The following is a 72,089-nucleotide window of genomic DNA, read 5'->3' on the forward strand; positions in this document are numbered from 1 at the left end:
CTCTAGAGCACAGAGTTTGCCCCCCCCCCGCCCCCGGCATCTCTCTGCATAGGACGAAAATAACAAAAATATCTTAGAGAAGCTAATCACATGCAAGCATGCATTGTGAGTTATAGCGAACATTCACAGAGTGAGTTTAGCCACTCTGCATGAGTACTTTTGACTTATAAAACACTGATCTGTAGTTTGTAGGGTATCTACCACATCACACCAAAGCTCGGTGTTTTAGAGACAGGATCTTAGTAGTTAGAGAAGACCATTTGATAGAAATGGTTCTATCAAATGTATAGAAAAAGATCTAAGCACAGCACATCCTATTTGCTAGCAAGATGAACTCTCCTAACTCTAAGCGGGCACAACAATGGCTGGTAAGGCCTGTTTCAGTCATTCACTTTCCAGGAATTCCTTTATTTTTAAATGAAGCTTTTTTTTTTTTAAGTGGAGAGCTAATGGTGAAAATCAAATTCCCTGTATCTCTGTAGACTGTTATGGTAAGTCATAGGGGACAATTGAGAGGTTAAAAGGCATCTAGCTTAAGTACAGATACACTATATAAGTATTATACACACCATATTTCAAAGACTATGAAAAATAAAAAAGAATGAATACTTTGCCCATCTTAATAATACTATTTTTACTTTACTGGCTTAAATAAAATGAGATAAATTAATTCTGCTGTTTTGCATGCTTTGCTTCTAGTAGAGTATTTGTGATATGTGTGAACTACTTCTATGGAATTTTGCTACTCTCTGTAATCACTTACAAAATGAAAACTTTATCTAATTAAAAATCAGCTCGATACCACACCATATTATTTAAAAGGATCGAACCAAGGAGGAGCTATCTAAGAAATCTTAGAGTGATACACACCTGATGCCGAAATCTAATTGTACAGAATAAAAGTTCTCAAGTCTTCATGTCACCCATTTTCTCTCCTTTGATTCACTTCACTTGATCAACATTTCCCTTTCAAGAAGGCGAGCATATCCGTTTACTTTCTCAGGTCAAAGAAATAAATTATAGAAGTGGAGAAGGCCCACCTGTATTGAGTGCATGTATCTGAGAATGTCAACTCTTCTACAGCTAGTTGACAACTTGAGGCAAGGGAGGCAATATGAGAAGAAGCTTGAGTATCAAAGCCAAGGTGCTGGGAAGTCTGTGGAAAGTCTTGCTTAGTACCAAAGGTGTAATGGTCACCTCAGTTCTGAGGATGTTGTCCTCAGTCCAGTGTCCTCTATGATGCTATGGAAGGTTAAATGACCACTCATAGGACATACTCTATTTAGGAAAACAGGACAAATGGGAAGGGAGCCCTGAGCCCTCATCCCTGGATGAGGTGCTCCTGAAAATTCATGGCTGCTAGGGGAGGGAGGGTCAGTTTTGTTTAGAGATGAGATCCCTTGCTGATTGATCATCATAGATGGCTGTCAGCCATATGTATATGGGCAATTGGACTCTGGATTAAGGCGGTGAAACATGCATTTTTCTACTGTATAATCATTCAGAGAGGGCTACTGAAAATACAATATTGATTTGTAATATATTTTTCTGTTAAGAGCAACTTATTCTTCCAAGATAAATGGAAAAACAGTCATAGGGAGGAGAGAACTTTGGTATCAGAACTTAGAAATAATAGGATCAAATTGTACAATGAGTTTTATTCTTTTAGTAGTATTAGCGTTAGTTGTGCCAGGGCTCCGCCAAGCATCTGCAGCCACATCCACAGTGCATTACCATCATGGGAACTTACTTTTAAAAAGTCACCTGTTACTGTACAGCGCACAAACATTGGGGCTAACCTCGTTTCACTGTGAAAGAATGCCTTAATGACATTAGTTATTACTACCTTCCTTACATTAGGAAAGTGCTCCTTCTCAAATGCTGCCATCCCTGTGGTTTTATAACAAGATCTTCATGGGGACTTTGGATTATTATCCACTAAGGGACTAAATGACCATTAAGTCTGTTCACGGACTTCAAATCACATGTTATCAGTGAAACCTTCACTGCTGGGTTTCCTGTCATTGTATCTCCAGGATGACCATTTCCTGTCAATGTCCTTAGAACGGAGAATATACTGAAAACTGGGGTCAGCCACTCTGCTGCTAACTCTACACTTCTGGCTTTGGAAGATAAAGCAGTTTTTATTTTGTTTTGTTTCAAAATATTATGTTTTCTTTTCTTTTTTTTCTAAAGAACACACACTTGATTTTTCTGTGATTTGTTCCTTGTTCAAAATCAGCTATTACATTTCATGCAATGTGTGACACTATCCAGAGATTTTTCAATGAAAAAAATGAATTAATTTCGTGTTGTGTGTGTGTGTGTGTTCTGCGTCATGAGAATTTGCATGCTTTGTCCAGCACACACTGGACATGCTGCAGAGTGGGCATATCTCAAAGTTGAATCTTATCCTTGTGCTGACAGGAGTTACCAGGACCTGGAAAATAACACGTAGTAGTTAACTCAAGGGCAGTTACCAAGTTTTCATACTCTGTGAAATTTATCAGAACCTTAGCTCAGGAGCAAATACCTACTTACAACTTTGAGTTTACAAACCAGCTTTCATCTGTCATAAATGTTGTAGATCGCTTTCTCATTTCTTCATCATTTTTTCTTGGAAAGTATGGTCAAGTTAGAGAAAGTTGGAGAAATTGAACGTGCCGATAAGCAAGAGAAAGTAAATGAAACTAGGTAAATATGGGGATAGGAAAACTCTGAGCATCCCAGGTGGCCAGAGAACAGTTAGTTCAGCTGCTTGGGAGGGTGACAATTGTCCTCTCCCTGTGGAGTCTTCTGGTTATTATTAGCCTGGCTAATGACCAAGGTGTGAAGGATTAGGAGTTCAAGCTCTTAGTAATTAGCAGTCTACAACTTGCTTTGTTTGCAATGACAGAAGGTGGTAGACATGGGGAAATGGGTGGAAACAGTGGGTTAGAGTAGAAGAAAGCAACCATTTCTGAAAGATTTCTTATTGTGGTGTCATTCCTATCATCTAAGTGGGCTTTGTCTTTCCAGCCTACGCTTCTGGTGAGACGAGAGCTGTCTTTATGAGCAATGAAATCTACTGGCAGCTGAATAAAGTAAAAAGCAAGACAAAACAAACAACAAACAAAATCAAAGGTGTCCAAATCAGGAAGGGACAAGATCTGATACCCTTTTGCGGTTATATGACAAAGAACAGCCCCAAAGGAAAGGTCCAGAATGAGCTGTTGGCATGGGCAAAATCTCAGCTGGGGTTGAGTACAGGTCCATTCACATGAATTGTTGACAGGTACAAAGATGAGCTCTTTCTTGGAGAAGAAACCTGGACAAGCTCGCCCAATCTGGGGAAATGGTTGTAAAAAGAAGCCAGAAGCCAGTAAACGATGATGAATAGAAACCACAGGAAAGCACACCCTACTTTTTAATGAGGGTCAGAAGCCTCCAAGCAAGACCCAGACAGGAGAGAAGATTCATCAGTTAGTTGAGTGGCTTTCCTCAAATTAGGTTTTTTTATTCTTTTGTATTGCCGTTTATTCACTCCTGTTTGGTTGATTGATGTTTTAAGCTGAGCCAATCACTCAGCTTCTTTGGAGACTGAACCAACTGATCCAAAATATATAAAGAACTCAAGAAGTTACAATTTGGCTTCTCAATGGAAATGAAATCTCCCCCTTCCCCTCTTTTTCCAAGTTGCTGGGTTCCTGCTTCTCTGTGGCCTGTATTCCAGGGACAGATGGCAGAGGAAGGCAGTGCCTAGTTGCTCTGATGGTCAAGCTGAGAGGGAAGACCAGTTGTTACGTAACTGTGCACCAGGTGCTCCATTGCATTGCGTTTAGGTGTCCTAAAGTGCTGTGCTGGATAATTTGAGAGTTACCTCTCTGAAATTTAACTTCAGGAGGACAGAAACTATGTGCCTTTCATCACCTCCAGTTAAACACTGCCCAAGAGAAAGAAATATTTATATCCTCCAACAATAAATGGTAGTGCCTGAGGGCAGACCCTCTGTCTCTAATGCTTACCACAGTTCTGGACACATAGTTAGGTGTTTCTTGAATATTTGTTTAATGAACGATTAAACAGTTTTAAAATAGTTGCATTTGTAGCTGAGGGCAAGCATCATTGAAGTGGAAGAGGAATGGAGGGGGAGTAACTTCTAATCCTTGGCACATATCTAGTCCACCTTTTCACATCTGGATTTCTTTACTCTGTTTGGCTATGCTTAAAAATAATGGCAGAGGCTGGGAAGCTTGCATGAGATCTAGTTATAATTCCAAACCCTCAGAGCTCAGAGGTATGCCACTACACCTTGCCCACTTCCTCCTGTTGCCCATCAATATCCTTAAAGAACTGATTTGAGCCAACTGTCTCACTTGCTTTTGCTGAGGAAGATATATTATGTTTTATGGTCAGACAACATTAGTTTTTGTGGGGCCAGAGCACTCACTCAGATAATTCTGCTTTAGTTTTAATTGATTTATTTATTTTTGCTTTATTATCATTTCCCCCTTTTCCATTTTCCCCCCATACATTATATTTTGATTTTGTTTCTCACCTTCTCTATTTTAATTTTTGCAGTGTGTGATGATCTATATTGATTATCAACTTAGCAGGGTTGAGAATCACAATAGAAAAAAATTTCTGAGCATGCCTGTGAAGGGGTTGGGGAGTTGGTTCACTGGGGTGGGAAGACCCACCCTGAATTCCACAGGCTGGGATCCTGGACTGTATAAAAAGGGAGAAAGAAAATAGAATGCTGTAATTCACTCATTGTGCTTTGTGGCTGCAAATGCCACGTGATTAGTTGCCTCAAATGGCTGTGGCCATAACTTCCCTTCAGGGACCTCAAATGGTGATCCCAAGAAAGTCTTTCTCATGAAGTTGATTCTATTGGGTGTTTTGTCACCAATAAGAAAAATAATGTGTAAATCTAGGTATCAGATCCAGGGCCTTGGACATGCCAGGCCAACACTGTATCAGGGAGCTACACCCACATTCTGATTTTACTTTAGACTCATGGAGAAAAAAACTACTTCATTTCAGAACATTATCCTACGTAGCCTATTTTAGTCCCTGGCAATACGAATACAAGACATCACCCATAGTTTTTGAATTCTGCAATTTCAACAGTTTCCAATGTGTCCTGTTTTCAAACACACTAGCTTGGGATAAACATCAGATGGTATGCTGTAGACAGTTTTCTCCCCGTTGCCTGGCAGATAGTATATAAGCATTATCTGCTCAACACGTGTGCAGATAATGACTGGCATTGTGTTTTTCAGTCACCGCGTTTCCCATCTAAATCCTCAGAAGACTTGTTTTTCAGAACGCAGTGTCTTTGTCTTTCCTCTGATTCATGTTATGAGTTGTAAGACTTCTTGCTGAGAAAACCCCATTTCCTGTGTCATAGGTTGATTTGACTATTCAAAGTATTCTTAGCCTCCATTTTTATAGCAAGTTACTAGCATTCTGACTCATAATCACTTCAATAAGGTCAGTCCAAAGTGTACAATGAAGACTTCTTATGTGTACCACTTAGAGTGATCAGTGTGCATTAATGGGCCTGTTTTTAAGGTTTTCATTTTTAAGCACTGTGTTAACTTGCATTTCTTTATGGAATGAAATGTATTCATATTTTAAAGTATGTGTGATTGACATAATATGTAATGAATAAAATAATCAGCAATGGGAACAATAAATTTTTACTATATAACATTATCTCTGGAATTTTGGATCATAATGTAGATAAGTAATGCCACCTTGTTTCTTTACCTAAAATTTGACAAAAAGTTTTAACGATAATCTGGTGTATGGGCAATTTAATGTTTTTTTATCATCTTCATTTAGATTATGCAATTTATTTATTTACTAGCTCTTAAAACTTTCACTTCTTTTCTTATCCTTTCATTTCTCTTTTCATCTCTTATGTGATTTTTTTTGTTTCCAGAGAATTGTTTTTTATATAGATTCATTTTATAAGGCATATTAATAAAACAAAACAAAAAGCCCCCACATAACCAAACTAACCATATATACAATACTAACCATGAACCTAATATTAGCCAAACATACACCACTAACCATACACTAAACACTAATTATATACCCACCACTACCTATGTAATACAACTAACTATATACCTATCACTAACCACCTACCCAGCACTAACCATATATTCAACACTAACTATATACCCATCACTAACTACCTACTCAATACTAACCATATACTCAACAGCACTAACTATATACCTAGCACTAACCATCTATATACTTCCCTGAACATGCACCCATCACTAATATTATACCCAACCTCCAAACACTAACCATATGCCCAACACTAACAGTACACCATCCAAAATCATATACAATATGCTGCTGTGTTCTTTTCCTATTCAATTGGTTTCCATAAATCTTTAAAGAATTTCCTTTTTCCATAAAATGCATGTAGGTATTTTATTTCTGTAGTTTTAATGATTTGTACAAATCTCTTGTGTGTTATGCATAATGTGTATTGGTTACATATTGTAGCATGAATTTATGATGTCAGTGATAAATATGGATTTTTAATTTTTAATGTTTAAGTTACCAATTTTTACTTTCATGGCAATAATTTCTGTGCCTTATTTGAAAGCAAGTTATTACTGATCTTGGAATATATGATATTGTCATAATGATTTCTTCCCTAAAAGTTTTATTTTTGCAATGAAATCTTTAATCTCTGTTGAAATTATTTTCGCATGTAGTGTAAGACTGAGATACAGTTTTATTATTTCCTCTATTATTCATCATTCTCCTGTTCTTGCTTCAGGAATTTCCTTCCTTTCCATGGTTATCAACTATATTCTCTATATCATACAATAAATTCCCAAATAAGCATGAGTATGATTCTGGATCATCAACTATTGCCCCGGAGAACTGGTTCAATCTCACTCAACATCACGCTTTCTAAATGACTTCAGCTTTCATCTTTATTTGAGTAAACATGAGGCATGACCTCTCTTTCTGAATTGTGCATTTGCTTGAACATTTGATTTTTATATAAATTTATGAATTGGCCTATCAAATTCTATGAGAACATTAGGAATTTTGAGAATTGTGTTGTATGAAGTCTATAGGTTAAATTTGGTGTATGACAGTGCTATTGATTTCTGTCAGTTTTTTAGCCCATAATTTTGCTAAATATGTTTACAAACTGTAATACTTTACAGAGGGTTACTGGAGCTCTTTCTAAGATCCCTATCATCAGCATACAGGGACACAGTGACTTCCACTTTTCTAATTGGATGTCCTTCCTTCCTTCCTTCCTTCCTTCCTTCCTTCCTTCCTTCCTTTCTTCTGCTAGATTGTATTTTCTAGAAGTTTCATGTTAAATAAAAGTGTTGAACATAGGCATCCTTGTCCTAAATTATAGACAGTCACATAAATTTTACATAGATATATCACCTATTATACCCCACCTAATCACTTATTATGTGGGGTATTTATTATGTTGAAGGATATTCCTTCCATATATAATTTATTGGTTGGTTTAATCATGGTATATTTTATCAAATTCTTTTCTTTAACCATTGAAATCCTGGTTTTTCATCCCTTCTGCTGTTATTTTGTATTATGATTTTTGATTTCCATTAATGAACCCATTTTTCATTCTTGGTAGGAATCTAGCTTACATGATTGAGGTGAATAATCTCCTTAGTGTGCTCTTGACTTTTGTTTGCTAGCATATTGTTGAGGACTTTGCACCTATATTCTACAAGAATGCTAGCTTGTAAGTTTTCTTTTTCCTATGCCCTGATCTGGCTTCAGCATCAAAGCAACACCAGCATTATAAAGTGTGTTTGGAAAAACTACATTATTTTCAAGTTTTTGAATAATTTGAGAAAGTTAGTATCAGTTCTTTTGTTTGCTAGAACTTGGCAGTGAATTTGTCTGTTTCTTAGCCGTTCTCCAATAGTTCTTTGATACTTAAGGTCTTAATCATTCCATCAATCACTTTTTGTACAGTGTGTTTGTACAGAAATGTGTTCTTTTATTATAAGCTATCAAATTTGTTAGCACACAGCTGATAATAATTTCTAGGAATCATCAATCATGTGCATTTCTGTGGTGTTGGTTGTAATGCCTCCATTTTAGTCCTTTATTTTTAATTTCCATTTTCTCTTGGTGTTTTGTTTTGCTAGTTTTGTTTCTTTTCAAAGGACCAGGCTTCATTCCATTGGCTTTCCATTAAAGTGCTTCCTGACCATTACTGATGGCTGTATTTTGTGACTTCACACCAGTGGAGAAATGCTTCTATATTTTTGTCACCAGGACCTGTGGAAATGTCATGCATAGCCACATGGAAAGCAGGTTTCTGATAGCATTGGTTGCTACCTGGCATGGATGGAGGTAGTTCTGGCTGATCTAAGCCTTGCAGTATGATCACAAAGATCATTAAATACAGAAAAGGTAGAAGAAAGATATGGAATAAATAGGACCACGTAAGTGGGATCAGAGAACTACGGCATGGCTCGATTTTACTATGGATAGTAGGGCTACGCGGCCATGGAATATAGAAGATTTCTAGAAGCTGGGAAAACAAAGCAAATCCACTTATTCCTAGAGGCTCCAACCCTCTGGGAATATATTAATACAGAGCCCTGCTGTCACTTTGATGTTAAGGACACCTGATTTTCAGAGGGCTAAGATAATAAATTTCTATTCTCTCATAGTACTCTTGCAGTCACATATTACAGCATCAAATATATAGCTGTCCTATATGCTGCGTACACTATTTCAGAGTGGTATCACTCAGGATTCTTTGAAAAAAAAAACCTAGAACTGAAAGGATCAATCTGTTAAGAGGGCATTTATTAGATTGGCTCAGTATGTGGTCCATGTAGTGAAATAATGGATGAAGGAAAGACTGAGAGTGCAGAAGTTCTTCGGTCCACAAGGCTGGATGTCTCAGTAGTTACAATGTTCCAATCAGATACTGGTCCAGGAGGATTCCTGGAGAGGATCTTGGAATCCTGAAGAAGTTGTATTTAATATTGGCCACAGCAATAGAATTTACTAGACTGAGGGAGGGAGGATAAGCAGGCAGAGGCAAGCTTTCCTTCTTCCATGTCCTTTTTATCTAGGCAGGAGGAATGGCCTAGATTTAGGGTGTATCTCTCTGCTTCAAATAATGTGATTTTTTTAAAAAAGAATCCTCATAGGAGTGTCTAGCAGTTTGTATTTTAGATGCTTTCAGATGCAGCCAAGTTGATAAGCATGACTAGCCATCAGAAGTGTCATTGTACATAGGACTACATAAGGCATAATTCTAAGGGCTCGATTGTCCAAACTGCAGACTACTGATTATTTAACTTTATCTGGTTGTTTTCATTTGTTCCTTTCTGTAATATAAAGAACAGAAAGTAAAGTGTAAACCACAGCACATGTCAGTGAATTTTGCCACCACCAATGTGATGACACACTTAAATAGACTTTAAAAACAGTGATAAAAATCTAATGATTATTTCTGTCTTTTAGCCATAAAAGTTCATCATGTATCTTTTCTTCAGAAACGATTTAACTGCATTTCACTTTAGTTGGTTCTGTGACTAATTCTTAATTTGTCCTCTCAGAGTTGAACTAACATTATTAGCACCTTCATTCTAAGCTTTAGCTTACAACAGATATAAATTGTAGGCACATCTGAGATATAACTTGCAATGGTGTGAACTAGAACTAAGTTTTTTGAGTTAATACTTGAACAATTGAATAATTATTGTTATTTTTCTTACCTGAAGAGACACACTGCAATATCTTAGAAAGATACATAACAACGACGATGACGACGATGACGACGACGACGAAGATGACGGCTACAACAACAAAAAAAGAAACAATTCCAGCTGATTGGTGAACTAAAGAAGCTTTGGAGGTTATTTACAGGAGCATGGGTGGATTGGGGTAGTTATACAACCAGTGAGTGGTCCCCTGGGCAAATTATGGAACCCACTGACCTGATGCGTGAGTTACTTAGGACAGGTCCTACCACTGAAGGTTCTCTTGCTTGGCATTCAGGTAGCTCTACTACTGAAGAACACTCCCTCCCACGTCAGCTGTTCATGTTTTATATAACCTGGTGTGGGGAGAGTGTTCCTGTGCGTCTCATGAAGACAAAGGACCTCATGAGGCCCATATCAGCTGTGAGCCTTGTGGTGTCCATCACATTGATTCACCCATGAGAGAATGTTGACTTGCCTCATCTCCTGTGTGTCTCATTGAAGTCCTCATAGCTACACTGATCTAAGGTAATGGTCATATCCAGCCCAGAGGAAACAACTATACAATATGCACAGTGCCTGTTCTTCTGCCTTTTGTAAGATAAATAAATGTCAGTGCTAGTCTCCCTCCTATTTTACTTGCCAAGGCACACATGGACTTGCTTTTAGGAATCTGTAGATGATTTGGGAAGCTTGCCATCAGTGGACAGCTCTCTGAACATTCTTTCTTTTCTGTCTTTTATGTTGTTAGGATGGCTTTTTCTGCAGTAGCTAGGAGTTCCTCTTAGGATTAACTAAAGTCAGGAAATGCACTGTTATATAACAGAACCTCAAGAGATCAGGCAAGGGTGATTGACTCAAGACATCCAAGGCCACCAAGAACCAGTTCCTAGTAGCCCTTAATTTTGAAGTCCTTATTTTAGCTTTCTCTGAAGGTCTGGGAAGCTGTCTGCAGCTGGACCAGGTGTCACTTCTGGACTTAGAAATATTTGGTAGAAAGAGAAGAATGCTTTTTCACAGGGGGTCCATCCCATGGGTCCGAATCTTTCTTAGAAACCAGGCATTTTTCTTGTCTTATTTGCAGAATGGAAGAGTCTACTCAGTCCTGAATCAGTGCTTGGCAAGGTCGTGCTTAGAACAGTCAGTCCTGCTCTTGGGGCAGAGGGTGGGGTTAGTGTCTACTGAAGCATGTGAATGACTGTGGGAAAGTTCTGTTAGGAAAGAAAAACAGAAGGGCTGTGAGTGGATAGGCAAGCAGATGTCAGGTCCATTACTAAAACAATAAATTCATTCCCTTGGCTCTCAGGTTCTCACATGGAACTCAAATAATGTTAAAATTAAGACTTTAAAATATATATTTTTAATAAAGATTGGGAAATGAACAGACTGAAGAGGTAATTCTGGTGTATGGTTTGGAAGAAATTTTAGAGTTGGGAAAACAAAAGAGGTTAATTGGTCCAGTGTATTATTGTCCAGTGAATCAAATCATGTGGTTGAAGCCCTGAAACAAATCATCTGTACTTTTATTTTAGAAGCAAACGTTCACAGGAAACTATATTTAAAAAAACAGATAGTCATATTAATGGGATGCTAGCATGTTACAGATCATTAATTGTCCTGGAATATACACTAGGAGATGCCTTAGGAAATGCATGGCATAGCACCTGAAGGGTATCATGTTAAGCATAAGTAGATACAAGAGAATTTCTCCTTGTCTCCTTTCCCCTCCCTTTCTCTCTCCATCTCCCTCCTTGTAGATATAGTTGCAGACCATATGAATGAGGCTATGTTTAGCCATTCCTTTAACTTTTAAACAATGTAAAGCCTTTAATATATTTTAAGGAAGATGAAATATCAAAGGAAAATGTATTCATTAAATGAAGTATTCATTAAAAAGAAGACGCAAAGCCAATTGATATTATGATTTAGTCAATGAGCCCATTAGAAATACAAACAGCTTAAACTTGGTTCTTTATGAAGCTTATGTGTTTTAGAGTTTCAACAGTTAAGGTAGAATGTATTGCTACCATGTACTTTTGGTCTTCTTGCAGCCTATGTCTTAGATGGTTGACTTGCTTCGATGAATTGCACACGAATGGTGTGGTTCCTGACGTGTCTCAGTGGAGGCCAAAGAACTCTTGCACCCAGTCACTGCTTCCCCCTTCCTGCTCAGTGCAGCATAGCCGGAAAGGTCTGGCCATTGTTTGGAATCCCTGAATTAGCAACTCATATAGTGATCATGTGAAAGTAGACAAGAAACAAAGCTGTGCTATTAGAACACATTGGCATTTTGTAGTTGTTTACTACCTGAACTTGATTCAGCATGAGATGTCTAAGAGAAAATTTCAGGAGTTCTATGTTTCAAGTCATATAATTGACACATATGTATATGTGCATATGAAAATCATGCTAAAGTACAAATTTTATTTGCAGTCACATCACAAATACTTTCAACAGGAGGAGAAACATGAACACACACATAGGCACACACATGTATGTGTACATACACACATAGACACACATGGATACACATATTCAAACATACATACACATAAATACATGGACACAGTCATACACATGCACACACATGCACATTTACACTCACATGAACGCACATAAGCACATCTATATTTGCACGCACACATATACACACTCACATGCACACATGCATATACTCATATACATTGTCTTAGAGTTTCTATTGCTGTGAAGGGACACCACAGCCATGGAAACTATTATAAAGGAAACCATTTAGGTTGTCTTATAGTTTTAGAGGTTTAGTCCATTATATCATGGCTGAAAGTATGATGGTGTTCAGGCAGATGTTCTAACATCTGGGTCTTCAGGCAGCAGGAAGTGACAGTGACATACTTCCTCCAACAAGGCCATACCTATTTTAAGAATGGTGTCACACCCTGGTGACCAAGCATTCAAATACGTAAGTTTATCAGGCGCATTCCTGTTCAAACTACCACATACACATACACACATGCAATACACTCACATGCACATAGATATAAGCACATGCACATATACACATACACTCCCACACATGCATACTCATACATGAACACAAGCACATGCTCATACACATTCGTTCACATGCATACACATACATTTACACACATGCATACACATACACTTGAGTGTACTATTGCTTTCATGCACACATGTGCAACACACACGCAAGCACGCACACACACATGCTCACACACATGTACATACACAGACACACATACACATATGCACACAAACACATGCGCGTGTACACACTTTTTGGGGAGTAGAAGAGAGAGGATTTAGCCAGATATGGTAACATATGCCTGTAATCCCAGTACTGCTGGAAAATTGCAACTTCAACACCTGCAGAGGGAGGGGAAAATGGAAAGAGATAGATGGGGGAGGGATTTGTGACGTTTGAATTTTTCTTCTTTTTTATATAGTGTCTCCGAATTCCTTTTTGTTCAACATTTTCTTTTTTTAATTAAAACATTTTATTGGTTATTTTATTTATTTACATTTCAAATGTTTTCCCCTTCCTGGTTTCCACTTCATAAACCCTCTACACATCCTTCCTCTCCATGCTTCTATGAGAATGCTCCTTGGCATTCTCTTACACTGGGGCATCGAGCCTTCACAGGACCAAGGGCCTCTCCTCCCATTGATAAGGCCATCCTCTGCTACATGTGCAGCTAGCCATGGGTTCCCCATGTGTCCTGTTTGGTTGGTGGTTTAGTGTATGGGAGCTCGGGGGGGGGTCTGGTTGGTTGATATTATTGTTCTTCCTATGGGGTTACAAACCCCTTCAGCTCCTTCAATCCTTCCCCTAACTCCTCCATTGGGGTCCCTGTGGCAGTCCGATGGTTGACTAAGAGCATCTGCATCTGCATTGGTCAGGCTTTGGCAGTTTTGAAGTCTAAAATCAATACTAAGTCATTGACTAATAAACTCAGTTTCCTCCTATAATACCTCTTTGTACTTTATCTCTCCTTACCCCTATCAATGGTATTTGATATCTTCATGAACAAAAAACCCAAACAAAACAAACAAACAAACAAACAAACAAACAACAAAAACCCTGGCCTTCCTTGATCATTTTCTGTTTTACTACAGACTCTGTAGTCACGTGCCTATGAAGATTTTCATCGGTCCGCGTGATATTGTGATGCTTTGTCTTCCTGTCCCGTTGGGATTAGGCCTCTCTGTCTACTTAGTTGGCTAATCCTATTCTGTCTCAGTGTATCTGCCACACACAGCCACTCCCTTCAGAGATGTGTGGAGAAATGAGTAATGTGCTTGTGACTAGCTTTCAGCAGTTGAACAGAAACAACAGCATGGCTCTGGGTGCTTAAGTCCCTCAGAAGACTATCACATCTTCTGCATCAGTGTAACATTTACTACAGCAGTTAAACCTGTCTTTATTCATTAGTGGAAACTATTCTCACTGATGAAATTATTCTAAACAGGGTCCGGTGACAATTTCAATACCGAACCTTACCTTCTTAGACCTTTTCTAGTATGATATTTGAACACTAGTCTTTATGAAAACACACACACACACACACACACACACACACACACACACTTCACAAAAGACATACTAGTAATGTTGGCAAGTTGTTAAGTTATGTAACTGCTTGGGATTCCAAATATGAGTTAATGGATTGTTATGTTAGTGCAGTGAAGGAGCCAAAATCTAAGCTAACAGTTTCGTAGCGCCTGTAGCAACAGCACATGTCCCCAAGCTGTTTATTTAGTACAGAGTAAGAAAAGCTACTGTGGTGCTCTGCTATGTGATGGAGTTTTTTCTCTTAGAATAAAATTCCATCCCTTGCCGTTTTAAGCATACTTTACAGTAATATAATCCTTAGTTCTTCTCAGAAACATTCACATTCTCCCTAAAAATCACACTTTACAATTATCTACCTCCACCCACCATGCTGTCTTGCAGAGACGAACTGTGTTGTGTTTTTGAAGACACTCTCACCATCAGAAGAAACTTACCTTGGGTGACTTAACTCCAATGACTAAATCGCCCCCAGAAATTATTTCTCATCCAACCTGACTATTTCATAACATGCTTAAATGTTTTCCTTTAGCTCTGCCCTCACCGGAAATGCCCAAGAAGTGGTTCTTTTTTTACTGGAAAGCCATTTTTAAATTACTCTGGCATTTTCTTTAACTCAAGTGCCTTTAGCAGCAGTCAATTGTAAACCATTTCTAAGGTAGTCTTAATGCAGCCCAGTTAAGGGGTCCATTTAACCTCCAATTAAAAATGTGATATAAATTCAGGATTCTTAATTCACTGCGTTGTAGTTTAGAATAGCCAATACTGAATTCTTTGAAATGTAGATCATCATAAAATATATGCACTTAATTTGATGAAAAAAATGCTTCTTTGAAAAGCAGAATTTCCATCAAGTTTACAGTCATGGCTGTCAAAACAATCAAAAAATGGTCTAAGTGTTTTTTTTCTGTTAATTTTTCTTTTTAGCTTCCTGGCCTTTGTGACTCTTATTACTCTCAGGCAGCATTATCAGTGGTTAACATAAATAAGAGATTGACTTCACAGTCCTCATCGTCCCTCTCCATTCACCATAGAACTCCTTGACCTACTCAAGACCAGTAGGGTCAGCGTTTTCTTTGGCCAGCTTGGGTCTTTGGCTTGGTACTGTGGGGCTCACGCCATGGAATCCTGTCAGCATAAGGGATATCCTTTGGAAAACAAGGAAAACCTCACTCTGTCTTTTTTTTTTCTTTCTGAGTGTGTGTGTGCTGACAAAAGTGGAGAAACTAGTTTTTCAATTCGTGAGTGTGAAAGGCTCTAAAGAAGTTCTTAAGGACAAAGAACAGGCTAATTAACTATTGTGTTGCAATTGCCATCAAGATTTACTAGGCCCTTTTCGTGCCAGGTAGCACATGGACTGCACAAAAGACAGTTTCTGCTGACAAGCTTGCTGCCAGCCTCTGTGTCAGGCCTCAAATGTTTGACTCTTTGTGCCAAAGACTTCTGATTAATTAGGAAAATTCAGCGAGCATTTTATGAAAATAACTTTACAAGTCATTAAGGTACAACGTAGTGTTTTCCTGTTGGGTTTCCAGTAAACAAAAGGATGTTGGTTGATTGTTAGAGGGCCTGATTATAACCTTTTGGCTCAAGATAATGAGCTGCGTCTTAATTCCAATTAATGGTTTGGAATTCCAGAGCCATTGAGTTTGTTAGGGAGAGCAAAGGAAGTAAACACATGAAAAACAGGGAAATTCTCCTACTGAACCCCAACTGGCTTCCTCTTCCCAGCATTAATTTGTAGGCAGATTAAGCCCACAGATATTTGTCAGGGCACACAGTTACACTGAGTGATTTTTAGCTGTCCCATGCTGCCTGAGCTGTGTGAACATGGCTGAAGAGATGAGGAGAGCAGTGGTGAGAGACTTCAGCCTGAACAGGAGTAGGGTTACTGAGAAGCTGCTCCAGAAGGATGTTTTCAGTTACAGTTTTAACTGGACATAATGACTTCCCCACAGAAATGCTCATGGACCCATGAAGCTAGTCCACTGCTCCCCAGTAGGAAAGGAGCTGTTTATTGCTGCAGCCCCTGCCACCTGCCCAGCTCTCAAGTGTACATTTGTTCTCCTGGGAACAATAGGGTGGGGTAGTTACTAGAAACAGGGCTGGGAGCCAACAGTATTCCACTTCTAAATTCTGGCTGACTCCTCCAGTGACCTCTGTCTACTCCCCTCAATAAAGCTAACCACTGCTTATTTAAAACTGAAGCTCAGATACACAAGGACTTGGGAAACAGCCACTCTTCGTTGGGATTTCTTTGGCACAGAACATGCTAAAAATTATTCTTGTCATCAACAAATATTTATTGGGCATCTTCCACTAACAAGCAACAAATGAGTGAAAGGCACACATTGTACCTGGATATAAAATAGAAGTCATTTTTAAGAAAAATAATTTATATGAATTTCATGTACCATTTATAAAGATCTCTATGAGTAGGATTATCTCTGTAGAAGTTGATTACTCTGTATTTTCTATGTATACAATATTAATTTTAATGCCATACATTGTCAAAAGAGGGTACATGTTTTTCTCCTAAACAATGTCAATATTAATATATCAAATAAATTCTTTCTTGTTGTTATTTGTACAATTGGAATAAGGAGTAGTATAAGGACAATATATTCTCTGTGCCCTCTACAGTGGGCATGATGACACTTCATAAACAGCACAGGAGGCAGAACATCCCTGCCAGCAGAATCTGCTGGCAGAAGCCCAGCCTGAATATTTTGTACTATCTTAGACTTCTAAGATTTGCAGAAATAAAAAAAAATGTTCCAGAAATCAAAGATGTCAAAAGGATGGATATTCAGAAATGGAAGATGAGAAAAAATAAAGAAATGTTTCTTGTATTTTATGGATCATTGGAAACAATCCCTTGGTTGCTGGCATTTCCAATGTTTTAACAATGCAAGAGCTAATGAAGCAAGCCTCCTGGCATCTGAAAATTCATGCTACCCAGCTTAGTCTCACTACAAAGGTGACAGCAGTCACAGCAAAAACAGATCTACAGTCTCATATAGGCTCTACTTTCAAAAATTGTGAGTATAAGAAGCTGAGTTAACACTGTCCTCAGATCCTACTGGGATGCTCTGGGCAGTACATATGCCTTGGTTGTCTTCCATTCCTCTTGCTGTTGTGGGTAGATTTTCAAATTCTCACTGAAGTCAATAGCTAGAGTCAAAGAGGGAAGAGGATACCCCAAATAGAAGAGAATACACTTGGAATATTTTCTGTGTAGAGTATGAATTTTCACTGACTCAGCTTTCTATTCTATGACTGACTGGTTTACCAAAAGTATTTAATACAATTATATTCAAAAGGACATGAGTCAGTACAACCAAGACATAGGCTGTGTGTGGAACTGGAAGGGAAGCTAGGCTTTCTCAGTACAATCTCAGGGATGCCTATGTAGGTGACCTGAGAAGGCTCTTAGTTTTGCCAACTGAAGGCAAGGCTTTCTTTCTAAAAGTTTGCTCATCAATGTACTGTCCTCAGATATTTTCAAATATCCTTTGACTGGCTGGAGATGTATTGGTTGGTTCTGATGTAATAAAGTAGCACATAAATGTGGCTTTCATGAAAATGTTTTATTTTCTCAAATTCAATCTATCAGCCCAAGATCATTGTGCTATCATGGTTGAGAGATTATTTTTCTTGGATTATAGACAGAGAGTGTCTCACAGTGTTTGCATATATTTTTATCTTTGTGTGTGCACTGGGAGTTGACAAGTAGATATCTGATATCTTTTTGTCTTTTTATAAAGATATCAATGTCAACAGTCCTATTGGATTAAAATCCTATCCTATGACATTTTAAAAAATCTTTTCATTATTTTTGAGAATTTTGCACATGTATACAATGCAATATTATTATGTGTCCTTGTCAACTTCTCCAATGTCCTCAAAGCTTAATTTTCTTTGTTTCTTTGTCTTCCCTTCATCTTCCTTCCTTCCTTCCTTCTTTCCTTCCTTCCTCTCTTTCTTTCTTTCTTTCTTTCTTTCTTTCTTTCTTTCTTTCTTTCTTTCTTTCTTTCCTTCTTTCTTTCTTTCTCTCTTTCTCTCTTTCTCTCTTTCTTTCTTTTTTTCTATAACCCACTAAGTCCATTTAGCACTACCTTTTTATACCTGGGTACACTTGAGCATATAAAACCTACCTGTCGCCCCACTTTCAAGAAAGAATGATTCACCTTCCCGAGTGTGATCACTGGGGAGACCTCAAAGCCCACCCTCACAGTGACATATGTCCTATAACAAGACCAAACCTATTCCAACAAGGCCACACCTCCCTATAGTGTTACTCCTTATGGGCCAAGCATTCAAAAACATGAATCTATGGAAGCCAAAGCTATTCAAACTGCCACAGAAATGTAACAGTATTTTCATTTAGCAAAGTAACCAAGTTTCTATATTAGATACTATGACACCCTGTCCAAGGGCTTTTGACCTATAATCTTTTATAGGACCAGGCATGTAATTTCATCCTGCGGAGTAGGCCTCAAATCATTCAAAAAACAGTTATCCACAGCAGTCATGCCATCATTACACCAGAAAACCTGTTTTGTTTGACAGTTGTGACTCCAGGTCTCCAGTAATAAGGTCTTACCATGTAGTCATGGTGGAAAGCCAATGACAAAGACAATATTGTGTTGTCTGAGAAACTCATATAGAAACATCCTATGAGTTGCACTAAGGTTTTCACTTAATAAGCCATATCTCTGGGAATTACACTGTCCACACATGTAGAACAATTCCATTCCAACCTACTTTAAAGCTGTTTTTTAAAATTAGCATACTAACTAGTGGGTTTCCATAATACTTTTTCCTTAGTTTTGGTTAACCTACTGTCTTAGTTGCTGTTCTATTACTGTGAAGTGACCAAGGCAACTCCTGTAAGAAAACACTTAACTGGGGGGCTTACTTATAGTTTTAGAGGCTTAGTCCATGACCATCATGGCAGGAGGTAGACAGGCATGGCACTGTTACAGTTGAGCACAGATGAGTGTTTTACATTCTAATCCATAGGCATCAAGCAGAGAGAGGGGGTGGGGAAAGACTGTATTTGAGTTTTGAAACCTCAAAGCCCACTGTTAGTGACATGCCTCTTCCAACAAGCCCACATCCTCAAAAAAGGACATATCTTCTTACCCTTCCCAAATAGTTCCATTAACTAGCAACTAACTATTAAAAAATATGGGCCCCTGGGCACATTCTACTTCTTGGTACTTATAGCCTTATTGCCATATTATAGTGCAAAATACATTCAGTCTAGTTCAAGAGTCCAAAGATTCTTCTGGTTATTCACAATCTCAAGGCTGCCTAAAAGTTCAAAGTTCAAAGACTCTTCTGAGACTCAAGGCAATCTCTTAACTATAATTCACTGTAAGTAAAAGTTAAAAGTACAGATCACAGACTTCCAACATACAATGGCACAAAATATACATTACTATTCCAAAAGGCAGAAAGGGAAGCATGGTGAGGAAATAGTGGACAAAAGGAAGATCGAAACCCAGAATATAAAATTGTAAATTCTGCAGATCTATGTTTGATGTTCAAATATTTAGAATGCTCTTTCTTTCCAGCTTTGCTGACAGTAACACACATTTTTTTCCTTAGGTTGGTTCCATACCCTATTCAATAATCTCCTTGGCAGATATCTCATGGCTTTGGCATTGTCGACATCTTTGAATGTCCAACACAATCTAGCCTTCATTTTCACAGTTTCACACAATGGCCTCTCTGGTTTTCCACGCAGGGACTCCCCTGTATCATGCCTAGTCTCAGTAACTTTCCTTAACCATGGAGGAAGATTCCTTAACCCTTTTCCTATATTCCATTTGAGTTTAAATTTGTACCTATTATTGCTAAAGCTGCAGAGACTTTTTGCTTGCAGGGGCTGGGACCTGACCTCTCTGAAAATTACATTTGCATAAGATCTCAGTTGAAGATCAATTTCTTTTTGAACACAGGATTCATCTCCAACATTAAATTTCATAGTGTTCGTTTCCCCCTGAAATTGTACCTTTTGTATTTATTTCTCTTTGCTTGATTTGTCCTTTTCATTGTAGATCTGCATAAGAGTAATCACTAATAACAATGTGACACCATCAGTACTAGGCTGTCTTGAAATCTCCTCTGTCAATACCATTAACACAAAGTTCTTCAATTTAGCTGCTGAAGGTTTTTAGGACAAGAGTAAAATTCAGACATATTCTTTGCTAAAATAACATAAAAATGACCTCTAAGCCAGCCAATAATATTATGTGCCTTTAAAACCTCTTGATCTGAGTCCCTACTATCCATATCACTTCCAGTATTATTGTTTTCCAAACTCCTACTAGGATAGCTCATACTGTTTAAAGAGTTCAACCATTTTTTCCCTATCCCCCAAACCAAAAGTTTTCTATATTTCTCCAACAAACAGCATGGTAAGGCTTGTCACAGCAACACCCTAGTCCAACCCTGGAACCAATTTCGGTTTGAGTATTTTATTACTCATGACCAAGGCAACTTTTATTAATTTAAACATTTAACTGACGTGGATGTGGTAAAAAGTGAACTCTTACACACTGTTGTCATCATGTTAAGTACTGTAAGTCCCTTTGGAAATCAATGTGATTAAAAATAAACCATAGAAATAGAACTGCCACACGAGGCAACTCCATCACTCTTGAGTATGTACCCACTGGACTTTAGTAGAAACCACATCCCACTACAGGGATGCTTACACATTCATAGTCATTGCTACTCTACTGACAAAAGGTAGGAAATGACTTCAATGATTCAACATTTCAGTGAATAAGAAAAACATGACACATCTGTAATGAACTATTCCTCAACTCTAGAGAAGGATTAATTCATGAAATTGACAGGTAAATGGATAAAACTGAAAAATTTATAGTGTACTAGCTTAGGTTCAGATAGGTAAAAACTGTATGTTCTCTCTCATATGTGGATTCCAGATTTGAATTTCTTGTTTTGTGTATTTGGAGCACAAATAGAATACAAAATATTAGATAAGAAAGGACCTTGTGGTACATTAAGGGATGAGTGGTAGTAAATTATAGGTAAAATGAGAATAGTGAAGTAGAATATTAAAGGTGGAAAGGCTTAGCAGGAACAGGTGTGGGAGTATGGGGATAATCAGTGTGTAAAGAGGAAGACTAGACTAAGAAATTGAGGTGTGTAAACCGTATGGAAACTGAATGTCTCACAACACATCAAAAAATAAAATTAAATTAAAATCTTTGACAGATTTTAATCATCTTCTTCTTTAAATGCCTCATAAAGAGGCATTGTTTGAAGCTTAAAAATAAAATATGAGGTGAGGGATAAATTCTACACAGAACAAATGGTAATTATTTATTAATTTCTGGTTATAAATGTCTGGCACATAAGACATACCAAGGGAAGCTAATATTCATTACGATGGCTATGTTGCTAAAATAAACATCAAAATAAATAAATATTGAAATAAAACTGAACTGTACAGGGGACTGGAAAGTTGTCAGAATTTTGTATTAAAAGTTTTGAATCCTGCAAATGTAGAGAAATTCAGGGCATTTTTTTTAAAATATAAGGTGATAACTGAAACTTAAAGAACTAAACTGTAGACTCAGAGATGGGCAATGCCCACATGATGTTGATTCCCAAGTGAGTGACCCTTTAGGCTATACCCTGAGGGAAGAGAGCAGTCAATCCACAAGAAGCTAATGGTATGACTCAGTTTTGTTTGTGGCATCAAAACCACTTTGGTTGTATCCCAGAAGCATGTGGACCACACTTGGATGAAAAACAGAACTGTGGAGCATTCAGAAGTTGGTCATATAAGGGGGCCGGCCCCGTTTTCATCTGTATAAGCCTTCACTGTTCTGACCATATTAGCTTCAGGGTACACTTTGAACTTCGTGATGAAAGCATCAGATTTTCTTGCAATTATTTTCTAATTATTACTCACCACACAGGTTTTGATATTTATAAGAAATTCAATACTTCCCAAAACGTGATTTTTAAGGATTGTTCTAGGTTTGGTATTGCCCTTGTTTCTTGGCACGAAATTATGTTACTATATTTAAAAAAAAAACTGAGCATGACAGTGTAGATTCCGAAATGGAAACATGATTCAGTTGGAAGAACCAGGAGGCTGACATTCAAATGTCAATGGAATCTTATTCATTTTCTTCCATTGTGAGATTTTAAAACTTCAGGTTGCTATGACGGCATTGAGCAACATCAATTTAATTTCCACCATACTGATTGTTTAAAAGTGTTTTAGTTTTAAGTTCTGTTGCCTCCTGATGACCGTATTCTAGGAAATTTATATGTCTTTGAAAATTATGTTGCTCAAATATCTGGCACTAATCATCCTTCTCATAGGTATTTATTACTCCAGTTTGAGGGGATCTGTCTCCCTCCTTTATCATCTGTGAGTACTAGGCACACATTTGGTACACAGGCACATGCAGGAGAAACACTCATACACATAAAAAAATAATAACACTGAGAAATCATTAAAATTCAAATTCAAGATACTTGAAGGTAATTTTCTCTTCTTGAAGGCATAGCACAATTAGAACAAAGGACTTGGAAGATTCACGCTGAATCTAACCTGAAAGACTTTCTTGTGGTCTATCTAAAAAGAGATAGAGAAGGAAAGGATAAAAACTTTGTCTTAGGTAGGGGATGTTTCATTGCAAAAATACTAGTAGAAATAGTTTCATTTCTGTGTTGTTATTACAGATAGCAGTATTTGATTTTTTCAAGATAAAATTCATTTCACAATAGCCTTTCCAAAAATGGCACCATTATTTCAATGTGTAGTGGAATGTTACTCAAACACCTACTTTTCTCTTCTGCTAAAGGTTAAAGGTGGCACCAGAATAGGTTGCATCTGAATTTTGAGTTTCACACTCAGGGATATTATTTTCTAAAGAGATAAAAATAAGCATCAGAACCTTCTGAAATGTATGCAGTGAAATTTTTGCTGGTCATTTTTTTTCGAAAAACCAAGAAGAAAAAATGCTGTCAGCTGTCCCACTAAATTTGGAAGTGCAATGTTGTGCCAGTGGGTATTTTAGCAAGGCTGATGCTATACTTGGAAGTTTGTCAAGTACGTCAATAATATTTCATAGCACATTTGATGTGTGCAAAGAAGATACAGAATTTTTCTTCACCCACACAATAAGAAATCCCACATTAAAAAATGTCTTTGGGTGGCTTCCTTCACCCTTTTGTGTTTATCTTTATGGTGCTTATTAGTGGAATACCTAAATTATTTGAAAAGTCATATCTTGGCTAACAATGTGAAATTTTATTCACTCCAAGAAGGCTGGGGTCTGCTTAGAAAATGAATAGAAAAGTATATTGCTTAATCTAGACAGTTGGACAGCTAATCTCGTGATTGGTTTTACTGAAGTATATTCTTCTATTGGCTGTCTGAGAAAACTTACCCTCTCTTTTTACCTGCCATGACCCTTCCAGAACCTTCAGTGAAGACAATGGCTAATTTGTAAGTATAATTGACATTTATTTATGTCCACCATGAAATTACACTCACTAAAGACAACTCATTGATGTGAAGACTCAAAAGCTCATGAGTTGCTGAGCACAAGAGTTAGGATTTCTTGGAAAGTTCTTGCAGAAAGGACAAAGTCTTGGATAGGTTAAGTCAGATCCTGTCACATGTGTCATTTGAATTCTGTAACTCTTTTCCCACACATCATTTTTATTGTGTTGACTAAGACCTATGATGAACTGTACCTGTTTAAAATTAGACTCACGTTTTGTTGTGGATGATTGAAAGGAGAAGAGAGGTAGCATATTTGCCTCCCACACTTTTAGAAGTCAGTGTTCAGAAAGGGCTGCTTTTTAGGAAAAGCCATTTGTTCTCTTGACTATGCAGACTCCTTTAACTGAAACCCCAGACCAAGATAGAATTAAAGAAACCCTAAATATGCTGTCAGGTATACTCAGCTGGGAAACCCTGACAAGCTCACTCTGGAAAGTAGAGTCTGAGTTCTGGCTGCCAAGTGAAACATTGCAAAAAGCCTGAGAGTGGCCAAGGCACCTGTGCCCTCAAATGGCTTCTCACTAATACTGGCAATTAACATTAACTGAGTCCATTATAACATGTCAAGGCTCACAATTCCCAATTTCACAGAAAAACTGAATAACTTGCGTATAGTAATGTAGGAGTTACAGACCTCAGAAATCAAAACACCAGAAGTCCAAGTTCTAAGTCTAGCTCCTCTCTGAAGTCCTTATCACTCTCTCTCTCTAGAGTTTGGTTGAATTCTAAGAGACTTTGGTTAATATGTTTTAGTATATCTCAGGATGGGGCAAGATGCTTTATGTATGTCTATTTAATAATTATGACAAATTTTAACTAACAGTATGATTGATTCATTTTATACTTCTATAGAATACAGGCAAAACTAAATGCTCAACTTATTCTACATTATAATTATTGATCTATATATGAATCATTTTTTAACTTAATTAATTTAAAATTATATGATGGCTAACTAGGGATCTATCATCTGAAGAATCAGTTGTCAGTAAACTTCCTGTATATTTTTTATCCATTAGCATTTCCTCTGAAAATCTCTAGGTATAACTTCAATCTTGAAATTGTACGCCTCTTGCTTTATAGAAAGAATTCTGTGAGACATATATAAAGTGCTTTGATTTTAAAGCATACTTAATACAAAACTATATGTGGTTTCCCAGTATTGTATTTGTGCATACCAATAGCTCAGTAGTGGTCACACCTGAGAACTACTTTGAAGAGGAACTTCTGTTTTTGGAAAGTTAGTTATGTGAAAGGATGCCTTGCTAAAGCAAACACATGAAAAAATATTTTCCTGATGCTGACATAGGTGAAAGGGTATTTGGATATAGCAAAGATGTGAAAGGACACTTGATGAAGGAATATAAAAATGACCTCACAGACAGTGGGAGAGGAGCACTGAACATTTATTGGCGTGCCCTACACAGCATTGTTGAGTTCAACTTGTGATAACGCTGCCATTGAGAGAAACTTATGCTCATGAGCTTCCGGCTGCAGCTTGTTGCTTCCGCGGTCTTGCCTCAGGCCACTTGGTGAGCCTGGTGGTTTCTTCTGGATTGAAGTACAGCTGCCTGGTGTCTGCTGAAAGGACTGCACTGTATTGCTGGTTCATGCCTGGTGTCTGCCTGCCTCGAGGACTGGTCTGCAGCTCCTGAATTGTATTTGGTGTCTGCTACAGGTCTGAACTGCTGCCAAAGAAGATCAAGCTTGCTCCCAAAGAACTATTCCTAGACAGGTGCGCTTCCCCCATATCCTAGTAACTTTCCGTTTCCACTACCTCTTCTGGGTCATGGGCTAGAAGAGAGGTTGAACCTTTATTAAAAGTAGGTTGTAAAAACTGTATACCTACACTACTTAATTTGAAATGAACTAAAATTGAGACTGGAGATATAGCTTAGTGAACTGAGTGCTTGCACAACACACACAAAACCCTAGGTGGATTCTAGGACTTTCTAAATAGGGAGTGGCAATCCCACCTCTGGGGAAATGAGTCAGCATGACCAGACCTCAAGGCCATCTGTTGCTATATAGAAAGTCTGAAAACAGTCTGAGATATATGAGACCCTGGGTCACAAAGAATATAATGAATATAATAAAATATAATATAAAGTAATAAGGATATGCTAAAACTTCAGATAATGTTAAATTATTTTTAAGGTAATGGCATTAATTTGTAGCACAGTTATAAGTAGTATAGTAGTAGTTGATAAATAATGGCCTTGATTTATTTTCCCCAATATTTTTATTGTCAAAATTCTTAAGTTTTCAAAGTTAAGTATAGCTCATTTGTTATGAGCTTCTCTAGTTTCTAAGAAGTTGAAAACTTCATATTTTTATTGGCATTGTAGGGTTACTTTTGGAATCAATATTCCTAGTCTTATAAGTTGTGTTTCTTTTGGTTCTATTTATTTATTGGAATTCAGCAAACAGTCTGTAACAGCTACCCAATGTTTTTTATTTGTATTGCAAATTGCAGTGAGATAGTATTTCTTGGTCTTTCCAAACCATGTTTTTTTTTAAAAAGAACAAATGGCTTTGTTTTTTCCTGGAGTTTAATTTGTCTAACACTACTTCTATGTCTATAAACATTTTTTTGAAGACCAGGATTCTTTATTAAAGAAAATAACGAAAGAGTTAACACATAGGAATAAACCTCAAACTCAAGGTGGAAGTAAACACGTTAAAGAAGACCAACTACTTACAAATCACTTCCTAAGGTCAGTATAATACTAACTAAAATTCTGGGGTTTAATTTCGGCAATTTCACATATGTCCCTCAAACTAATAGGGCATTAAGAAAGATCTGGGAAGAAGGAACATGGGGTGGAGGCTTCTTCATTTAAGCTGTTTTCGAAGCAGAAGCTTTGAAATAGTACAGCAGGATGCAGGCATGATGGACAGGTCAGTGACATGCACAGGCAGAAGCCTGTGGATTAAAACACTGTCCAGACCACGTCACACTCCATCAGGAAACTGTTAGTGGTGCTCAATGAACTGTCTGTGGGAGGGTTAGCTCTTATTGCATATGCTCTACCAAGTGCATTTGAGATGGATGGCTTGACTTGCAGGGTGCATCATGGGGCAATGTACTCCGAAGTGTTCGTTGATGGTAATGAGCCTTTAATTCCAGTGCTTAAGGAAAGCAGATACCTGTGAGTTTGAGGAGGCCTAAGTCTGCTTTGGAAATTTCAGGCCATCTAGGACTACTCAATAAGATCCCACCTCACAAAACAATGACAATAAAAGAGCCAGACATGGTGGTGTACACCTGTAATCCCAGAACTTTGATGGGGCTGAGGCATGCAAACTGTCAAGAGTTCAAGCCCAGCCTAGGTTTTATAGAGGAACCCTGTCACAAAAACACAAAAACGAACCAGAGATATATCTCATTTGGCATACTTTTTGCATAGTATACATAAAACACTGGAGTCAGCCCTAAAACAAAAATAGTCTTGGTGGTACCAGACTATCTTTCCAGCATGCAGGACATGGAGGTAAGAGGATCAGAAATTTGCTTATTTAATATTGTTTATATTTTTAAAGTTTTTATTAAAATATAATTTTGACATTCAAATATTTAATCTGTTCAGTAAAATTTCAGTTAAGCTATGCAGAGAGTATAACACCTCATTTATCTTTTCACTACTAATTTTTTGCTTGATTATCGAAAAGTTTCTATTTTTTATATTAATTGTGTGCATCTGTTTGGGGTTATGCAGCCTATTGGATTATCTGTTTTCCCATTCCTCCTCCCACCCAAATTCATAGCCTCCTTCCCTTTAACTATTATTGTCACATAGACATATAAAGAGATGAATATGCAAATACAGTTGCTTGTAGCTTTTCATCTAGATGTGGGTTCTGTGCTCTTTCTACCAAGCACATTCTGAGGGCAACTGACATTCGGATCTTCTTCAGGTGGTATGTTGCTGACATTTCAGGGATGTGATTTACCTACCAAGTTTAGAAGACTCAACTTCATGGCAGCCTTCCTGGTCTTCTGGATCTTAAACTTTTCTTCTCATCTTTTATGATGTTCCCTGAGCCTTAGGTGAAGGAATTGTGTACATTTATCACTTGCTGGACACCTCACGGTCATTCTCTGTGTTTAACCAGTTGTCACCTTCTGTAATAGTGTCACTATGCTGCAAAGAAAACCTTCTTTAAGATCTACACTTACCTGTGAATACAAGGAAAACTAATTTAGAATACAGTTAGAATTTATACTTGTTTAGAAGAGTTGTGATAGTGGGATCTCCTTTAAGATTTATTACTTCGACCCAAATCCCATGGGGAAGAGAGTGGACCACCCAGGAGTGCAGACATTCCGAGGCCGCAGGACAGACTGCCACTTCTGCCCACCTCAGCCTACATCCCTGGTCCAAGGGGAAACTGTACAGTGCCTCTGGACAGAGGGCTACAGGAACAGACAACCGCCAGTACCCACGATTCTGGTCTGTGCCCAGGACCAAACTGATCCTGCCAAACAGCTCCCTGTACCCAAATCCCATTGGGGAGAGAGCTAGACCCTCAGAAGTATGGATATGTCTGAGAAGTCAGAGGAGAATACCCTCTGCCCACAGTCCAGACCCAAGAGGGAATCGCATAGTGCCAACTGTGCCCGAGGGGTGCAAGGACCTACACGAGCAATCGGGGTCAGGACTCTTTGATTCCTGCCTGTGCCTAGAACTGGAAGACAGGAGCACCACCACAGCTGAGAGCAGAGCACCTGTTATCAGGAAAGGTTGAAATAAAAAAGGAAAACAGTTCTACAGGAATGCTGACATGGAGGCCTACAGCAGGGCCAAGTCGCTCCCAGAAACAGCAAGACAAGCAAACACCAGAGACATCCCAATGGCTAGAAGCAAGCACAGAAGCCTAATAAACAGAAACCAAGACTACTTGGCATCATCAGAGCCCAGTTCTCCCACCAAAGAAAATACTGGATATCAGAACACACCAGAAAAACAAGATTTAGATTTGAAATCATATTTTTTGATAATAATGGAGGACTTTAAGAAAGGCATAAAGAACGCCCTTAGAGAAATGCAGGAAAGCTCAAGTAAACAAGTAGAAGCTCTTAGAGAGGAAACACAAAAATCACTAAAAGAATTACAGGAAAACATGACCAAACAGGTGAAGAAATTAAAAATGGAAATAGAAACAATAAAGAAAGCACAAAGAGAGACAACCCTGGATATAGAAAAAATAAAGGAAGAGACAAGCAGCCGTAGATACAAGCATTACCAACAGAATACAAGAGGTAGAAGAGAGAATCTCAGCGGCAGGAGATTCCATAGAAAACATCTACACAACTGTCAAAGATAATATAAAATGCAAAAAGCTCCTAACCCAAAACATACAGGAAATCCAGGATACAGTGAGAAGATCAGACCTAAGGATAATAGGTATAGAGGAAAGTGAAGACTCCCAACTTAAAGGGCCAGTACATATATTCAACAAAATTATGAAAGAAAACTTCCCTAACCTAAAGAAAGAGATGTCCATAAACATACAAGAAGCCTACAGAATTCCAAATAGACTAGACCAGAAGGGAAATTCATCCCATCACATAATAGATAAAACAGCAAATGCACAGAACAAAGAAAGAATATTAAAAGCAGTGAGGGAAAAATGTCAAGTGACATATAAAGGCAGACCTATAAGAATTACACAAGATTTCTCACCAGAGACTATGAAAGCCAGAAGATCCTGGACAGATGTCATACAGACCTTAAGAGAACACATATGCCAGCCAAAGTTACTGTATCTAGCAAAACTCTCAGTTAACATAGATGGCGAAATCAAGATATTCCATGACAAAACCAAATGTACACAATATCTTTCTATAAATCCAGTCCTACAAAGGATAATAGATGGAAAACTCCAACACAAGGAGAGAAACTACACCATACAGAAATCAAGAATATAATTTCCTTGCAATGAAACCAAAGGAGAGACAGACAAACATAATTCCACCTCTAACAATGAAAATAACAGGAAGCAAGAATCATTATTTCTTAATATCTCTCAACATCAATGAACTCAATTTCCCAATAAAAAGACATAGACTAACAGAGTGAATATGTAAAGAGGATCCAGCATTTTGCTGCATGCAGGAAACACACCTCAGAGACAAAGACAGACACTACCTCAGAGTTAATGGCTGGAAAACAATTTTCCAAGCAAATGGCCCGAAGAAACAAGCTGGAGTTGCCATTCTAATGTTAAATAAAATTGACTTCCCACCAAGTCATTAAAAAGATAAGGAAGGACACTTCATATTCATCAAAGGAAAAATCCACCAACATGAACTCTCAATCCTGAATATCGATGCTCCAAATGCAGGGGCACCTACATTCATAAAAGAAACTTTACAAAAGCTAGAAGCACACATTGCACCTCACACAATAATAGTAGGAGATTTCAACACCTCACTCTCATCACTGGACAGATCATAGAAACAGAAATTGAACAGAGGCATAGAGAAACTAACAGAAGTTATGAAACAATTGGATTTAGCAGATATTTATAGAACATTCCATCCTAAAACAAAAGGATATACCTTCTTCTCAGCATCTCATGGAACCTTTTCCAAAATTGACCATATAATCGGTCACAGAACAGGCCTCAATGGATACAGGAAGATAGAAATAATCCCATGCATCCTATCAGATCACCATGCACTAAGGTTGGTCTTTAATAACAACAATAATGACAGAAAGTCCACATATACATGGAAGTTTAACAATGTTCTACTCAATGCCAACTTGGTTAAGGAAGAAATAAAGAAAGAAATTAAAGACTTCTTAGAATTTAATGAAAATGAAGATACAACATTGCCAAACTTATGGGACACAATGAAAGCTGTGGTAAGAGGAAAACTCATAGCTCTGAGTGCTTGCAAAAAGAAACAGGAGAGAGCATATGTCAGCAGCTTGACAGCACACTTTAAAGGTCTAGAATAAAAGGAAATAAATAAACTCAAGAGGAATAGAAGGCAGGAAATAATCAAACTCAGACCTGAAATCAACCAAATAGAAATGGAAAGTACTATACAAAGAATCAACGAAAGCAGGACCTGGTTCTTTGAGAAAATCAACAAGATAGATTAAACCCTTATCCAGACTAACCAGAGGTTACAGAGAGTGTATCCAAATTAAAAAAATCAGAAATGAAAAGGGAGACATAACAACAGAATCTGAAGAAATTTTAAAAAATCAGTAAATCCTACTAGAAAAGCCTATATTTAACAAAACTAGAAAATCTGGATGAAATGGACAATTTTCTGGACAGATACCAGGTACCGAAGTTAAATCAGGAACAAATAAACCAGATAAACAATGCCATAACTCCTAAAGGAATAGAAGCAGTCATTAAAAGTCTCCCAACCAGAAAGAGCCCAGGTCCAGATGGGTTCAGTGCAGAATTCTATCAGACCTTCATAGAAGACCTCATACCAATTCTATCCAAACTATTCCACAAAACTGAAACAGACAAAGCACTACCAAATTCCTTCTATGAAGCCACAATTACTCTTATACCAAAACCACACAAAGATCCAACAAAGAAAGAGAACCTCAGACCAATTTCCCTTTATGAATACTGATGCAAAAATACTCAATAAAATTCTTGCAAACCGAATTCAAGAACACATCAAAATGATCATCCATCATGATCAAGTTGGCTTCATTCCAGGGATGCAGGGATGGTTTAATATAGGAAAATCCATCAATGTAATCCACTATATAAACAAACTCAAAGATAAGAACCACATGGTCATTTCATTAGATGCTGAGAAAGCATTTGACAAAATTCAACACCCCTTCATGATAAAAGTTCTGGAAAGATCAGGAATTCAAGGTCCATATCTAAACATAATAAAAGCAATATACAGCAAACCAGTAGCTAACATCAAACTAAATGGAGAGAAACTTGAAGCAATCCCACTAAAATCAGGGACTAGACAAGGCTGCCCACTCTCTCCCTACTTATTCAATATAGTTCTAGAAGTCCTAGCCAGAGCAATCAGACAGCAAAAGGAGGTCAAAGGGCTACAAAGGGAAGGGAAGAATTTAAAATATCAGTATTTGCAGATGATATGATAGTGTACTTAAGTGACTCCAAAAGTTCCACCAGAGAACTACTTAACCTTATAAACAACTTCAGCAAAGTTTCAGGGTATAAAATTAACTCAAACAAATCAGTAGCCTTCCTCTACACAAAGGATAAACAGGCTGAGAAAGAAATTAAGGAAATGACACCATTCACAATAGTCCAAATTACATAAAATATCTTGGTGTGACTTTAACCAAGCAAGTGAAAGATCTGTATAACAAGAACTTCAAATCTCTGAAGAAAGATCTCAGAGGATGGAAAGATCTCCCATGCTCATGGATTGGCAGGATTAATACAGTAAAGATGGCCATTTTGCCAAAAGCAATCTACAGATTCAATGCAATCCCCATCAAAATCCCTACTCAATTCTTTATAGAGGTAGAAAGAAAAATGTGCAAATTCATTTGGAATAACAAAAAACCCAGGAGAGTGAAAACTATACTCAAAAATAAAAGAACTTCTGGGGGAATCACCATCCCTGACTTCAAGCAGTATTACAAAGCAATCGTCATAAAAACTGTACGGTATTGGTACAGAGACAGGCAGGTAGATCAGTGAAAGAGAATTGAAGACCCAGAAATGAACCCACACACCTATAGCCTCTTGATCTTTGACAAAGGAGCTAAAACCATCCAATGGAAGAAAGATAGCATTTTCAACAAATGGTGCTGGTTCAACTGGAGTCAGCATGTAGAAGAATGCAAATCAATCCTTTACTATCACCATGTACAAAGCTTAAGTCCAAGTGGATCAATGACCTCCACATCAAACCAGATATACTCAAACTAACAGAAGAAAAAATGGGAAAGAGTCTCAAACACATGGGCACTGGGGAAATTTTCCTGAACAAAATACCAATGGCTTATGCTCTAAGATCAAGAATTGACAAATGGGACCTCATAAAACTGCAAAGCTTTTGTAAAGCAAAAGACACTGTCATTAGGACAAAATGGCAAACAACAGATTAGGAACAGATCTTTACCAATCCTACATCTGATAGAGGGCTAATATCCAAAATATACAAAGAACTCAAGAAGTTAGACTCCAGAGAACCAAATCACCCTATTAAATAGTGGGGTACAGAGCTAAACAAAACATTCTCAGCTGAGGATTTTCAAATGGCCAAAAAGCACCTAAAGAAATGTTCAACATTCTTAGTCATCAGGGAAATCCAAATCAAAACAACACTGAGATTCCACCTCACACCAGTGAGAATGACTAAGATTAAAAAACTCAGATGACAGCAGATGCTGTTGAGGATATGGAGAAAGAGGAACACTCCTCCATTATTGGTGGGACTGCAAACTGCTACAACCACTCTGCAAATTAGTCTGAAGTTTCCTCAGAAAATTTGGACATTACACTACCTGAGGACCTAGCTATAACTCTCTAGGGCATACACCCAAAAGACGCTCCAATGTACAACAAAGTCACATGCTCCTCTATGTTCATAGCAGTCTTATTTATAATAGCCAGAAGCTGGAAAGAACCCAGATGCCCAGAGGAATGGATACAGAAAATGTGGTACATCTACACAATGGAGGACTACTCAGCTATTAAAAACAACGACTTCATGAAATTCATAGGCAAATGGAATGAACTAGAAAATATCCTGAGTGAGGTTACTCAATCACAGAAAAACACACTTGGTATGCACTCATTGATAAGTGTATATTAGCCAAAAAGCTCAAATTGCCCAAGATGCAATCTACAGACCACAGAAAGCTCAAGAAGAAGGATGACCAAAATCCAGGTGCTCCCACTCCTTCTTAAAAGGGGGAAAATATTCATAGGAGGAGATAGGAAAGCAAAGTTTAGAGCAGCGACTCAAGCAATGGCCATTCAGAGCCTGACACACATGTGGCCCATATATATATACAGCCACCAAAACTAGATAAGATTGATGAAGCTAAAAATGCATGCGGAAAGGGACTGGATATAGATGTGTTTGAGAAACACATCCAGAGCATGTCCAATACAGAGGTCGATGCTAGCAGCAAACCACTGAACTGAGAATAGGACCCACTTGGGGGGGATTAGAAGAAGTATTGAAAGAGTTGAAGGAGCCTGCAACCTCATAAAACAACAATGCCAACCAACCAGAGCTTCCAGGGACTAAACCACTACCCAAAGACTACACATGGACTGACCCAGGGCTCCAACTGCATATGTAGCAGAGAATAGCCGTGTTGAGGCACCAGTGGAAGGGGAAGCCCTTGGTCCTGCAAAGGTTGTACCCCCAGTGCAGGGAAATATGGGGGGCAATAAGGGAGATGTAAATGGGGAAAACTCATATGGGGGAGGGGGAGGGGAGGGAATGGGGGCTTATGGACAGGAAACCGGGAAGGGGAATAACCTTTGAAATGTAAGTAAAGAAATATATAATGAAAATTAAAAATCAAACAAACAAGGACATCATGAAATTTTCAGGCAAATAGATAGAACTAGATAAGTTCATACTGAGTGAGGTAACTCAGTCCCAGAAAGAGAAATATGGCATGTAGTAATGAGGTGATACAGGGTAATCATGCTAGAAACCTCAAATACAATAATGCTAAGTAGCAAGGAGAACCAAAGGAGGTCATCAAGAATTGAAAATAGAACAGACATTTGGGGTAGATGGAAGGACTGGGAGAAGAAAGAAAACAGGAGAATTTCAGTGGGGAAGCAGACTGATAGAGAGAGTACTGGACTGATATAGAATAATGGAATTAGTGTGCGATGGGCATTTTGGTAACAAGCTAGAAACCAAGGAAAATGGAAACTTCTAGGAACTTATGAGGGTGACTGCTGTACTTGCAGACAGGTAGCTAGCTAGCCTGACTGTCATCAGAATGGCTGAAGCTAGCATCTCAAGAGAACAGTTAGTACAAGGGGACATGTTTAGAAACAGTTCTTTGGAAGCAAGTCCAATATTCGTTGTCAGGGTTGTCAGGGTATCAGCAGTTCAGTGGCAAACACCAAAATGATTCAATAGCTGTAACCCAGTCTTGTTGACACACATGACACATGAACCAGCAAAGGCAGTTCAATCCATAAGAAACCACTGGTGAAGCGGTAGAGAAAGAGGAACACTCCTCCTTTGCTGGTTGGTTTGCAAGCTGGGACAACCACTCTGGAAATCAGTCTGGAGGTTCCTCAGAAAATTGGACATAGTACTACCTGAGGACCCAGCTATAACACTCCTAGGCATATGCCCGAAAGATGCCCCAACATAAAACAAAGGCACATGCTCCACTATTTTCACAGCAGCCTTATAATAGCCAGAAGCTGGAAAGAACCCAGATGTTCAACAGAGGAGTGAATACAGAAAATGTGGTACATCTATACAATGAAGTACTATTCAGCTATCAAAAACAATGACTTCATGAAATTCTTAGGCATATGGATAGAACTAGAAAATACCATCCTGACTGAGGTAGCCCAATCACAAACGAATGCACATGATTTGCCCTCACTGATAAGTGGATATTAGCACAAAATCTCAGAATACTCAAGATACAATTTACAGACCATATGAAGCTCAAGGAGAAAAAAAGACCAAAGTGTGAATGCTTCAGTCCTTCTTAGAAGGGGAAACAAAGTACTCACAGGAAAAAATACGGAGACTAAGTGTGGCGCAGAGACTGAAGGTAAGACTGTGCCACACCTGGGGATCCATCCCACATACAGTGACCAAACACAGACACTGTTGTGAATGCAATGAAGGGCATGCTGACAGGAGTCTGATATAGCTGTCTCCTGAAAGGCTCTGCCAGAGTCTGACAAATACAGAGGCAGATGCTCATAGCTAACCACTGGATTGAGAACTCGGTCCCCAATGGAAGGGTTAGAGAAAGGACTGAAGGAGCTGAAGGGGTTTGCAGCTCCATAGGAAGAACAACAATATCAACCAATCAGATACCTCAGAGTTTCCAAAACACCAACTAAAAAATACACACGGAGAGACCCATGGCTCCAGCTGCATATGTAGCAGAGGATAGCCTTATCTGGCACTGGTGAGAGGGGAGACCTTTGGTCCTATGAAGGATAGATGTCCAAGAGTAGGGGAATGTGAGGGCAGGGGGGCGCAAGTGAGTGAGTAGGGGGCAGCGCCCTCATAAAAGCAGGGTGAAGAGGAATGGAATAGGAGGTTTTCAGAGGAGATACTGGAAAAGGGGATAATATTTGAGATGTAAATAAAGAAAATATCCAATAAAAAATGAAACCACAAAAAAAGATTTATTTCATTAGCCATTCATAATTGAGTAGGTTGACACCATATCAGGCCGGAATTTCCTCCTGATAAGTGAGCCTTGTGTCTAATTAGACAATGGTTCACTATCTCTAAGACATAAGGGTCACTACTTTCAGTATATCTTGCCATGATGTTCACTGGTGTGATTCACAAGCACCACAGCTGAGTAGACTATGAAAGATAGTCCTCAGGGATAAGGCTTTAAGGTCAGCTCTAGATCAAGTCACCTGCATGCCATGTCCAACGCACATTGTACCTCCATCAATGAGGACTTACCCTCAACCTCTGGGAAACTGCCAAGGACAACAGCAACAGCCTGTACTGTTTCAGGAGGGTCTTGGACTCTCTAGAATAATAATCCAAAAAAAAAAAAGGTTTCTTATGCTTGGCAATAAGGTTTTTGCTAGATACTTTATGGTTCTTAGGTAGAGTATTATTACTCCAAGTGGTGCTGCTTAATTGAAAATATACATGCATGCACATGTACATGTATATAAATACACACTATACATATATACATGCATATACATCCTTATATATAGTACATAATTTTAGGTACACACAAAATAACAATTCCTAGTGTCTTTTTCAAGCATCCACAGTGTTATTTATCCCTCTTCCCTCTCTTTCCTTTTGTATTGTTCTCTTTTCCCTCTTCCTAATTAAAGCCCTTTTCTACATTTGCCCCCTGGCCATGTTTATTTCACTTGTGTCACTATTCCTCTCTCTAGAGTGCCTCTTTCCCATGTTACTCTTGTTATGTTTGTCTCTTAGAATTTAACTTTAGTGTCCAAGTACATGTATTTAGAATTGGTGATATCATTTAACATTTTCTTCTAAATCTCTTGTATCAACACAGTGTTGCCTGTGGGTACTTTTTTTTTCATGGTCAGTCTTACCAAGACTTATTTTAAAATAAATACATTTTCTTTATTGATTTTTTAATAAATTCTTATTTTCTGTTTAATTCACTTCTGATCATATATTTCCTTTTTTGATTTGTTTTAAATTTACCTACTTTCCTCTTATTTATTAAATTAGAGAAACAATCAATATTCTATGTTTTTGTTGTTAGCATGAGCAAATAATGTTATAATTTTCATCTGTATAAGAACTTTCACTGCATTTTTGAGTTTTAACATATATTTTATTATTTAGGCTATATTATTCATAGTCTAAATTACTTTAAAACATGAATTATTAGAAGTATATTCTGTAATATTCAAACACACAGGAAAGAAAAATATCACTTATTGCTATCATTTATAAAAATATCATTTAAAATAATTTTCCCTGATATTTGTTGACACTATATCTACATCTTCTCCAGCATGACTAATTTGAACAATTATTATAAGTGCTTTAAATGTCTTTGGTGACTTAATAATGGGAGGCAGGAATTTAAATATACCTCTCAGATAAACAATTTCATATGCGCTACATAAGTTTTCCCTGCTTTTGCGGCTTTGTTTGTATGCTTAACCCACTCATAATCCAAAGAGTTTCCCATTGTGCTGAATGACAGTTTCCATAGCTTTACCACCGTTGACATCTACTATATTGAGAAGATGTTTACAACTGCCTTTCCCTGCCTTTTTAGTATTATTGGATAAGCACAATCAAATCATTTAGGCGTAAGGTGTACTTTTCTCTCATCTAAGTAGATAAGCCTAAGTTATTTTTGTCTTATTTATTTGTCTGATTTTTATTTTCATGTATCCTTCATTCTTTTTCTCCTGATATTTTTCTGTGAATTTATTTCAAATAACTTATGATTGGAAGTCTACAATTTATCTGAAAAAATTTGTCTTTGTAAGTTTATGGTGATTGTCGACATATTTGGACTTGATTCTACTTTTTACTATGCAATTGTGTTTGCCCAAACTATTTTATTTTTTCATGGTAAGGAATAAATTGACTTTTTGTTCATTTTCCTCCATTTTTGTCACATTTATTTAAAACACATAATTCTACATTGTTTTATGGTAATCCTTCATCTTTAACTTGAAAAGATCCAAAGATCCAAAAAATAAACATTCATTGAAATTCATTTCATTAAATTCATTTCAACAGTCCTTGAAAACTTTAGTTTTAATATTTTATAGCTTTATTTTTAAAATTTTAATTAAAATATAATTATATCATGGTATCATGTCTCTCCTTACCTTTCTACTCTTCTATTCTTACCATGGTTCTCCTTCTTAAATTCCTGACCATTTTTCCTTTGTGAACACACGCACAGACACACACACACACACACACACACACACACACACATATACACACACATACACACATAGACACACACACATGCACACACACACACACACACACACACACACACTTATTATTATTATTTCAGGGATGACCTCTTCTTCCTGGATAACCAATTAGGGGCTTCATCCATGGAAGAAACTCATTTTCTTTCACTCTTTCAACAGTAATTATTTGAAAGTTCTTTGTAGTTCTCTGAGAATGAAGCCCTGTGATATTTCCCTCCTTCCTCTCTAGGATGTTCTTAGACATCATTGTTAGGGACTTGTTTAAGGCAGCCATGTTGTTCCTCTGACATTTCCAGGAGACACAATGTCATAGAAGACTTTCTGTCCCTTGGGCTTTAATAATTGTACCAGCCTTTCCCTTGGGAGCTTCCTGAGCCTTAGGAGCAGGACTTGTATTGAAGATGTATCCACTGGGTCTGGGCACCCCATCCTCAGTTGATCTTCGTATTTTTAAGCAGTGGTAGTTTTCAGTAATTGTGTTGTCTATGGCAAAGAGAAGCTTCTTTGCTGAGGGATGAAAACTGCCTTTAGCTGTGGATATAAGCAATAGTTTTTGGTGAATTTAGAAATTATGCTTATAGAAAAGTAATGGTATTTGATTTTCCTCTAAAACCTATAACTTCACAAGCCCCAGGTAGTTGGCTACATTTCCAAAACAAAGCATAATTTCCCTTCTGTTGAATGTGTTGTAAATTAAATCAAATAGCTGTCATTGTATTTTAAATGTGCTAATTTTAATTATAAAATTAATATATAAAATATAAAAAGAATATAACTTTTGTATTTTCCTATTATAATATATTTTTAAAATTATTTTTCTCATACAATACATCCTGACTGCTGCCTCCACTTCATTCCTCTCAGCCTGCTTCCCCCGTCAACTCCCTTCTTTCCAACTGCTCCTTTGTTTCCCTTCAGAAGAGAACAGGATTCCTAGTAATGTTGACCAAACCTGGCATAACAAGATGTACTAAGACTAGACATCAATAGGAAGAAAAGGGTCCCAAGAGCAGGCAAAAGAGTCAGAGATAATACCTCTCCCCTGTTAGGACTCCCACAAACACTCCAAGCTAAACTACTTCGGCATGTATACAGAGGACCTAGTGTAGACCCATGCAGACTCCATGATTGTTACGCCTGTCTCTGTAAGCCTCTATGAGTTCTGCTTAGTTAATTCTGTGGGTCGTGTTCTTATGGTATCCTGGATCCCTCTGGCTACTACAATTCTTCCTCTCTTCTATGGGGTTTTGATCTGCCCGTAGTGTTTAGGTGTGGCTCTTTGCATCTGCTCTCACCAACGGCTGGAGGAAGCCTCTCTAATGTTGACTGACCCCAGACCAATCTGAGTATAGGAGAATATCACCATCACCATCATCATTACCACCACCACCACCACTATTTCTATTACTACTACTATTACTTCTACTACTACTACTACTACTACTACTACTACTACTACTACTATTTTTTTTATTATTATTATTATTATTATTATTATTATAGAACACGATTCTACTTTAGGTTTTTGAGTCATCCAGTTTCCTGTTCTTGACCATGCAGGCAGAGTTAAGCATGGACTCCTCTTTATCTTGTGGCTTGGGCCTCAAGTAAGACCAGACGCTGGTTGACTATGCTCACAAGCTCTGAGCCCCAGCAGATCTTGTAGGCAAGACAGATGAAAGCTGAAGAATTTTTGGCTGTGTTGATGTTCCAGTTCCACAACTGTGAACCTGGCCAGGTTATTAATGATGGCCAGTTCAGGCTCTGTATGTATCCAACATTTTAGGAGTCCTTCATAGGTTCCAGGATGTTTCTTTCTACTGTACTAGATTCCATATTACCCTTTAAGTGCCTTCCTATTCCAGTCATCTCTCCAGGTACTCTTGCTGTCTCTCCCTTTCTACTTGATCTCCCCTGTTCCCACTGCCAACCTGCCCCCAGTTCCCTTGGAAAAGCTATTCTATTTCCTCTTCTCAGGGAGATCCATATATTCCTTGTAGAGCCCTTCTGGGTATTTAGCATCTCTGCATATCTAGATGGTAGTTTGATTATCCTTAAGAGTTAATAGCCGCTTATAAATGAATACACAGGATGTTTGTCTTCCCGGGACTGAGTTGCCATGCTCAGAATGATTTTTTTTCTAGCTCCATCTATTTGCTTGCAAATTTCATGATATTATTGTTGTTAACAGCTGAGTAATAGTTCATTGTGTAACTGTACCACATTTTCTCCATCAATTCTTCAGTTGAGGGACATTCTGACTATTATGAATAAAGCTGCAATGAACATAGTTGAGTAAGTGTCCTTGTGGAAGAGTGGAGTGTCTTTTGGGCATATGTCCCAGAGTGGTATAGCTGGGTATTAAGGTAGATCAATTTCCACTTTTCTAAGGAACAGCCATATTGATTTTCATAGTGGCTATTCAAGTTAGCTCTCCCGCCAGCAATGGAGGAGTGTTCCCCTGGCTTTACATCCTCACCAGGATGAGCTGTCATTTGTGTTATTGATCTTAGTAAATTTGACAGTTGTAAGGTGGAATCTCAAAGTAGTTTTGATTTGAATTTCCTTGATAACAATGGATGTTGAAAACTTCTCTATGTGTTTCTAAACCTTTTGAGATCCCCTTGCTGAGAAACTTTAGTTTAGATCTTTATCCATTTTTTAAACTGGATTGTTAGATTTGTTGATACCTGGTTTCTTGAGTTTTTAATGTACTTTGGATGTTAGACCTCTATCAGATGTGGGGTTGTTGAAGTTTTTTTTTCTCATTCTGTGGGCTGCTTCATTGTCTGACTGCCAGTGTTCTTTACTTTACAGAAACTTCATAGTTGTCATAATGTCACACTTACTAATTATTGATCTTAGAGCCTGTGTTATTGGTGGTCTATTTAGAAAATTGTCTCTTGTACCAATGTGCTCATGGCTGTCTCTCATTTTCTCTTCTATCATGTTCAGTATATCTGCCTTATTGTTGGAAGTCTTTGACTTGACTTGGACTTGAGTTTTGTTCAGAGTGATGTATGTGGATCTATTTGCATTCTTCTAATGCAGACATGCAGTTTGTCTAACATCATTGCTTTCTTTTTTCTAGTATTTATTTCTGACTTTTTAATTAAGAATCATACATTCATGGGTAGATGGATTTATGTCTGGGTCTTCTTCAATTCCATTGGTCCGTTTCTCTGTTTTTATGCCAATACCAATACCATTTCTATAGCTCTGCAGTACAGCTTGAAATCAGGGGTAGTGATACCTTTGGAAGAGCTTTTATTGTTCACTATTATTTTAGCAAACTTGAGTTTTCATTTTTCCATATGAAGTTGAGAGTTGTCATAAAGGCCTATATTGGAATTTTGATGGAGAGTGCATTGAATATGTAGATTGCTTTTGGTAGGATGGCAGTTTTTATTATATTAATTTTACTGATCCATGAGAATGGGAGATCTTTCCATCTTATATTTTCTTCAAAGACTTTAAGTTTCTTATCACACAAGTCTTTTACTTTCTTTGTTAGAGTTATTCAAAGATACTTCATATTATTTAAGGCTATTTTGAAAGGTATTGTTTGTGTGATTTCTTCCTCAGTCTGTATGGCATTTGTAATACGAAGGCTACTGATTTTTTTAAATCAATCTTGAATACAGATACTTTGCTGAAAGTTTTTCTCAGCTGTAGGGATTTCCTGGTAAAATTTTTGTGGTTGCTTATTTATACTATCATGCCATCTGAACATAATGATACTCTAATTTATTCCTTTCCATTTTCTATCCCCTTTTTCTCCTTCAGCTGTCTTATTGTTCTAGGTAAAACTTCAAATACTATATTGATTAGATATGACAAGAATGGACAACCCTGTCTTATTCCTGATTTTAATGGAATTGCTTTTAGTTTCTCTCCATTTAATTTGATGTTGGCTATAGGTTTGCTGTACATTGCCTTTATTATGTCCAGGTATGTCACTTGTATCCCTGATATCAGTAAGACTTTTAACATAAAAGGATGACGGATTTTGTCAAAAGCTTTTTTGGCATCTAGTCAGATGATCATGTGGTTTTTTTTTCTTTCATTTTGTTTATATTGTGGGTTATGTTGACAGATATCCCCAGTTTGAACCATCCATGTAACTCTGGGATGAAGACTACTTGATCTTGTTGGATGGTCTTTATGATATGTTATGGGACTCGGATTGTGAGTATTTCATCGTATCTTTTTTATGTTCAAAAGAGGAAGTGCTTTGGAACATTTTTCTTTGTTGAATCATTGTGTAGTTTGGGTATCAGTGTTACTGTGGCCTCATAAAATGAATGGAGTAGTGTTTCTTACGTTTATGGTTTTTTTGGAATAATTTGAGGAATATTGACATGAACTTTTCTTTGAAATTCTGGTAGAGTGCTGTGCTCTGGTACCGAGTTGGTTTTTGGGTGGTGATTTTTAATGACTGCTTTTATCTCCTTAGGCATTATAGGTCTATTTAAGTTGATTATCTGATCTTTAACTTTGGTAAGTGACATGTATGAAGAAAATTACTATCCATTTCTTTTAGATTTTCCAATTTTTGTGGGGGTAGTTTATTTTAACAAATACCCTAATGATTCTTTGAATTTCCTTTGTGTCTGTTGAAATGACTCCTTTTTTTTTCTGATTTTGTATTTTGGACATTCTTTTTCTGTCTTCTAGTTAGTTTGAATAAGTGTTTTCCTACTTTGATTTTTAACCCTTAGTTTCATTGATTCTTTGCATTCTTCTCTTTTTTTCTGTTGTGTTATTTCAGCCTTCAGTTTGATTTTTTCCTGCCATCTACTCCTCTTGGGTATGTTTTCTTCTTTTTATCCTAGAGATTGCAGATGTGCTGTTAAGTTGTTATTATGAGATCTCTCCAGTTTCTATATGAATGTACTTAGTACTATCAACTTTCTTCTTCGCAGTTCTTTCATTGTGTCCCATAAGTTTGGGATGCATTTTCATTGAATTCTAGAAAGTCTTTAATCTCTTTATTTCTGCATTGACTCAGTAATCATTTGGTAGAGAGATGTTCAGTTTCCATAAGTTAGAACGCTTCCTGTTGTTTCTGTTTTTGAAACCCAACTTTAATGTATGGTAGTCTGATAGGATATGGGAGTTTTTTCAATTATCTTGTATCAGTTGAGCCTTGCTTTGTGACAAAGTATGTGGTCAATTTTGGAGAAAAAGATATATTAGTGTGTGTGTGTGTGTGTGTGTGTGTGTGTGTGTGTGTGTGTGTGCGCGCGCGCGCAATGTTTTGTTGGTATCAGTTAGTTATATTTGGTTTATAATCCCAGTTAACTCCAGAATTTCTTTGTTTAGTTTTTGGCTGGGTGACCTCTTTGTTGATAGGAGTGGGGTTTGACATTTTCCATCATCAGTGTGCAATTTAACAGCATGATTTAAACTTTAACAGTGTTTCTTTTACAAATGGTGATATGCTCTTTAATTTGGGGAATAGATCTTAAGAATTGAAAGGTAACCTTGATAGAATTTTCTTTGATGAGTATGAAATGCCCTTCTTCATCTTTCTTGGGTTAATTTTGTTTTGAAATCTATTTTGTTGGATATTAGAATGGCTACACCAGCTTGATTCTTATGTGCATTTGTTTGGAAAATCTTTTTCTACCTCTGTACTCTGAAATTATTACCATCTTTGATGCTGAGGTGTGTTTCTTGCATGCAAGAGAAAGTTGTATCCTGTTTGCTCATCTATTCTGTTAATCTATGCAAATATTTCCTTTAGAAGGCTTTTGTGTTCACATTTCTTGTAGGCTATTTCTCCAAATTTTTAATTATACATTTTCTCATTTTCCCTCTGATAACTCTTGAAACAGATTATATGAAGAAAAGTGTAGCAGGTATCTGGTCAAATTGTTTACATTCTAAGGTCAAAGATGATCTTGATTTAAATAGATTGACAAACTTGGAGGCAGTGAAACACTTATCATCTCTAACTATATTTCAGGATCAGTTCAATATTTCCTGATTGGATGTGGAGAGAAAGAGGAGTCAAGTTTGAAAAGAAGTCAAGGGTCCTAGAAAAGGGAACTATCGATCTACTATTAGTATAGGAAAAGGAACTATAGATGGCATAAATTTTGGATAATGAATAAGATTTCAGTTGAGTTGTCTTCATGGCATCCCTGGTAGACAACAAACAGAAGCTTGGATATGTAAAGTTGAAGTTCAAGACAGAAATCTGTACCTGTCTGTTACTTGTCGATTGTATTTAAAATAACAAAACTGGACAAAATCTTGAAAGACGTTAAGTACGTAGTATTGCGGTTGGTTCACACTTGCAGTCTCAGCACACAGGAGGTGGACGTCCAGGATCATCCTGAGCTTTAGACATCTTTTCCATCTCAAAGAAATAAAACAAAACGAGAACCAGGTTTTTTTTTTAAACAAAAGATCAAGAACTGAGTCTTGTAATATTTGAAAAAAAATGTTAGTGAAATCAGTGAAGGGCATAGAGAAGTGTTTGCACTGAGGTTGGAGGAAAAGCATGGCAACTATGGTCCCATTGGATTCAAGTGAGAGAAATATACAAAGGGAAATGGCTAAACTCTGTGTCATGTGTTGCTAAGTTAAACCTATGGGCAATAAAAGAGTAAGTATTGATCTTTTTCCTTAAAGAATGCCATTATATTTTTAATACATCTGAGATAGCATTTGATAGTGTTAATTTGGAATTGAAGTAGACAAACACACTTAATTTATCTTAGAACTATTTATGTCTAAATTGTTTGAAACATAGACTATTAGCACATATTCACCCTGAATCTTAACACTGTTCCGTGTCATGCTCTGTGCATGCACACACTATGCAATGACTAAATCCAGATGTTCCTTTTCTATCCCCATTTTCATTCTTCCCAGGCTTAAGTCATAGCATTTCGATTTAAGGTAAACTATTTCAGCCCCTTATGTGCTATGATTAGAGTCCTGGCTTCTGCTGAGCACTGGTTTCTTTGACGATAACTTTTAGTGATCTCGTCTTGGGAAACTTTCGTTTAAGAGTGGCAGTGAGTAGTCAGCCATTTGGATTTGGTTTAAATGTTTGAAAATAACTGGAACTTTCAGGGAAACTGTTCTTAAAATGAGAGGCCAAATTGGAAATTTTCTTCTAGTTTTTGCAAGATAGATTGGCTGTAAGAGGGTGTTTGGAATGGAGACAACTGTTCTGAGATATCCAGTAGCCACTAGCTATAAATGCATCCTGAGAAAATTGAAAAGTTAATATTTTGAAATGGGGTATGCTTTAGGTATAAACTACATATCAGGTGTCACAAATTTTTACCAAAAAGTGAAATATCTCAATCCTTTTTATATTATCTATGTTAAATTGACTACTGTGGATATGTGATAGCAAGAGTTTTTAGATGTATATAGATACTGGGATATTGAAAGTTTTATCATAGTTCACTTGTATTTTTCACAGACAATTGTTTGTCTGGGCAATCATCTCATAGATGACAATTCATCCTTCATGTATTTTCTCTAGATTTAGGATTACCTGAAATGCAAAGCACCGGGAGTATCTGTGTGAGCATTTCAGAGCTTGAACTGAGGCAGGGAGGACCCACTCTGAATATGAGTGGCACTGTGCTCCGTGCACGGGGATCCCAGATTGAAAATAAAGGGAGAAAGGAAAGGAAGCAAACTGCACACCAGCAAACTCCTTCCTCTGCTTCTTCAAAGTGAATAGAACTCACCAGACACTTCGTGAATGTCTCACATTTCCCTGCCACGGCTGTCTCTCTTCCTTCAAACCCTGAACCAAAATCAGGTCTTCCTTAAGTGGCTTTTGTCAGACATTTTGCTGTCCAATGAGAAAAATAACTAATGCATCACTTGGTGAGCACCTGATGTAGGGCATGCAGTTCAGAGCAGAAAACTTGTATACATTTTCATGGTTCTGGATTTGGACTCCATTTCTACCTTAATGAACAAAAATTAACCAAGCGACCATGTCGTGTCCATTGCAGGAGAGACCAAAAAGTGAGGAATCCACATACATTCCAAATATGGATATTCAGGGTTCTATCTAATGTCTTTTTTTTTTCGGACGGTTAAGGATAATAAAACAAAAACCATGAAGATAGTGAAAATATTTGCATAAAATGAATAACTCAAAATCAAAGGTGGAAAGGTCTTCTTTTAAAGCTTGCAAACAAAATGCTATGGAGAGTATAATGCATTTTCTCTTGCCTCTCTCAGAATGTAATTGAGCTTCAGAATAGTGTTAATTGCTATGAAATTGCATATGTTTAGCTCATTTTAGTATATGAATGCATACATGTATAACAGCTGACAGCTTTTCAAATATTTTATTATTAATATTTGAAATTTTATTGCATGACACTTAAAGTTTGAAAGCAATATAAATTTTGCTAGAATTTCCTTAATCTGGGCATTATCTAATTGTCTGCAGACATTTGATGAATGCCCGTTAAAGATACGGTTTCATCACTTATCCAATAACTCGATAATTTCATAAGGAGGAAAGGACGCAGCTGTGTTTTGGTCTCATCAAATGTATATTTTATTCAAATATTTTGAGCCAAACGAAGTCTAACGTTCATTTGGTAGAGGATATTTCAGTTTCAGATTCAAGCCTATGTGTATTTAGGAAGAAACTTGACCCATAAATTCATGCTTTACACTTAATTCATCAAAAGTTTTTGTTATATAAGCAGAGTCTGATACTCTAAAAGCTGCATAAACTATCTAGAGAAGTCTCGATCTTCCGCATGAGAATGGTCTGACATTCTGGGAACTTTGAAAACTGTCTAAGGAGACTTAATTTTCTTTTATCCTTTATCATAAACTCACATTTGTACAGCCAACACAGCTTGAAAATATTTGTGAAAATGCTAAACTACATTTTTTTTTTGCTCTGTCTAGTATGCTTTCACTAGGTATTGTAAAAATAATTTGGAAGACTGGGTTATTATTGTTTACAAAAATTACTAGGCCTTCTGAGATTAGCTTCTTGTTTAAGTAGATCTGAAAGCCTCAAGTCCTTTGGAGCACTTCCACTGTGAAGTGATGATAATAGTGGATTAGTTTCTTTGCTTTTGTTGACTGTGTTAAGTAGTGTCCATGACCTTATCTAGAGTCTGCAGTGACCTGTACAACAACAATCAGCTTTACCCAGTAAACTTGATAGAGGATAGCAAGGGATCCCTTTTAGTTTTATCATTTTATTTTGTTAAATTATTTTATTTAATTACATCCCAAATGTTGCCCCTCCTTCCAGTCCCCTTCCCAGACTTCTTCACCCCATCCGCCCTCCACTTCCTTCTGAGACCCCCACCCCCACCCCACCTCACTTTGGGTATCCCCTTTCCCTGGGCCATCAGATCTCCACAGGATTAGGCACATCCTCTTCCTGAGGCCAGACACCGCAGCCCTCTGCTACATATGTGCGAGGATGGATGTGGGGCTTGGCCCAGCCCAACTATCACTGACTGGTAGTTTAGGCTCTGGAGCTCTGAAGGGTGCAGGTGAGTTGATACTGTTGTTCTTCCTGTGGGGTTGCAATCCCCTTCACTTAAGACTGCAAATCTTAATGCTATGAGCTGGAGGATTTTCCCTGACCCTGAATTAAACGGGTTTTCCCTTTCGTATTTCTCCTTAGGCTTTTCTGCTCATAAGAAGTTACTCTTACAGAGCTTCCGTAACCGGCATACCTGCCCTTCACTTACTGTGTGCTTAGAATTAATAGTGTGATAGAAAGACGATGAAAGATTCCATAACAAGCATCTCAGTGTGAAGAAACAGGAAATAAGTAACTTGAGGGAACTTCCCCTAAGTTTTAAACTGAGGGTAAGTTGTCTTCACAACTGCCAGCGATCTCTAGAAAAGAACATACTTAGCCGAAATTTCTAGTGCATGGTGCGTGTCTTAGTTACTATGTCAGAAGACGTAGAGGCTGCATATTCATAGGAAAACAACCACTCACCAGTCTCTTTTATAGCCTATGAATTATGTGCTGAAGTGTCGAATGAAGAGCATGGGTTATCGTCCTCAAGCTTTCACCACAATTCATTGCAAACTCAGGTAATTCCTAAATTATACTATTATTCGTTGAAAATGTGCCCAGAGCCGTATGCATTGTATTTCTTAAATTAAAGAATAAATAATAGTGAGATCTTCAAAGTGACCAGATGTCACAGTTTTTATTCTATATTTATCAGCAGGCTGACAACTGCTCCACCTTTATGAGCCCGAGTAGAATACCAGCCTGGGTTTTAGTGATGGTTCACTGACAGGATTGCGCATGCTTACGGCTTTTGTGAAGCCGTGAGAAATGGTCTGTGGTTTTGCTGTCAAAAATAAATGGCTCATTCCCATGATCGGTTTTTGATGCTGTCAGTAGCCAGATTGCTTTCCCGTGTACAGAGTGGAATACATCACGTGGTTCCACTTGCTCTCTTCTTCGGATCGAGATCCTGGTTGTTTACTCCATATTCAGCACTCAAGGCAAACAGGGTGGCTCTTCCCCTTTTACTTCAGTTTGATCCAACTTGGATTCACTTCCGTAGTAGGTAAGCCAGTTGCAGGTCTTTGTGTTACAAACCATTTGCGTTTGCCTGCTTTCACTTGAGTATAAGCAGTGATACGCACCCCAAGGGTTCATGAATAGCCCTAAGTGGGAACTGGCCCGTTCTCTCAGGCACCCGAGCCTATGTGTACGAAGAGAGGCAAGGAGTCCAGGAGTCATTGGTTGTGAGCAGTCTTGGTGCAGCTTTTCTTGTGAGGTCGTCCTTTCTGTGTGCCATTTTGGTTTTCAGTTGGGTGCTACCCCAGTACAGGAAGTGCTGAGCGAAGGCTAACCTTTCCACTCAATTCAGCCAAAGGGGCAACTTTGCCTGGGCGGATGGCAATGTGCACTGGCGTGTGGAATCTCTTTCCATGTCAGTGGGCATCGTGGGCTGTGCGGGAGCAGGTTCAGAGAGATTAGAAAATTCAATGTGAAGTAATGCGTTGTGCCCGGTTAGCTTATGAGCTGTCTCTGAGAGAAGAATTAGCCATCATGTTGAGTAAAACATCAGGCAGAAAAGGAATTTAAAAAATGACCACATCGTACAGCCTTGTCTGCCAATACTCAGCTACATGTTTCCCTGGACTCAGCTCTGTTACAGAAAACAACGGTTTCCTCTGATAACACTTCTGGATCAATTTCTCAGACTCTGTCTCGGCAAGATCTACACTTTAGAGTGCTATACCAAAGCCGAGAACCTGCTGAAAATATCTGAAAAGCCCAGTAAGAGGGAGGTCACTTTGTGTAGTCCAGCTTCACCGAATTTTGTTTGATCATGGAACATCCTGTGGCTTAAATGCTTCAGGCCATTGTTTAAATAATTTCCACAGTTCCGCTTTTCTGAATTTTATGGATATTTATCTATCGCTCGTGAGTGCCAGCAACACTTAGTGCATATTTTATCATTTAAAAATTTTACTTATTTTTAAATGTCTTTTGCATCAAAAATTAATGAAAATGGTCCTGAGATTTAAACAAAACTGTAGTTTTTCAATCCTATAATTATATTCTTTTCCCTCATAAACTTTATTTCTAATATTTTTCAATTTTCACTTAACTTTTTTCAAATGGATATTCCTTACACTCACTAATTTTGCCACTTAATCCTTGAGTAGAAAGAAGTCCAGTGAATGGCCTTTAAGTCCAGAGCTGAAAGTTGAAATTTATTCTTCCTTTGCTCACCTTGCTGGATTTTATTTTATGCAAGTGATTAGTGTTGTTCGACAGTAAAACAAAGCAAGATGATTTCTACTTAGCTCTCCAAACAAATCAGATGGAGTCTTGGGCTGTGTGTAAAGTTCATAGTGGACAAGGTGAGGTTAGGAAAGATTTGAGGAGTTAATGACATAGTATGTGGTATAAAAGGTGCCACCAAATCACAGGATTCCCTGTAGTTACATGGTAAGAACAAGAAAAACATTTAGACATATAAATCATACCAGATGCCCTATAACTGTGTTACCTTAAAATGCTGCCAGCAAAAACTTGGCTGCCACCATGCTGTGGTAGGCTCACCATTAAAGGCTTGTCTGCTTGCCAAATCAGTTTTGACACAGTGATTCCTCCAGTGCTGTAAGGTTGCGACCAGGCTTTTCACCACTACACACCTGCTGTCCAAAGCAATAGATGATGAACAGACAAAGAATACTTAGTTAGGCCCTCCTTTGTGCTTCAGAAAATGCTTGTTTTCAACTTGAGGGTGAAAAGCTGCCCAATTTGCCCCTTAAATTGTACTTACAGAGAGTCTTAGTTCTAAACTTACCCTAGTTCCCCAAATCCCAATAATACCAATAACTCTTTGTTGAGGAATCACTATCTCTTGGATCACATGCTGACAGTTTCCTATCTATTTTATTCTGTAATTTCAAGGGCATATAGAGGTTGCTTTACAGATAATAAGAACTAAGGCTAAAAATAGCCCATAGGAACAACAATACCAACCAATCAGAGCTCCCAGGGACTAAACCACCATCCAAAGAGTACACATGGACAGACCCTTAGCTCCAGCTGCATGTATAGCAGAGGATGGCCTTGCTGGGCATCAATGGGAAGAGAGGCCCTTGGTCCTGCCAAGGCTTGATGCCCCAATGTAGGGGAATGTCAGGGTGGGGAGGTGGGAAGGGGTGGGTGGATGGGTGGAAGAGCACCCTCATAGAAGTGGGGGGAGGATGAGATGGGGGTTTATGGATGGGAAACCAGGAAAGGGGATAACATTTAAATGTAAATAAAAAAATCCAATACAAAAATAGCAAGAAACAGGTATCATCAGATTGGGGCACTCACAATAACCAGAAACAAAATGGAGAAGTCGAGGCTGTTGGTATGGCTCTCTCTCCATGGCTGAGATCCCTGGGCCTGAGCTACCAGCCTCTGCCTCACACCAGACCCTTTTATACTCTGGGATAAACAGTCGCAATCTCTGTTGGAAATGGTTTGCCTTCTCTTCTCAAGAACACTTTATTTTTTAGCCCTTGGGTATTTTTAACTGTTCCCCTCTCTCCCTATCACAGAGTTAGGGGGTCCAGCCTACCCCTAGAGAAGAGGCCTTGGAGGACACTTGACAGAGATGTGCTTGGGTCTGAAGTAGCCCCACTTTCACATCTAACCTCCCAGTGAATCAAACATCACATGAAATTTGTCAGCATTGTAGGGAGCTGCGACGTGCCTCGCCTCAAAGATGGCGCTGGTTTCTGCCTTCCTCCCTCCCAACGGTGAGCGCTACTTGTAGTAAACAAGTCCTTATTTGCCTATGCCTGCCTGGCCTGCTAGCTTCTGCATAGTGACAGCCTATCTGCATGACCCACGTGGCTTGCTAGGATTGGCCAGTGCTAGCTATTTAAGTGTGGTGCGGGGGTTCCCTGGGGTCAGAAGATTTTATCAAGGTTCCTGAGTAAAACTGCTTGAAGAAGATCTCCTCTGGTCTTGTCTTCCTTGCTGGTCGAGGTTGGGTGCGACAAGCATAATATACACTACATGTAGAACAAGCTGTTCCATTAATAAGCCTGACAGTATTTGTATCTGTTAAAATCTTCAGAGGAACAGAACCAGTAGCATGTACATGTATGTGCTTGTATGCATTCATTCCCTAATAAACAAATGTAGGTATATACATAACACTTTAAAAAATACCTTTATACTTATATACAATCAGTTTTTATGTATAAGATGGATATATTGTGGGGCTGGCATTCTTAAATCTGCTAGAAATTCTGTCAAGGCTGATTCTGTGTGATGGTGACCTGGAGGAAGAACTTCCTCTTCTTCAGGCCCCCAGTCTTTGAGAATTTCAATTGCTTATATGGATCAAGTTGCTTCATACAGCTGGGTAATCTCATTTCATCCATCTTTACCAATTTAAATGTCAACCCCAAAATGTTGTTGGTTATTTTTTATATTAAAATGTGTTATTCATATAAAAGGACTAAGGTTAAGTCATAGGGCTGGCGACAGAATTGCAAATTAACCATTTTTTGTCACCCAAATCTCTAGAGATTCCATGCTATTTTTTGTAGATTTCTATTCCTAGGGGAAAAAAAGTTTCAGCACTTCTTATCAAAATGCCAAAAACATTTTTCTGTCGTTTAGTTAATATGATACTCCCTTTCCTCTTTTTCACATAGGAGACTCAACAATAGATCCATATATATATATGTGTGTATAATATCTATTTCTATATCTATATATCTCTATACATATATGACAATAAGAGGCATTTTGTCAGATTAAAAATCAGTATTCAAGGAACTCAAACTTACCTTTCCCTTTCATTCCATTTACATGGAGCACATTTGTAATAAAATAAGTTGAGAAAATTCTTTATAATAATTCAGTCTATTTATAATTATCTATATGATTTTAAAATATACATGCATCCTATATTACCTCTGAATGTTTAGTGAGTGTCCCAGTACAAGCCGATGTGAGTGTATTTCCCACTGGGGCAATGTAGTAGCCATATAGTTTGGATAAGGATAACACTGTGGACTTGGACATTATCTATCTACCTCAGTCTTTTCATGCTATGATGTGAAAGAGAGTTGGTTTATGGGTTTATTTTTAAATCACATTTAGGTAGAAAAGCAAAATTGATATTTGCAATGTTTGCACAAAGGGGAGAGTCTGAAGTAAATTCTAGCATGCTAGAAATATCCCTCTCATAAATTCCAGGAAAAACAGGGAAAAAAGATAAGAATTCAGGACAGCATCCAAGACTACAATGATGATCTAGGACAGTAAATAGAGTTAAGCTATGATAGACTTCAGCTGGCAGAACACCCAGATCTTAGTTTATAAAAAAGACAACTAAAATATGTGTGAAAAATTTACTTATCTACCATCAAAAGGCAGTACATCTATCTAATATGTAAGGACTGATTCTCAGACCACTAAAAAAAAGGGCACTAAATGTTAGCCAGTTAATTTCAGACTTACTCCCCTATTATGGTCATGCAGAGCAACTCCAAGAAATACCACCAAGCTATAATATGAGTGAGTGGAAGGAAAAGTATATTAGTGTGTCTCTGCGTGTGTGTATATATAAGTATGTATGTATGTATGTATGTATAACTGGGGTAGGGCACAGAGGAGGAAGAGCTTACAGAGCATGTGCTTTGGGTCCTGTTCATTGCCATCCAACTTTGTTTGAGTCATCAGATGTGTATTGCAGGAAGAAGACAGCAAAATGCATCAGACCCACAGATAGTGAATGTCTGTGATGAGAAACACGCAGAACGATGCTTCCTCAGTTATAAATTGAGACTGAACATCTTACAAGTGTAATAACAGTTCATGCTGCTTTATAGTATTAGCCATGATAAATGGAGGAAAAAATATGGCACCCTTGGATTCAAGAAAAGATCTTGAGAAGTGTTAAATGCAATGAAAGAATTACATTCCTAAGTGCAAATAAAGAACATATCTGAAAATCATCTCAGTGATAATCAAGAAAAAATTAATTTGCTGAAAACCCTTTCTGAAAAATGCAGGGTGATATACTCTTAAAAAATAGGAAAATGTTAAAAAGCAAGAAAAGGTTAAGTTGTGAAATAATGGGAAATGACAGGATTAAAAAAATAAATGGATAAATAACAAATGGTGACAAGACATAATGTAAATACAAATGAACATAGCAAAGGCACGTGGAAGGAGAAGAGTTAATATTTTAAGAAGCACTAGAGCTTGATAGGGAAAAACTAAAATGGTCTTCTAATGGGACAGCCAGTGTGGAGCCATGAGGAAACGTGAACCAGGGCGAATTCCAAGTGAATGAGAGAAGCACAAAGACAAAGTCAAACACAGACACAAAAGTACACAGCATCTGCAGATAGTAAGAGCCAGGGCGCCCAGGAAGGATGCTGGTTAGTTCCAGCTCCATTCCTCCATCTTCTGCCTCCCATGCAGACGTCGTCTTCAGCAATAGTTTGGTGAGGTAACCAAGGACAATGACAATAGTCTATATTGTTTTTGGGATCTCTCGGACCACCCTAACCAAAAATGGAAATGGTGTTTTTCTGTGGCTAGAATTGAAACACACACACACACACACACACACACACACACACACACACACACGTGTACACGCACATACAGATACACATCTATGTGTGCACATATTCACATATACATTGGCATGTTTGTGTATGCTTACCTTAGATTATATTAATGTTTTCCTGTATCTTTTCCTAGCATATTTGGTTTTATCGCCCCTTCTCTCTGCCTCTGCCCTCCTCTCCCTGCTCCCTTTTTTCTCAGTTAAAGTCCTCTCCACTGCACACATTTCCCCTTTTCCCCATCATAGGGCCTGTAGTCTCCTCTCCTCCTCTTTAGAGCTCCTCCTTCCCTTTCTCTCCCACGGTCCCTTTCTGCATTCCTGGATGCCGTGGTTACTTCCCCTTATACACTCAAACGTAAAGATTTAGATCCAGGATCCCCAAATAACATTGAATGTGTAGCTTTTGTCTTTCTGGGTCTCATTTGTCTTATGTCATTTTTTCCAGTTCTATAAATTTACCTTCAAATTTCATGATTTTTTTTCCAGATGAATCGAACCCCATTGGGTAAGTCGGCCACATGTCTATTATCCATTCATCGGTTGAAGGCATTTTCTCCACCTTCACTTCCTAGCTATTGTGAATAGAGTGGCAATGAACATGACTGAGCGTGTGTCTCAGAAGCAGGATACACCGTCCTATGGTATACTCTGGGACTTTCTTGGGCTCTAAATGCTTTCTGTGTTAGGGTGTAGGATAATATTTCCGTTTTAGTGATTACTTTATTATTGTACTCATAAATGTTTGCTCATTGTAACTGATGTTATCTTTGCATTGTTGAATTATCTAAGCATTAAAAGAGTCATGGAAGTTAGGTTGGTGACATGAGCATGGAATTCACATTGCTTTGAAGCCGTTGTACCATATTTATCATGTAAAATACTTCTACTCTCCCTCCATGTTATCTCTAACTTCCTAGCTCCAGAAATTACTCTGTTGCACAGGTCTGAAATCACACCCTTTGTATCATCTATAAGCTAGTCAGAGGACCAGATCCTAATTTAAATATGACCTATTCTACTTCCACAATCATAGGTATGTCCTTGGAATTCCCTTTAATTTGGGTTGTGATCTTGTATCCAACCGTCAAACCAGGACACAGATATTTATTTATGCATTGCTTCATTTTTCTCTCTGCTTCCTCATTCTGTTCCTTTTATGTAGGTAACACTATGACAAACAGGTAAAGAATAGTGAGTCCTTAGAACATCCAGCTAGCAATTGTAGACGGTTTCTGAAAAAAGCTCTCCCCTTCTGCTGGAATTAGGAGACTCTGCTAAGCCTTTCTCAAGGAATTTTGCCTCCTCTAAATGTAGTTTTAAGATATAAGCACTTTGACCTGTATCCATAGTGAATGTAGCAACCGGCAAATGGTAGACCTGTTATGCTAAAGAGAATGCTTGAGTATTTTGATCTGGATTATAGGCAGCTGTTCCAATTATATGGTGATTCACAAAACTGGAAAGGCCCTGAGGAAATCCAGCCTCACAGAAAACCTTCCAGGTTCTCCTTAGCAGCAGAGATGCTCTGAAAACAACCGGGAGCTCCCAGACTGTAAACCAATACCCGTAATCACAGGGAGAAAGCTAGAGCCATTTTCCCTTTAACTCTCTACCTTCTTTATCTGACACAGTAAAGTTAAAACCAGTGTTAGTTACATTGATGTCTTCATCTGTAAGGAAGGTTTGTCTCAAGGAACAAATTAAATAACAGGGAAAAAACACGCTGGAAAGGGGATGCATACCACAGATGTGTGGACAAACACAGACACAGCAGAAATGCAGAGGACGACCCCAGAGACTAGAAACAAGAGCAGGGGTCCCAGGAGTCCCGCAGCGCTCGGTCTACCTGGGACTCAGCCTCGCCTGCAGATGCTCAGCAGATCTAAATATTTCCTGTGTTCTGCCTTTCCCTGTGAACCAGCAATGTAAGACTGAGCACATTTTAGAGTTAATTCCTAGAAGTGGTAAAAAATAACTAAGATGACTTATTCTCCTATAAATGGAGCAGCTTCATCGCAGGACGGTTGGCTCTTTGATTCCCCTGTGATGTTCCAGGATGAGCCCCTAACAAGCATGATGTTTCAAGAACAATAGCAGGACATTTAGTATGAGCTCTCCAGTACTTACAGTCACTCAGAGTCTAGACTTCAGATACAAAAGGTAGCACCCGAAGTACACTTTGTACCATCAAAACGCCCAGCCTTCAGTCGCTTTGTTTGCAACCTGCTTGCACAAATATAGAAGGAAGCAGAGAGATCCTGGTACGGAGGAAGAGGCTGCCTTCCCAATAGTGAGGAAATCGCCAATAATTCACAGGGATGGAGACTTCCAAAGTTGAAAAGGTCACTCTCCCAGCTGTGACAATGGCGCACACTTGTTTCACACAGGAGCCAGGTTCAGCGTGAACTCTTATATGTTCTCCGCATAAATCATTTTGACCCGTGTTGCTCCTTGCGTTACAGTTGTTTCCTACCCTGATGTCGTCAATATTAATGACCTCGGAGGTGAAAATTCCGGTGTAATTTTAGTATTTTACTTTCGAAACAAGAGTTTTACTTTTATAAAACCTTTTGATACAGTATGTAAATTACAAGACAGCGTGAGAGTTTTTCCCAAGCTTTATGAATGAGAGTTTAGGATTAGGTGAGTAAAACTCTTCTGAGGATAAAATGGAATTAGAAGCTCGGCAGTGATAACTAATTATTCTTAAGGTATTCTAATAGAACCGCAATTGCTTGTTAATGTAAAACTCACAAAAGTAGCACTAAAGGGCCTTAAAACAGTCTGTGTGTCTGTGTGTGCCTCTGTCTCTATGTGTGTGTGTGTTGTGTGTGTGTGTGGGGTGTGTGTGTGTGTGTGTGTGTGTGTGTGTGTGTGTGTGTGTTTATTCCTTCTGGTAAATGACTCTGTGAAATGGATTCTTTTGTCATATATCAGCAACTACAAAGGGGACATTTTCTAATTAAAAGGGATTTCTTCTTTATGTCAAGTAGCCCTTTTACATAAGTATGCCTAATGCAAAATTGGTTATCTTGACTATCAAGACAAGAATTAATTAGTCCTAGAGAAAATATCTTGTGTATTTTATAGATGTGTCGCCTGTCAATTAAAAAGCCTATAGCCTATGGCTTAGGCAGGAAATAGAAGACCGGGCAGGCAGAAAGAATTCTGGGATAGAGCCAGGCACAAAAGGATCAGCCAAAGAGATGTGAGGAGACAGACACATGGTCCCTGAGCACAGGTAACTAGCCATGTGGCAGAGTGTAGATTAAAATAAATGAGTTATCTTAGGTTATGATTTTAGTGAGAGAAGAGCCTAGCTATATGACCGAGGTATTTGTAAATGTGTTTTGTGTCTGAGATTTATGTCTGGGAACATGGGCTGGGAGGTAGAACCAGACCTAATGTCTACAGAAGTCATTTTATCTGGGAGTGGGTCTGTGCATTGTATAATAGAACATGTATGAAAGTGTATTCCAAAGCACAATTGACAAGTGCATACCATGATGTACAATGAGAGCCCGCTGCAATCACGTACTCCCTTCCAGAAATAGCTTTATTAAATATTATCTTCTATGTTGTAGGGGTAAGACCATCAACAACAATGTTTTAAAACAGACAAAAATATTAGGCTTGTTTCTCTTCTCGTGCGGAGGCTGTTTGCATGTATGTGGGCACACAGGAGTGCATGAGCATTTGGAGGTCAGAGAGTGAGGTTGTGTGTCTTCCCGGATGACTCTTGTGTTACAGGGTTCTCTCTTGAACACTGGACTTGTTGATTCAGTTGGTTAGTCTGGCTAGCCAACTTGTTCTGGGATTCTCCTGTCTCCTCCTCCCTTGCCTTCCCCAGAATAGTGATTATGGGTAGGGTGTCTCACCGAATTGGAATATGTGTTGCTTCTGAGAATCTAGACTCCGCTTTTTACATACATCAGCGAGCAGTTTCCCACTGAACCATCTTCAGAGCTCTGAGGTCTTGTGCCCTTTGCTGAATTTGATGAATAGAGTTAATAATGAAGTGGTTTATATTTCAGAATCACTAGGAGCTTGTGTTTATGCTTCTCATCATGGAGGATGTCAAATGCTTGATGTAATGGATGAGTGATTGGTTTAATTTGTTTTTGAAATAACAATATGACTTTATACACCATAAATGTGTATAGTCATAATTTGTTAATGCATAATTAAACAAAAAGATATTCCCTTGAGTTTTTTTATTAATTTTAAAGTATTTGTATTTTGTACCTGCCTGACTGTATGTGCACTGTGTGTCCACTGCCTTCAAAAGCCATGAAGCACATTAGGTTCCCTGGAGCTGAGGTTACATGTAGTTGAAAAGCACCTACTGCCAGTGCTGGGAACAGGGCCTGGATCTTCTGCAAGACCATTAAATGTTCTGACCTACCTCTGCAGCTTCAGAAAATATTAACCACATTATTTCTGTTAGATAAGACATTCTTCAGACTTCTACTGTAAAAATATATACATAGTGAAGGGACTGACCACAGCAAACATAGCTCTGTCAGGCCTTGCCATTCTCCTCCCTGCATCCCCTCTGTTTTCCTAAAAACATATTATATTACATTCCTAAACCTAGCCCCGCCAAGGTCTATTCCCTTATTTGGCCACTTCCTTCTCCTGAGGCTGACTAAGAAGGTCTAGCTATCAAAGTATTGAACTCCGGCAATCAGAAGCCCCTGTGGCTCCCCTAATTAGCATGCCCAATTAAAATTAAATACCTCGCCCTAACATGGGCTTTCCATTTTGACCTTCCTAAGGGCCACATCTATCTCGTTTCTATCCAGAGGCAATCCTTTGTCCTCCAGGGACAAATTTCTTCTCCCTTGTCCTCTATCTCCTGTGTTTGTCAATCATTCCATGCCCTTTGTCCTTCTGGGGCAAATAAATCTGATTTGTGCTGAGGACTTGATCTTAGGATGTCTGTGTTAATACTAATCTCTTCGCATAGGTTATGTACAATTTGGACCAAATACTTCATTTTTTTGAGTATTCTCTGTCATTGTTTCAAAATATTTTCTGATCTAGAAAGTTCGGGAGTTTGCTCCATGAACATCATTGAAATGCCACATTTTATGTTTATGTTTTTAAAAAGTTTATTTTATCTTATGTCTTCTGTCTGCATGCTGTGTAACAGTTTCCTCTCAGATTGAAATATTTCATCCTGAAAGAAATTCCTTAAGCAGGAAGGCCAATAACTCAAAGTAGCTTCAGAAAATCCCTGAAACTGATCAGATTCACTAGGCCCCTCCCTTCCAGACACGGAGGAGCCAAGCAGGCTGCCTAGAGGCAGTTTAGGTAAACAGAGACACCTGGTTAAAACACTCCTGGCGAACTGCCTGCAGGGTTTGCAGTGCGCTCCAGTTCTCTGTTTTGTGAGCTGTCACCCATGCAGGTATCAGCTCTGATGATATATCTGTCATCTCTGATCCTAAGTAACTTCTCACCCATACTCCTGTAGTAACCTCAATTGTTGCTTGTGAGCCTGACCAAGGCCCTTCGGGGCAGGGGTAAGAAGGCACAGAGTCAATTACACAGACTCTAGGAGTCAGACTTGTTTATTGCAGGAACTGGGTAAACCTTTCTAACCCCCGGCCAGCATCCCATTGGCTCTCGAGCCAGATGTGACAATGTCCTTTTTTCTGTGCCTCTCTCCATCTCCTGATCCAGCCTCAGCAGTCTCTAGCCATGCTGGCAGATTCTAGGTTGGCTCAGGGAGGAAGTATCAGTGGCACATATGCTAGCATTGTGGCTGAGCCTGCTCGATTAAGTTGCTTTTACAGTTGTCTTAGTTAGGGTTTTACTGCTGTGAACAGACACCATGACAAAGGCAAGTCTTATAAAACGCAACATTTAATTGGGGCTGGCTTACAGGTACAGAGGTTCAGTTCACCATCATCAAGGCGGGAGCAGAGCAGCATCTAGGCAGGCATGATGCAGGCAGAACTGAGAATTCTACATCTTCATCTGAAAGTTGCCAGTGGAAGACTGATTTCCAGAGAGTTGAGGTAAGGGTCTTAGAGCTCACACCCACAGTGACACACCTACTCCCACAGTCAACTCCTCCTCATTGTGCCACTCCCTGAGCCAAGCACATACAAACCATCACAACACCCAATAGAACTCATTGGCTCACCAAGTTGGCCTTTGGTGGTATTTTTTCTTTGGTATATCTTGAGTTCTTTATCTGGGGTAATTAGATATGTACATTATTTTGCCCCAGGAAAATGGTCTATAAGGTTGCATATGTATTTGCGCAACATGTGTGTAGCTGGTACCCATGGAGAACAGAGAAAAAGGCAATGGATGTTATGCATTTGGAGCTGCCTATGGTTGCGTGCTGTACCGTGGGTGCTGGGAACCGAACCCATACTCTTGGAAAGTACAGGAAATGATTTTTATCATCTGTCATCTGTAGCCTCATGCTTGCCATTGGATATCTTCTGAATTCGACTTCATTTTTAGCCTTTATTCATATTCTCACTAGAGTAGGAGGGAAAACGGTAAACTTGTGTATATGCGCATGTGCAGGTCCACACGGCTGGTTGTATGCTCATTTGGAGGACAAAGCCAGCCTCAGGTACTGTTCAAAGAATATCTACCTTCTGCTTTGATGAGTTCTTATTGGCCTGAAGCTACTGGGATAGCCTAAGTCATCTGTCTACATTCCCAGTGCTGGGCTTAGGACTTCATGTTACCACACTCAGCTTTTTCTTGTAGTTTCATGGGGATCTCAAGGTTTCATGCTTGCAGGATAAGCCAACCCCATCCTCACGTGGACTTTAAAGGCCTTTAAACAGTATAAGTGAGTGATTCAAAGGTGTTTGCTGTTGCTGTTCTTCTGTCTTTCTTGTTATTTTTAACTTAAATGACTTTCAGAAATAGGAATGGGTTAAAAATTATGCCCAATCCTGAAAGTATCCGGTGATCATAAGGTAGCTGTATTGTTATCATTACAATTCTTTGATTTCATTGTTTCCTGCGGTCTCTTTTCATTCACATGTAGCTATTGCAAACTTTAATGTGTGTGTGTGTGTGTGTGTATATATATATATATATACATATATATATGTATATATAAGAAATTGAAAGATTTATCAGACCTTTCAGCACACACCTCTAATTTTAAACAGTATGGGACAAACTTACAAAGTCAGGGAGAGGGAATTGTGAAGAAAAATATGATTGATTGTCTTATCATGGTCAGTACTTTTCAGTTGAAATAAATACTTAGATTAATAGATTATATCACCTATTCTGCCTTTTTGCTCCATCTCCTTTCTCCAACGGATCTATTCAGTTGATTTTGTTCTAAGAAAAATTTGCTCATGTCATTGGAAGCAAGCTTGCTTGACTATAAGTACTAGAAGGAATAAATCAAACTACTGATTACATAGCATCCAAACCTAATCTAACAGAGGGTGTTGTTTTGCTGCTTTTGTTTGCCCCAAGTTGATTTGTGGGGATGAGCCAAATAGAAACTATATTTAGTATTAATAAAATCAAGTATTTATTTGGAAAGTGGCGACAAATGGAAGATTCCTAGAGCATTGTATTTCAAATGACTATACCATCACACCAAGGAATACTGTCCCATGCTGGGATCAGTAAGACTAGGTCCTCACCATCTGTACCTTCTGAGCTTGAGTTTAAATCTCAATGGGAGACCACTTAAGACACTGAGAAAGGGACAGGTAGTTTCTACTATCTTATGTCAAAGCAATATGGATGTTTGAATAATCTGGTTTATAAAAAGAACTAGTGTATTCTAGATATATACAGACCAAATGCTATCCCGTATTTTTACCTAATGGCTTCTGGGTGGGTAAGTGAAACATTCACAATATAAGTTGAAGTTGCAGTAGTACACTAGATATTGGTGTTTTATGCTAAAATAGACTAACACAATACAACTAGAAGAACTGTTGCACTAAGTATGCAGGAAATTAGGGCATTTCTATGTCACCTGTCTGTCTATCATTATATATTATTATCTATTATTTGTCTATCTTATCTATTTTTCTACCTATCATCTATATCTATCTATGTATTTGTCTGTCTGTCTGGCTAGCTATCTTCTCTACCATATCTACTATATCTATCTATCATCCATCTCTGTATATCTATATCATCTATCTATCTATCTATCTATCTATCTATCTATCTATCTATCTATCTATCTATCTATGTATGTATCTATCATCAATCAATCATCTATCAATCATCTATCTATAATCTATTTATCTATCAATCATCTATTATCTATCTATCTATACATCTATTATCTATCATTTATCTACCATCTATCTGTCTGTCTATAACCTATCACTTATCTATCAATCATCTGTCATCTGTCATCACTATAATGTACCTGCCCTCAATCTATTTATTATCTTACCTATGCCCACACCATTTTTCTCTAACTCTCTTTCTGTCTCTCCCATGAGTGTATAAGATTGTTTGCATCATGGCTTTTATGTTTCTCTAATTTCTTCAGGTTTTCTGCAGTGGAAGCATTTCCCTCTCAAAGCAACAACAAAAACAGAAACAAATGAAACAAACACCAAAACCACTTCAATAGAAAATGTGTTTACAGAAAGTATAATTTTCTCCCTCAAAGTAATAATTATATCCTGTCTCCCTCTTCACCATTACATATTTGTCCAAGTCCATTCTGCAAGTCACGATTCCATCGTGAACAAGATGATTATGTCCCGACAAACATACTAGCATGCTTGAGATTTGTTTGCTTATTTATTCTGAGGCAAATTTTTATTACATAGCCCAGGTTGACCTGAAATTCACAACTTTCTTGGTCTCTTACATGCTGATGACAAGTGTGAGCCCCCGAGTAGAGTAGAACATGGAAGATTTTTCAGAGAAAATGTTTACTGGCCACACAGTTTAGTCCCTAGCTTGGTCCTTTACACAGAGTCCTAAAAGAAGCCTCTGATCTTCCCTTCTTCTGGAAACCTTAAGTTAAGCAGCCTTGTCTGTTTGGGATATTAATACTTTGTTCAAAGCACCCCTCGATTTCCTTTCTTACTAACTTTCAAGGCCCCCTACAGTCTCTCTATCTGAATATCAAATTGGCATTCTAACACTGTTAAAGGCCTAGGCAATTATTTTCCACACGAAGACTTACTAGATGTCAAGAATGGTGAGGAATATCTCCCTTCTCAGAATTTTGTAATTTCCTTGCAGCACTCAGTTTACTGCAAGTATACTAAACTGTGTGTGTGTGTGTGTGTGTGTGTGTGTGTGTGTGTGTGTGTTTGTGTATTCAGTTATGTTAAGGAAAGAGTTAAACCATTCAGATTGCCACCTTTTCCATATTATTTTGTTGATTGCATTTAGTTATTTACTTTTTTGTTGGTATTATATACATATTTGTATGTAGTTCTTTACATTTTTTGATGAGATACAAATACCTGAACTTTATAACTTAATGGAAAGAAGATATCGTTTTACTGATGCCGTCTGGTATTTTCTTCAGTCATCACAGGAAGATAGGATGGACTGACTCTGTCTGACTACAGGAGCATGAAGTTCACATTGTGGCAGACAGGAATGTGAGGAGTGTGTATCCTTTAAAGTGACCTACTTTTATTATATTCTAAATAATATCACTAGCTAGAGAACAAATATTCAGCATATCTTATATTGAAAACACAACACTCCTTGATACAAATTATTACTCAATAAAATTATTTGAGTATATCTGCAAGAATTAAACACAATACAGGAACAAAATGCATAAAAAGAAATACAGCTTTTCTTGGCTTGATTTTCACTCTAATGTCCACTTAACACCTTTATGTTTTTACCACAATCCTATGACTTTGTGTGAAGAAATAGGTGTCTAAAGATGAAATGGTATACATTTGGACATGTGCCTATAGACCACTGCTTTCCAAACTTGTGGGATTTATGGAACTTCAATTTCTTTATCTGCAAAATGAAAAGTTCACATTGTGTAGTCTAGAAGACTGTAGTTCCAACTTATGAAGTCTCAAACACAAGATGCTTTTAAAAGTATTCTCTGCGGTCCCCAGCTCCAAAAAAAAGAACCAAAAAAAAGTATTCTCTGGATTATTTACTTACAGATAACTTATAAGACTTGCGTTTTTATTCCTTATTTAAGGATTGTGTTATACAACATGGCCTTTAAAATTTGGATGGTTGGACAATACTCAACTTATCTCGTCTTCATTTTGGTGATCTGGGATGAAAGCTGTACCTCTTTTAGATGATAAGAACAGTTTCCATTGTTGGAAAATATGGAGATTTGGGGAGGGTCCAGTTTTTGATAAGAAATGCATGTATATCAGCCTCACTATAGCAGTCTTCATTTTTATGGCACATTCAGTAATCTTGATCAAAGGTCTGTTATTCTTGGTTGATGACATTGGGAAAGGTTAAGCGAAATATCCATATATAAGCCATTCATAGGCTTAAGGTGAAGGCCCTTCTGAGTATCACTGTGGAATTTTATGCTATACTATTAAATATGACTCTGAATAAGGAGCCATTCCTGAATCTAGCATATCCACGTTGTATACATGTCTATTGCAATAATCGGGAACATACTAAGAGAGCCGACTGACTTCCACAGACACGTAAGTTCTTTAATTTAGTAATGTCATGAAAGCCCAGTAATAGTCATGCAAGAGATTTGGATATGCCACAGAGAATCATTGAAGGTAGTCTGTTCAGTGAAAAGGTAAAAGGTTCTGACTTAGCAAAGAAAAGGAACAGATTCCTCCTGTACTAACAAGAACAAATAGAACAAACAAACATAGTGTATGCAGTTCGTCTGTCTTCCCAAATAACTCTAACTTGATAATAAGCTAGCCAGAATAACAGACAAAGAACAATACTATACAGCCATAAGAAGATGCTTCCTCATTTGTGAGAATACAGATGAACTTAATAACTCTTCTGTTGTGAGAAAAATCCAGGCTTGGAATGAAGTACTGCATAGTGTTACTTGTACGCAGAACACAAAATGAAGCTGATCTTGTAAAAGTTGATAGTAGAATAGTGAACACGAGAGGCTGGGGGAGGACAAAGTACAGAAGAGCAGAATCAGTGTGTATTGAATTTCAGTTAATGAGGGGTAAGAAGTTCGAGCATGAGAGCAGAATGCTCACTTATGTGGCGCTTGCTAGACAAGCCTGAGGTCTTCAGCTTGGATCGCCACCATTCACTTAAAAAGCCAGTATTGTCCATGTCCTGAATTGCAAGGGCTGAGAGACATAGATCAGAAGAACTCTTGGGGCCTGCAGTTCCTCCAGTCTAGTCAGTCTGGGAGCTCCCGGCTCAGTGAGAATTCCGTTACCAAACAATAACACAGACAGTGATAGAGGAAGAATCTCTGGTGTGCACATGTACACATATATACACTTTGCTATTATACAATTGATTACCACTACAGTCAGCAATAATTTATTGCATATTTTATTTATTTAATAATAATAACATTTAATAATAAAGATTAATGGTAGTAATGTAGTCTGTAATAATTTATTACATATTTCAAATGGTAGAATGATTCTGAATATTTTCGCCAGAATGGAAATAATGAGTGTAAGAGGAGATATTATGTTTTATCTATTCTAAACATTACACGATGCATATATATTTAAAAATCACAAGGATCTGTAAGAGTATCTATACATTTTATATTTCCATGTATCATTTAAAACAAATTTAATCTAAATTAAAAGGCATAGTGTATGTCAAGCTGTGTACTAATATCATTATCCCCATTGTTCAAAAGCTTTTTTGTTTTACTTTTTGTAATTTTAAGATTATAATATAATTACAAGTTTAGCTTCTCTTTCCTCTCTCCATGCCCTCCCATAGACCCTTCCTTGCTCTCTTCCAAATTCATGACTTTATTTTCATTGTTATTGCATACATGCATGTATATGTATATGTCTAAATATAGGCTGTTAGTTCTGTATAATGTTACTCGTATGTATGTTTTAAAGGCCGACCAATTAGAAAAGCTTTTAAATTACTTCATGATATTAAAAAAGGAACAAAAGGTTCTTTTGTGAGTCTTACACTTCCTGAGCGGAGTAAAACTAATAATGAAGGTGAAGAAATGTGATATGTAGATTATTTCATCCTGTCGGGGGAGAACTGTATCCGCTCCATCTAGACACGGCATATCGTTGAAGAGACTCAGTAGTAGAGTAGCAGGGAACTGTGGGAGGTAATAATCCACTGTTATCTTTGAGATAAAGCCCTTCCATTCTGATTGAAGGGCACATCAATCCATGTTTATACAGATGTAAACCTTCTGTCCGGCTCATGATCCCATCACGATTCATTTCAATCATGCCCTCCACTGCGAGTGTGATTGTATTTGAGAACAGGTGGGAGCTTTATTCACTCAGAGAGCAATTAGTTAAACAGCATGAAGATATCCAGGGTGCTAGGGCTGGCAGAGAGCGACCAAGAAAGCACAAACAACAAATCTGTCACGAGGTATACGAGCAAAAGCAATGGTCTTTCAGATCTTGAAGAAAAATTATAAGACTCCTTGTTGTTTATGTGTGACTTGAGCAAAACCCATCTGAGCACCTAGCAGCAAGCAATTGTGTTATTTTGGGTAATAGTGTTGCATTTTCCCATTATTAGATCTCAATGATATTTTGATCTGGGATATACCACTGAAACTCATTACAAAGAGCGATGACCCTTAATTGACAAGATTAGGCATTAAATTTTTGCAAAATCCTGACAGAACAGCTCGCAACCCGGTGGCGATGCTCTCTGGATTACCAGAACCATTACTTACGTGCACATGTACCTGAGTAGCTGACTTTTGCTACTCAGACTTGCTAGTTATCCTATAGGCAAGTACAGACTGTGTTCCTAAGAAAGTAGGGATAAAGTTAGTTATGGAAAGAAGGTACTGGTTGATGAGAAGGTATAGACTTAAAGAAATTGGAATAATGGTCATTATGAACAGATGAAGGAGGCTGAAGCTGCAGACAGGAAGACAGAAAGTCAGGTTGTTTTCCTTTCTCAGTAAAGATGGGATCTGCTGATGATGTAAAAATACCCCTTTATAATAGCCCTCAGTTAGGCTGAGTTACGGTTTGTAAGATTTGAAAAAGGGTTGACATTTTGTATTCTGATGAAATTTCCAAGAAGCCCAAAGTTGAGCTGAAGAAAGGCTATTTATTATTATTATTATTGTTATTATTATTATTATTATTATTATTATTATTATTAATCCAAAGCCTGGGAATGACTTATGACAGTCACTAAGTTATAACCACAGAAGTGTTTATTGTATAAAATTGAAGTATGACCATCACCTTGTACCTTTTAAGCTGCAAAGCTGACCTTCAGAAAAATGAAAATATCAATAATAATCAAAACACTGTATTCACTGGGAGCCTGAGGGAACAGTGAAGTTCCTCCATTTGGAAAGTCGCTATTAAAAAAAATATTTTCTTGGGACTCAAATTTTCAACTAAGTGTATTAGTTCAAAAGCATTACTTTTTCTGGATTTTGACCAACTAGACACAGGCCTGCAAGGTCTTTCAGATTTATTGAGAGCATTCTGATGGAGTTGCTGTTGGCTTCACTCTAGTGATGTCCGTGATAGCCATCTTCGTAGGCTTGTGGAGACGTTGGGTTTGGGGTAGACATTTCCTCGTGGAATGAGATAGACGATTTCACCTAAGTCTTTTTGATGAGAAGCAGTGATTGCTTGCTTGTTTGTTTGTGTTTGTGGGAAACTGGAGGTAAGGTCCAGCTGAGGTGGGCAGTACACATCTCCTTTACTTTTGTCAGCACAAATTAGGCTGCCTGAGTGGTCCGGGGGATGCTCTGAGTGATGCCTCACTGGATGTTGATGTCTTGTCTGAACTTCAGCTTAGGGTCGCAAGGCCCTGAGGATGTGTGCACATCACTTAGAGCTGCATTAAAATTTATTACCATGAAATAAATCAGAAAGCCTAGTTCTAGGTTTATATATTTCGATCCAGGTTGTTGACATGCTGTTATAAGATTGGGTCTACTTTTCAAAGAGGCTTGCTAGGAGTTTAATGATATGGGTGTTTCTTCATAATTTAGAACAAATATCCAAGATCGTTAAAAATACACCAAAAGAGTCTTTGAAGACATTGAAGGCTGAAGTGGATGGAGTAATTCTTGAATTTTAGGAATTAGATAGGGATTACAAAAAGCCCTTTCATTTATTTATATACATATTCATTTATTTCTACCTCTTATTTTGTTATTAGGATATAAATTATGACCTCTTACTATGGAAATTTCCAAACAAAATGTTTTTGTTGATTTTCTTCCTGCCCTTCTCTTCTCATTCCTGCTCTGCCCACCTTCCTCCTCATCTCCTCTGTGATTTTTTTCACGTGTGTTCTTTTCCATTCTCCCCCTTCCTACATACCTCCTCCCTCCACTCTCCTGGTTTCCTGTCTAATTTCACAGCCCTTACCCACTCTGACACTTCCTTACTTGTATAAGCACTGAAAGTTAGGCTCCACATTTGAGAGAAAATGAGATGTCTGTCTTTCTGAGTTAGCCCACCTCCTTTAATATAATATTTTCTATATCTATCCATTTCCCTGCAAATTTCATAATTCCATTTTAAGCTGGTTTTCTAATCTGACTGCAAACTTAGTTGAAAATGAAACTGTGTGGTGGACTTCGGGAGTTTCCAAACCCTCTTCATTTAGCATTATCTGTAAATTACCATGCCGCTTACCTTTTTAGCGAGATAGACTGCTCTCTTTGTGAAATGAAAAGAATTGTCTTTCAATTGTTATGTCTTCTCTTTCTTTTTAAATTCATTTTCTATTAGATATTTTCTTTATCTACATTTCAAATATTATCCCCCAATCCAGATTCCCCTCCAGAAACCCCCTGTCCCATCCTCCACCCCCTGCCTCCATGAGAGTACTCCCCCACCCACCCACCAACTCCCTCTTGCTTCCTTGGCCTGGCATTCCCCTACACTGGGGAATCAAGCCTTCACAGGACCAAGGGCCTCTCCTCCCATTGATGGCTTGACAAGGCCATCCTCTGCTACATATGTGGCTGGAGCCATGGGTCTCTCCATGTGTATTCTTTGGTTGGCAGTTTAGTCCCTGGGAGCTCTGGGGGGTCTGGTTGGTTGGTATTGTTGTTCTTCCTATGGGGTTTTGAATATACCCCTCAGCTACCTCAGTCCTTTACCTTCTCCACTGTGGATCCAGATCTCAGTCCAATGTTTGGCTGCAAGCATCTGCCTCTGTAATTGTCAGGCTCTAGCAAAGCCTATCAGGAGACGGCTATATCAGGCTCCTGTCAGCATGCACCTCTTGGCATCAGCAATAATGACTGGGTTTGATGACTGCATGTGGGATGGATGCCCATGTATGGCAGCCTCAGGATGGCCTTTCCTTCAGCCTCAGCTCTCAACTTTGTCTCCCTATTCCCTCCTGTGAGTATTTTGTTCCCCCTTCTAAGAAGGACTGAAGCATCAGCACTTTGTTCATCCTTCCTCTGAGCTTTATGTGGTCTGTGGATTGTATCTAGGGATGAGTTCCTTCCCTATGAATTCATGAAGTCATTGTTTTTAATAGCTCAGTAGTATTCCATTATGTAAATGTACCACATTTTCTAAATCCATTCTTCTGTTGAAGGATATCTGGGTTCTTTCCAGCTTCTGGCTACTATAAATAGAGCTGCTATGAACATAGTGGAGCATGTGTCTTTGTTATATGTTGGAATATCTTTTGGGTATATGCCCAAGAGTAGTATACCTGGGTCCTCAAGTAGTGCAATGTCCAATTTTCTGAGGAACCTCCAGACTGATTTCCAGAGTGATTGTGCCATCTTGTGACCTCACCAACAATGGAGGAGTGTTCCTCTTTCTTCACATCCTCAGCAGCATCTGCTGTCACCTGAGTTTTTTTATCTTAGCCATTCTGCCTGGTGGGAGGTGGAATCTCAGGGATGTTTTGATTTGCATTTCCTTGATGACTAAGGATGTTGAACATTTCTTTAGGTGCTTCTCTGTCAGTCAGTATTCCTCAGCTGAGAATTTCTTGTTTAGTTCTATACCCCACTTTTTTTTTAAAACAGGGTTATTTGACTCTCTGAAGTCTAACTTCTTGAGTTCCTTGTATATTTTGGATATTGGCCTTCTATCAGATGTAGGATTGGTAAAGGTCTTTTACCAATTTGTTAGTTGCTTTTTGTCCTATTGACAGTGTCCTTTGCCTTACAGAAGCTTTGCAATGTTGTGAGGTCCCATTTGTGGATTGGGTGCAGAGCTAGTACCCAAGGTCTGCTCAGGGCATTGCTTCAGACCAGAAGGAACCTGTGTCCCTGGCTGGGTGGAGATTCCTGTGTTTCTGGATCCTGAGGGGACCCAGTTACTTAGGATGTTGGGGCAGATGTTGTGGCTTCCTCACCTCTGGTCTTGGGCATGTTAGAGCACCTGAGAATCAGGCTTCCTCTGGGTTTTGTGGTACTGGATTTGGAGCCAGAGCTCAAGCTCTCATGTCTTCTCTTTCTTATAAGAAAACTTCCTGAGTGGGAATGAGAGGAGATGACAAGGGGCTACGAGCCAATATAAAGTGAATAGATAAATATTAATGAAAGGGGGAAAAAAAGAAAAATTCTTAGAGACTCCATGAGAGCACTTCTTATTTACCTCAAAACAGTGATGTGGGAAAAGATAAAAAGCATGGGATGAGAAAACAGTTTTCTTCCACAACGTGAAAATTTTCAGGATTCAAGGAATCTAGAATGGACTAAACTTACCAAAAACAGCAAATTTGGCAAGTAAGACTGATGCAGAAAGTGCGTTCTTTTTAAAGCATGGCGTTCTAGATGGTCATCACGACATTTCAGCACACCCAGCTTCTTACAGCCCCTCCATTCTACTCATTCTCCCATGTAAGTTGCCCTCCATGCGCAGCAGGTGAGTGCAAAGTCATTATCTGCTTACCTCTCATAATTGTTAATTTCGCATAGATGGAGGCCTACGCATTTCTAATATCTTCTTTTTCACACTTTTTTCTTAGTCTTCTCTGTAGTTTGTCACTTGATTCTCAGCACACACATGGGCAGACAATAGTCTGCAACTCAATTCTAGGAAAATCGAGTTTTCGTTCCTGGCTTCTGCCACCAAGTGGTGTCCGTGCCAGCAAAACACTTAGATGCATACAAATAAATTAATCAATGAATGAAAAAGAATTTGTTTTATTTTTGTCATCTATAATGTGTATTCTTGTCATATATCTTATATGCATATATATGTGTATGTATTCATTCTTGTGAATGTTCAACTCCTTCATAGTAAGTTGTTCTTTACTGCATACTACAGGTCCATGTTGCAGGGAAGGGCACTCTGACCTCATTGAAATGAGACAATTGCTACACTCTGCTGTAGGGTACTTACTAAGCCAGCTGCCTC

At 38.2% G+C, this 72,089-nt stretch overlaps 1 long non-coding RNA gene across 4 annotated transcripts; it reads right to left on the reverse strand.

Moving 5' to 3' along the window:
- Window positions 1-8,813: 8,813 nt before the first annotated feature.
- LOC103693926 (uncharacterized) lies at window positions 8,814-51,777 on the reverse strand. 4 transcript variants are annotated; one of them, XR_010058375.1, is made up of 4 exons: window positions 51,598-51,777; window positions 50,530-50,674; window positions 9,756-9,836; window positions 8,814-9,365 (listed from the first exon to the last, which is right to left on the reverse strand). It is a non-coding gene; the product is annotated as an uncharacterized LOC103693926 (long non-coding RNA). The 4 variants fall into 4 exon arrangements; XR_010058374.1 differs by having other exon boundaries at window positions 50,530-50,677; XR_010058376.1 differs by lacking the exons at window positions 50,530-50,674; window positions 51,598-51,777 and adding exons at window positions 27,834-28,055; window positions 36,507-36,627.
- Window positions 51,778-72,089: the final 20,312 nt, after the last annotated feature.

Source organism: Rattus norvegicus, chromosome 16 (genome assembly GCF_036323735.1).
Source record: "Rattus norvegicus strain BN/NHsdMcwi chromosome 16, GRCr8, whole genome shotgun sequence".
Lineage (NCBI taxonomy): Eukaryota > Metazoa > Chordata > Mammalia > Rodentia > Muridae > Rattus > Rattus norvegicus.